At 36.6% G+C, this 72,089-nt stretch overlaps 2 protein-coding genes across 2 annotated transcripts; both read left to right on the top strand.

Moving 5' to 3' along the window:
- Positions 1-12,419: 12,419 nt before the first annotated feature.
- Positions 12,420-41,909, top strand: LOC131159697 (UNC93-like protein 3). The gene is made up of 10 exons (XM_058114806.1): positions 12,420-12,779; positions 12,882-13,045; positions 13,714-13,777; positions 13,881-13,994; positions 14,086-14,130; positions 33,361-33,611; positions 33,714-33,804; positions 34,366-34,478; positions 34,932-35,055; positions 41,568-41,909. The coding sequence occupies exons 1-10, from the start codon at positions 12,543-12,545 to the stop codon at positions 41,751-41,753; spliced, it is 1,389 nt and encodes a 462-aa protein (XP_057970789.1). The 5' UTR covers positions 12,420-12,542; the 3' UTR covers positions 41,754-41,909.
- Positions 41,910-42,632: 723 nt separating this feature from the next.
- LOC131159820 (uncharacterized) lies at positions 42,633-43,483 on the top strand. The gene has a single exon (XM_058114994.1). The coding sequence runs from the start codon at positions 42,952-42,954 to the stop codon at positions 43,288-43,290; it is 339 nt and encodes a 112-aa protein (XP_057970977.1). The 5' UTR covers positions 42,633-42,951; the 3' UTR covers positions 43,291-43,483.
- Positions 43,484-72,089: the final 28,606 nt, after the last annotated feature.

The following is a 72,089-nucleotide window of genomic DNA, read 5'->3' on the forward strand; positions in this document are numbered from 1 at the left end:
CTACCTCCTCGTCGTTGAAATTAAGACTGCCCAAACACCCCTCTTTGTATCTTCTCGTCAATGAGGTGTGGCTTCGTCGACGAGGCCTACTTATGCGCTCGTCAATGAACTCCTTGTGTTCATCGACGAGGCACTGTGTAAAATCTTCCAAGTTATTATATTCAAAGTGTAATGTCATCGACGAAGCCTGCTGCCTCCTTCTGATTTGTTTTTCATTTCCCTCCCTCTTTATTATTTAAATACCATTATTCTTTAGGTCGTTACATTCTCCCCTCCTTTAAAATTTTGTCCTCGAAATTTACTATTCATATAACTTATCATTCTTTAAAAGCAAAACGGTCTACTTATTTTATTACGTGCCCTCACTTATGGCGAAAGAATACCATGGTTACATTTTATGTTCTGGGAGATTACACAAATAAAATTAAAAACTACTTACTAACTAAATAGTACATGTACCTGTAAAAGAAACAATACCTAACTATTTACATTACCTGATTACTCTTGAAGCAAATGTGGGTATTCCTTTTTAATTTCATCCTCGAGTTCCCACGAGGCTTCTTCCATGGCATGGTTCCTCCACAAAATCTTCACTAACTGAATTTCTTTAGTACACAGTTCTTGTGTCTGGGCGGGGGAAGACGCACAAAAAAAGAGGAAAAGAAAAAAGAAAACCTAGCCTCCCCACCATCATCTTCTCCATGCACAACAGCCCACAACCCCATAGCCACGTTCATATGCTCTCACTCTCCCTCTCCATCTCTCCTGGCCACAGCCCATCAAACCTCCCAGCAACCCGCAACCATACACATCTCCATCTCCGGACTAGCTTCACTCGCACATAGCTCACTCACATGCAGCGACTCCAGCAATCCATTCCTTACAAACCTTCTTGCGCCGGCCACACAGCAAGCTTCCAGTAGCAACCACCGCGGCGCCAACAACCACAACGTCCGCTACTCACGGCCGCCCCCTGCATCTCCATTCCGATGACGACCATGGTTCGCCCACCAGCAGCAGCCCAGGAAGCATCCATAGACGGCCACGATTGCCTATAGTCCGACCATCCATCACCGCCGCAGCCGAGCACCAGTTGCTGCCAGCTTCCTCCAGACGTTCACGCCCTGCCCCCTCTCTTTCTCTCCTTCTCCCTCTCTCTCTCGCAGCTCCGTCACCTTCTTCTTCCCAGCCATCTCCGGCAGCCACCATAGCAGCCGTGCCTAGCTCCTCACGTTGCTCCTCCATCGACCAAGACGCACGGCAGTAGCAACCCCCGCGGCGTCACAGAAAACTCCGACCACTCCCATCAATTCAGGCAACCCGTGGTAAGCTCTCCTGGGGCTCGCATGCACTCACAGACACATACACGTACTGACCTTGTTTTTTTAAGGGTTTTCTTCTTGTTATGTTTCATATAATACTTATGTTAATATTCATATTTTAAAAAAATTTATTGTTGTTTAGTTTTTATGTTTGGTGTAAATATTAATCGATTTTTTTTTATTTATTGCAGGATTTTCTTTCTTTTTTAGAATAATATTTATTTAGGTGCTATATATATATATACACACATATCTGACGTCAATTTGTTTTTTTTATTTGCAGGTTTTTCTTTCTTCTTTCCGTGATAATGTTTATTTAGGTTTTTATTTTTAGGGTATTTACTATGCATGTTAGATAATGAATATATATTATGATACAATATTTGACAGTAGAAGTCGAGTAAGTCTTAGTCATACTCATGGTTATATTCATTTAGGGTGTTTGTTATTATGACATATGTTTAATGTTCAACGTTTGTATGTTTAAGGATGTATACTAATTTTGGTGACCATAGTGAATAGGTATATATTATTTTTAGAAATAACTTGTTTTCATAATTTCACTACTTCCTTACCCTCGCATTAGTTCCCATATTTTTAACACTAAGTTTGATTTGTTTCCTTAGTTAATGGTTTCCCAATGTGTGTAGTGTGCATATCCTTAATTGCATGTTAATATTAAAGATAACTATTATATTGTTAAAACACGTATATTATCTTTATTACCATTATTAATAATATTTGTTATTATTACTATTAATATTATTACTAATATTATTATTTAATATTATTACTAATATTTTTATTTAATATTATTATTGTGTTTATTATTATTAATAATATTATTATTATTACTATTATTATTATTTATTGTTATTATCACAAGATCATTATTATTAATATTATTGTTACTAATATTATCATTATCACTATTATCATTATTATTATTACTATTATTAGTATTATTATTAATCCTTTTTAAAGTATATGTATATTCAATTGCGTTATTTTTAGTAATTGTATTAATTTGTTATTACTTTAGTATTATGATACTTTTGGTTATTAAATATTTTCGATTTTTATCCCTATGATTTTAAAAGGGGTAAGATCTTTCGGCCTTCACGTACCTTTAGTTCTGAGGGAATATATATTATTTATATTTTTGTGATTAATTTTTTTGCTCGTATATTTCAAAAATTCATTAAAAAGGAGTAATTTTAAAGACTTTTAAAATTTATTTTAGGATAATTTCATAATTAATTAGGTACCATTAGTAAGAACAGACGCATAGGGGGTACTCGTACTTTCCCCTCGCGTAACCGAACTCTCGATCCCAACTTTGGTAACGCAGACCGATTCTACCCTTAATTGGGTGGCAATCAAGTGTTCTAACCGCACTAAAAGGTTAGTGGCGACTCCATTCCTATTTTTTCCTGAAAATTTTTATTTCGCCAACCACTACGCACCCGCGTTCCGAGATGTCGCGACACTGACATTTAAAACTCAAAAGAATGATAAATGGTTCAACATTACCTCACGAGATGTAAAAATCACCACAGGTGCTCTCTCAATGCTCACAAGGAACCCTAAGTGCTACAAGTCACGTGAATGTGTATTTTTAACCTCATGAGATACCATGTAAATACAAGAGTTTATATAATTAGATTAACACGAATGAACTACCAGTCAACCTTCATGGAGTTACAATTCCTAGATTAGTCATATGAGGAGAAACTACACATAAATAACCCAAGTGTGTAACTTTTAGGTTATATGCAAGTATGTGAAGGATATAAGCCAGTCTTAATCATGGCCTAATCATTCATATTTATTTTTTTTTTCAATGTGTTTTCTAACACCCCCCCCCCCCCCAAAAAAAAACAAAAAAAAACTAAAGTGAAACATTGTCCTTAATGTGAAAGCATAGGGGAGATGGGAAAGATGATAAGGAGGGAAGTAGAGCGTACTTGGGTGGAGAAGTGAGGAAAAAGAAAAACTGAAACTAAGGAAATATGTACCTGAAAATTAACTAAAAATAAAACAAGGTAAAACAAAATGAAAAGAAAGGAAAGAAAAACATCATAGTCTATCTGGCGGAGGCTTTAAAGGAATTTCATCTGGTGGGTGCAGTTTTATTAATTGAACTGGCGTGTCTCCAAATTTGAGCTGCCACAATGAATCAGTCTTATTTCCTACACAAAAGTTAGCCTTAAATGAATTAATGCTCTTCAAAATACGAAACAATACATATGCAGATTGACTTTCTTATTTTAATAAGAAAGGATCTTTATTCAGTATGTTTTCTAGGAAATTTACTTCTTTAAGAACTAGTTTTTGAGGAAAAGTTGTTGGAACTGTTACCTTTAGTTCTTTAGAAGCATCAACATTAAAATTTTTACCTGATTCCTTGAAAGTTGAACTCTCACCATTCTGCTCAACTTCTTCATCTGGTGCACCAATTACCTTACCGTTGCAAAGATTTGCTTCGGCATTGCAATCCTTGACATTCACTACAGTAGGTAATGACGGTTCCATGGTTGTCACTTGCACTTGAGTATCTGGTTGGGATGACGGCTCCACGATTGCAGACAGCATTTGAGTATCTAGCCGGGATGATGGCTCCTTCAATTCTGGGCTTGCTTCCTCCGACTTTTCTTTGGCTTCATTTGTCTCAGTTGCAACTTCAAGTGTTAGGGCAACTATTTGTCTGTCGATGAGTATTTCAGGTCGAGAAACTTCTTCCTCACTTCTTAGAGTACTAACGGCCTTCTCTATCTTAAGAGAATCCCCTGAGACATCATGTAATTGTTGATGTTGTTACCAGTATACTTGAGGATCAGACTAAGATTGTTCCAGAAAGTCCTTTTTTCTAGGGTACTCGATTTCATGCTTATCTTAGTCAAATCGGTGTTTAACTCATTCATGGTGCTCCGCAATTCATTCATGGTCTAAGTGTTAATTTGCATAAATTCATGAAGTGTATTAGCCATCTGTGCCATGTTATCCTCAAAAGATGTCATTGGTGAAATAAGAGCTTCATTAGATTGAAATTCGGGAAGTGCGTAGCTCTGATAGATCTGTTGTGGCTGATACTGATGTGGAGGAGCAACTGAACAATATGTTGGCTGTGAAGGTGGTACATAAGAATGAGGAGGCTACTGAAACTGTGAAAAAGATGGATCATTCCTCCATGAGAAATTTGGGTGAATCTTCCATTCTGGATTGTAGGTGTTCGAGAATAGCTGATTTGGAGCTTTGTTAACCTAATTTGTTGATTGTATCTGATCAGAACTACTCTCCTTTTCTAATTCTTCCACCCTTATTTCCAATGCAATAACAAGAGCCTGGAAATCAATATCATCTTTGACCTCATATTTACCTCCACCACCGATTGCGCTGAGAGGTTGTACTTGTCATTGGTGCCTAATCGTATCGTGTATTTTATTGTTGAACACTTTCAGCTAAATAATCAAATAAGGATAGTGCCTGATCTGGTTCCTTGCAGAAGAGTTCTTTATTTTACATAGTCTGGACAAATTGTTTACAATCAAAAGTAAGAACTGTATAGAAATAATTGACTAACCTCTATGATTCAAACTTATGATGTGGACAAATATTTATCTGATCCTTGAACCTCTCCCAGCAAGGCTAAAAAGTCTCGTCACCCTTTTGCATAAACTTAATGATCTATTCCTGCAAAAATTGAATTCTCTGTGAGGGACAAAACTTATGTAGAAATTCACGTTCCATAACAGCCCAACTAGAGATAAAGTGAGATCTTAAAGAATTAAACCACATCTCCGCATTATCCTTCAAAGAGGCAGGAAATAAACGAAGTTCAGTAAATTCATCAATTCCAGCTTTAGTAATAACAGTATTGCAAGTCAACTCAAAATCTGCCAGGTGCTCATAAAGACATTCAGATTCTACCCCGTGGAATTGGGGTATCATTGACAACACCTCAGGCTTAATCATGAAATTCGGTGCGTTACGTGGTAAAGCAATGCAAGAAGGTGCAGTGGTGCGTGTAGGCTGCAAAAAAATCTATAAGCGTGCGTGGTGCAGGTGCAGTAATATTTTTTTTTTCATGAAGAAAAGAAAAATAAAAGGGAAAAACACTAGTTTGAAACTAAATCTGGCATTCCACGGCAACGACGCCAAAAACTTGACTCACTCTAAAAATGATGTCACGACCTGCCCAATTTCCTATTTTTTTTTTATATAATCAATATCATAATTCCCAACTCAGCATATCATAATACACCTGGACCCATGGGTACCAGGGATAAATCAGAACACAACACGGAAGCCTAAGTAGTAGGAAACATATAATTACAAATACAAAAACATCCATCTCATTACTACAAATACTAGAGTCACTACATCCACTGTAATCTAGTATATACATCCCAAAACAAAACAAAATCTAGGAACACTTTCTACAAAAATACAACTGTCCCTACAAAAACTTACCCTTCAAAAAGGGCAGACAACAGCTCTAGTTCAGTGGGGCTTTTCTCGCTCTCCTATCTGGGGCTCCTGAAAAATTTATAAAATTTAGGGGTAAGACACCTCTTAGTAAAGGAAATAAACTAATATTAGTATGTGGCAACATGAGTATTCCGTGTTATACATATACCATACATAACATATCTAGTAACTGTTTTGTCAAATCTGGGAAAACATATATATATATATATATATATATATATATATATATCAAATCATGGCAAAACATATAGCATTTTTATATGCATATTTCATCTCATATAATAATAACAACATAAAAACATTCGTGGTAGGTTAACTGACTGTTATCATGTATTACCCCCACATGACTGGGTTGTGTGGCCCGAAGGCGGGACCTAACAATAGTTGGCCGACCACTGCCAAGTCAAACATACAGTTTGTAAGTTCGATGGGTCTGCCTAACCTGGTCCATACACTAAGGGCGATCACATACACTTCTTAATAACCACATCGACCATCCAATCTCACACCACTCCATATAGCGGCGTTAACACAAATATCACGATCACGAAGACCATGGACACATAGCAACGGTACCGTGCAAGTGTTAGCCTAGACCAAGCCAACTAGGTTCTGATATCATATAACACAGACTAAAACTGTGATACATAGATATCTCATATCAGTTAATTTCACATTAATCATATTATTTTGCGTATAAATGTGTATCATGAAAATTATCGGCCCGTACGCCGGCAAATCATAGCACAGCTCGTACGCTGGCAAATCACATCATAGCATGGCCCGTACGCCAACAAACATATCATAGCATAGCCCGTACGCTGGCAAATCACATCATAGCATGGCCTGTACGCCGGCAAACATACCATAAAATCTCAGCCCATACGCCGGTTTTCCATCATAAAAATTCGTATCATAATCACATTTCTAGAAAACAGTATCTCATAGCCATTTCTACTCATGCCACACTAAACAAGTTTTCCATATTCAACATACGAACATATTCAACAATATTTCCCAAATATAAATCATATATCATATATAAATATATTTATTTTTCAGGAATTAAATGCTATATATACATACATACATTTTCTCAAAAAGAACTAACTTAATTTATCCCCTTACCTGGCTATTGAGAAAGCCCCCAAAACGATCTAGTCTAACTCCCGTAGGATTTTGTGACCAATACCCTGAACATGAAAACTCCCAGTATTAAACTTTAGTATTTCCATGCGTACATCATTTCCTATAACTATCGCAAGACCAAATATGGCTTAAAAAGTCTTACCTCAACTCAGAGATGATTTCCAACTCCCTTTCACTAACGATCCGCTCCAGGAGATTTGGAGAGAACTTCCCCAGGAGCGTCGTGGTGACTTCGATTTGTCGATCCGGAGTAAAACTGGCCCGAAATTGAAGAGAGAGAGAGAGAGAGAGAGAGTCATAGGAGAGAGAGAGGGGCGCTGAAAATGACAAAATATCCCAGTTTTCCACTATTTATACTGCTAGATTCATTGATTAGACACGTCACTTCGTCGATGAAATTCAAGCTGCCCCAGAACCTCTCTCGGTATTTTCTTGTCGATGAATCCCTGTATTCGTCGACGAGTTTCCTTATGTACTCGTCAACGAAGCCCTGTATTTGTCAACGAGTTCTGACAATTCCTTGAAATTATTATTATTATTATCCCCAATTATTATTATCTCCAAAATGCGATGTCATCGACGAAGCCTACTACCTCCTTCTGTTTTTGTTTTCATTTCTCTCTCTCTCTCTTAATATTTAAATATCATTATTTTCTAGGCGTTACAAATGAGCAGTGCGAAGGCTATCCCAATTATAGAATTAGTCATGTAATAATTAGCCCAAGGGCCAGATCATCTCCTCAGGGAATGCAATTTAACTCCAAACTCGTGTAAAAAAGTTTACTAAATATGGTTCAGATACGGTTTATGAGATTTTTAAGATATTTGTGATGCTATTAAAATGACATAAAAACTAAATTATAAACCTAACACGTATAAAATTAACGACAAGAAATGGGAAACAAGCATAATAAAATAAATGGTAACAAAATTAACTGCGGAAAATAATCCTACATCTAACCATTCAGACAGGGAATAAACCTACGTTTGAAATTTCAAACAAAAGCTTAAAAATGAAAACTTTATTACACAAGTGAAGCATTCGATCACAAAGTCACCAATTAACTACTAACTTAAATTTAAACTTAACACAATAAAGAAAGCAAAATTAATTCCAACAATAATATTGAAAACTGACTTCAAAAATAACCCAAACAGAATTTAAACTTCAATAATGAAAAAAAGAATAATAAAAATTCTAACGGATATTTAAACACAACTGAAAGTAATAATGATCCCAACTTTAAATTGAAGAAAAATAAAATCTTGACAATGAAAATAAATCTAACATTAAACTAAGAAAAGAGAGAAGAAGAGAGAGAGAGAGAGAGAGAGAGAGAGAGAGAGAGAGAGAGAGAGAGAGAGAGAGAGATGTTTTGGATGTGAGAAGAGGTGTTGCAGCCATTCAAGTCCTCCACCAGGCGCCCTGCGGCACTGCCTTGATCTACTGCCTCCCTCTCTTTTTAAATCCTCCTACTTCTGCACACCCAAAAAACAAAAAAACTCTTTAAAACCCTAAAGAAGAGAACACTGCAGCGCCTCACGTCCGTTTTGCATGGGCCTCATAGTCACATCTTCACCACACGTCCATGTGCACCATGAAGCCCTTATCTTTCTTTTCAACTCCAAAACCCAGGCCTGCCTCTTGTTCACGCATGGGCTTCAAGCCTTCTCACACGTGGTCACATCACCATTGTACACATGAAGCCCAGCTCCAATTCAGTTGCCAGCAGAGCTAAGCCCAACTCATAGGCTCACGGTTCCTAGGCTCATCTCACAACTGGCCTTCCTCACTTTGGCCATCTTAGCACATGCTCGCGACTTTCTCTTTTTGGCAATCCACAATATTTTTTTCTTTTTAACTCTCCTTTAAATGTCCAAGAAAAACTTTAGCGTGTACTTTCATTTAATGCCCATGGATTTGATTTGGACTCTACACGACTTCATGCATGCATGGCACTCGCCTCACGTACACGGTTCTCCACGAACATGACTCGGCTTTCGAAAATTATCCTCCCACACACACACAACTTCAAGTCCTCTCTCGCACACCTACTTTGACGCAGATACGTGTTTGTTCACACGGCCATGTACATTTAATTTCGAATTTAATTTCCAGAGTCTTTCCTGCAATAATAAAGTAAAAAAATCTGTAAATTATTGAATAAAAACACAAAGATTATAAATTGAACGCAATGTTAAAATGTTGAACATAATTAGGCATTTAACAAAAAAATATATTCTCTAATGCGCGATTTTAAACGCCTAATTACGTAACTTTGACGCGTAATCATTAAGATTTAAAGATTTAATGGATATCACATTGAAACTACAAAAAAAGGCAGTAAAGAATTCCTTCATATTACTTCTATTGTTTCTGGAAGAAACAAATTTTAGAAAAATTGTCAAGTTTATTATCTAGTTTGTATTATACAAATGTTAAAATAGTTGAATCATATAATGTTTTGCACCAAAAGTTCAATGGCCCAAAGTTATTTACACTTTGCCCTAATCACCTTGGACATCCTAGAGATGTAACGATGCGAATAATCATTGAAAATTCACGTGATCATCCACTAAAGAACCAAAAGATTCTTTTATCAACTGATTTTATGTGCACTACTTGTTCTCAAAGGAAATTAATTTTTATTTTAATGAAGCAGTATTCCTTAAATTAAGGAGATAAAAATTAGTATTTGAAGCACAACATGAAATAATATGGAATGTCATGTGTTTATCTAATTTAGATTCTTGCACAAATCAATATGAACTTGAAGTTCAAAAGATCAACATTTGTAAGGGATTGCAAATCAGTTACTAGATTTTTTTGCAGATACCAAGGCCATATTGAAATCTCATATACTGCTGCAAATATTCCAGCAGGTATTGATGTCCTTGAAGGACAAAAACCAGTTAATAAACCTAGGCCGCAAGTTAAATGTGGAAGACTTTTTTTGGTGCAAAAGATAAAACTCCCAGAAAGATAAAATTGAAATATGTAAACACTCCAAAAGAGGTTACAAAGGTGGATAGTCCATTCGACATTCACAAATCCGTTTCTCCTGAAAATGAAATCCCTATTATATAACCTCTTGAAAGGGAACCTCTCGAAGAGGAATCTCTTTGAGAGAAAACACCTGAAGAGACATCTCTTTAAAACGGTCAGGTACTTGAAAATAATAATGAGATCTCAATTCATTACACATGAGAAATGTGGATAGAAATAAAGTTGTTGTCAACAACACATTTACATATGTAGTAGCTACTGACATTACCAGAAGTAATGATGACATTACCAGAAGTAATAACATTACCAGAAGGAATGAGGATCCTAAACCTAAATCTGTTAATGAATGTTGATATATAAGTGATTGGTCAAAATAGAAATAGCCTATTTCATCATAATTAAACTCTTTATCAAAAAATAAGTTTTTGGACCTATAGTCCGAATACCAAAAGATGTCCAACCCGTTGGATACAAATGGGTATTTGTGCACAAGAGAAATGAAAATAATGAAATTACTTGATATAAAGTAAGGCTTGTGGCATAACGTTTCTCGCAAAAACCCGGAATGAATTATGAGGAGACATATTCTCCTATAATGGATGGAATCACTTTCAGATTCTTAATTGAGCTAGCAGTCGCTGAACGACTGAGCATGCATATATGGACGTAATAACAACATACTTATATGGATCATTGGATAATGAAATTAATATGAAAATCCCTGAGGGATTTAAATTTCCTAAAGCAAAACCCAAAAATTTATTTCAATTAAACTCCAACATTCTTTATGTGGATTAAAGTAATATGAACGCATGTGGTACAATTGATTAAGTGAGTACCTTGTGATAGAGAGTTTCATTAATGATCCAATTTGTCCATGCGTTTTTATTAAAATATTAGAATCCAGATTTTTCTATATTTGTTGTTTATGTTGATGATTTGAATTTAGTTGGGACTCCTGAAGAGCTCACTAAAGTTGTTAATTATTTAATGATGGAATTTGAGATGAAAGATTTAGGAAAGAAAAAAAATATTGTCTTGACCTACAGATTGAATATGTAAATGACAAAATTCTTGTTCATCAATTTAAATATACCAAAAAGGTATTAAGACAATTCTATATGGACAAAGTTCATCCTCTGGGATCTCCAATAATGGTGCGATCACTTGATGTTAAGAAGGATCCATTTTGACCTTATGATGAGGGGGAGGAATTACTTGATCCTGAAGTACCATGTTTAAGTGCTATTGGCTCTTTAATGTATCTGACCAATTGTACAAGACCCGACATTGCATTTTTTATAAATCTACTAACAAAATATAGCTTTACTTCGACTCGGCGACATTGGAATGGAATTAAGCACATTCTACACTATTTGAGAGATGCTGAATATCTATCTAATCCTCATAATACAAAATCTCAAACTGAATATGTATTTCTTTACGGAAAAATTGCTATGTCTAGGAAAGTAGTAAAGCAAACGATTACAATAACATCCTCTAATCATTCTGAAATACTAACTATTCATGAAACTATTAGAGAATGCATGTGACTTAGATTAATAATTTCTAATGTCCAAACAAATTGTGGTCTTCAATCAATCAAGGATATTCCAACAATTTTATATGAAGACAACATTGCATGTATAACTCAACTAAGAGAAGGATATATAAAGGGTGGCAGAACAAAACATATCTCTCCAAAATTCTTTTATACAAATGAACTGCAGAAGAATTGTGATATAAATATTCAACAAATCTAATCAACTAATAATCTAGTAGATTTGTTCATAAAAATTTTGCCTACTACAACATTCAAGAAATTAGTTCATTTCATCGGAATGAGACATTTTAAAGATCTTAATAGAAGGAGTTAATATTTTGGTGACATCCATGGGGGAGTATTATGAAAAATGGGTTATGAAAAATGTGAATGTCACGCTATCTTCCACCACTTCGGTTTTTCCACCCCAATAAATGTCCTGTTATCCATATTGGCCCTATAAAAGGGCACCCTACCCCTCACATTTGAAACACATATCTTTGCATCCTTGTATACACATTGCATGCTTGTATACTCACTTGCATATTTGAAGTAGAGTATATAAAAAGAAGAAGAGAGATAAAGAGAAGATAAAAATATCTTATATAAGATCAGCTCCAATATCTTGTACAAGACTGGTTTCAATATCTTGTACAAAATTGATTCTATATTATATTGTAATTCCTCCCGTGATCGTAAAACTTTTGATCTCATTCGCCCATGAAATAAGTATAGTCAAACTACTTAAATTTCTGTTTCATTTTTATTTATTTTCATACATCTTTTTTAACATAAGCTTGTTAAAGTCTACCAAAATTTTTTTCCTTTTTTTTTGGGTGACATTTCATCAACTAAATTAATCTGATATTAAGAATTATTTTAATAAACTAAAGCTGGAGATAATAATAGTAACGGCACAACCACGACGAAACGACGACGGGGAGAGAAAAAACTAATCTTCAAAACTCTTTCAGATGTCCTCTGGTTTTGAAGATTCTCACTTGCTCTCCACGCGCTTTGATCTAAGCTAATGTCCTCTCCTGAAGATTCCCAAGGTTTTATAGCTCTTCATGGTCAATCGACTCCAGTCTTTGAAGCTATGGATGTCGTGCAATCTCAAGACGAAGAGGCACCACTAGTTGTTACGAATTCGCCGGGCCAAACACCGACGAACCATACTAGAGATGTTCACATTCTCAGCTCTGCGTTCTTGCTGATCTTTCTTGCTTATGGAGCTGCGCAGAACTTGGAGAGTACTGTCAACACCGTCAGTATCCGTTTCGCTGCTCTTCATTTCGGCCTTTTTTTTTTTTTTTTTGGGTATTGTTTTTTGTTAATTCATTATTTTGAGATGTGAATTTCGTTTCAGGAGGAAAATTTGGGGACTACATCACTTGGAATACTGTATTTGTCGTTTACATTTTTTTCATTAGTTGCTTCTTTGGTGGTTCGAGTTTTGGGCACTAAGAATGCTCTGGTTCTGGGGACAACTGGTTATTGGTTGTTCATAGCAGCAAATTTGAAGCCGAGCTGGTAATGTTGAATTGCTATTTTTCGTTTTGGATTGCTTGAATTGTAATATCTTTTCTGTGAGTTTTTGGAATTCCAGCCAAATTTCTCCCTGAAGGCATAAAGAAGAAAGAAATAGTTGTTTTTATAAAGAAGTTCGTCATGTTTGTGACGCTTCTTCTTGGAAGTTGACCTATCAGCTTGGAGCAGCTGCCGTGCTCATTGTGGTTTAAGAATGCAAGGCAGATGCCTATTGAAATGTGTTTTAGGAATAATATATGTTTTTTGGTTTATAATTTATTGGTGAAAATGGTTAATGAGCATATAATTGATCTTGGGAAATCTTGATTTAATTTGAACTAGTGCTCCACAATATCACTTCATTTGATGAAATATATGGGTGTACTATTTTTCTTTGAATAGTTAATTTATGATCATTCCTCCCCGTTTTTGCATTATGTTATGTTCTGGAAAGTTGTAATGAATTTAGTGTCCTAAATCCAATCCCAATTTAAACCAGATATATATCCTTTGTGTTTCATGAATTTTTGTGGAATTAACAATTATATCTGCAACATTATGGCATTGAGGAATTGAAGTTTCCAAAATTTGAACACAATTTGCGACAATTTCTGTGTTGTTTGTAAATAAGAAATTGCATTTTCCTCAGTATTGGATAATTCTTTCTGTAGGTATACAATGGTTCCAGCTTCTTTGTACCTTGGGTTCGCTGCCTCAATAATATGGGTTGGACAGGTGGAAGTGCATCTTTTAGAGAGTCTTTGCTTCTTTGATTCTAATTTTAAAGGTTATAACTCTGTAAATTCTCCGTTATTTTTTTTTCCTTTTGTTGCACTAGGGAACCTATCTTACGTCCACTGCACATAGTCATGCAATAGATTGCAACTTACATGAGGGAGCTGTAATTGGCAACTTCAATGGAGAATTTTGGGGAATGTTTGCTAGTCACCAGGTGCCAGTTTTAATTGAAGAATGTAATTTGCTGAGTGGATGTTTGCTATGTGTAATGCCATCTTTTTAATCTCCATCTTAAATTCTTACAGCTCGTTGGAAATCTCATCTCACTTGCCCTGTTGAGAGATGAAACGGTATGTTGTGTTCTTGCAATTTCAAGCTTTGGCTTGTTTAGCACATCATTCTGATTGTGCTACCTTCTCATTAACTCATTATCTTTAGTTTCTTCTTGCATGTCTTATGCATTCTTGTAAGGTATCTGGAAGAAAAAGGCTTATGAAAGCATCTGAAAGGAATAAAGAAGTTGTTAATTTATATATGTTCCTATTAGATATCAAAAAAACTATATAAACAGGTGTTATAAAAACAGAAGTATATAAAATCAAATTTTTAGAATTAATGGAGTTTGAGGCAGAATTTTTACGTTTTGACAAATTTTGTTCATGTTGAATATAAATGGTGGGCTAAGTTTAGCAAAGATGAGTTGAAAGTGATATGTTCAGGAGTCCATCGCAACTGAACTTGACATACAGGGGCTCCCAACTTGACCCAAGAGCTTAAGCTATTGGGTCTTTTGCCCATACATGTTTATAGGTCATTCTTTCTTCATACTCTTTCCCAACATGGGATAACTCACAAGCAGATATTCTTAAGAATCTTGCCCTCTCTTTTTTGGGTCTGCAATTCCCCCTCTATGTAAACCATTCTAACAATCTGTTTATGACCAGAGTAGTCTACTCAACCATAGGCAAGGAGCTGAAACCATGGGAGTCCAAACAAATGGTCTTCAACAAGGTGGAGCAACTGTGAGAACATTTACTCTACCATGTACATGGCTGAATATGAGAGTCCCACATGCGTATGTGATCACAAGGACTGAAGTGTAGTGACCACTTGTTATGCCAAGAAATCTTCAAGCAATGATATGCATAAATGGGCTGCCAACATAATGAAAATCTTAAATCATTGAGTATTAGACCCATCATGTGTATAAGCCACTCTTCATCATGCTTTATTGGTCCCCTAAGAGGTAACTCCTAAAGGGGTATTCTTAAGAGAAATCACACAATTAGGAAATTATCTGTTAGTAAATGGGGAAAGAGGGTACATTTAGTCAGATTCTGTTCTTATTTTAGCACAAAATGGAATACTATTTTGACTGCAATAGTCCTAATTGAATGGAATTGCAAAACTTTATTCTTGTGGCTTGCTCCAAGTATTATAATTTTTTATTCTTACAAATTTCAGCTTTCAACAGTATTGCAATGGCTCTATTTCAGGGTTGTGGGGATATGGTGAAATATAGTCTCATGAAAGTCTTTGATAAGTTTTGTGGGTGGTGTGGTTAGGAGGAGCATAAATTCTACTTTTATTATGCTAGTTCCTAATAAAGATGTCCATTAAAACTAGGGATTTTAGGCTGAGTAATTTCGTTAGTAACTGAGTAGCGCCTATAAGATTTTGGCCAAGGCTCTTTTAATATGCTATGTACTTTTCTGGCCATACAAATACAATCTCTTGAACTAGAGTGCTTTTAGTGGAGGTTGTTAGATATTGGATGTAGTTTTGTTAGCTAATGAGATAGTGGATTGTCGTATAAAAGAAAAGGTAGGCATGGGATTCTCTTGAAGTTAGATCTCAAAAAGGCCTATGATTGAGTTTGTTTGAAGTTTCTTGATGGGGCGTTAAAAAAGAAGGGTTTTGGGTGTAGGTGGGCGTAGTGGACTAAGGGTTGCCTTTCATCTATTGTGTTTTATTTTTTATTTTTAATGGGTACCCCAAATCTTGGTTTCATTTTTTTTAATTTTTTATATTTTTTGGTGAGTGTGTGTGTGTTTAGGGTGTTAGGCAGGGTCATCCTTTATCACATTTTTAGTTCAACTTGGTTGTGGTAGGATAAGAAGTAAAGGGGTGGATATAGTCTTAGTAAAGGGAGGACTTAGGGTGGATGGAGATGTTTCTCTCTCTTATTTTCTTTTTTGTAGAGTATGCCATTTTTTTCTAGCTTGTGGATGTTGGTAGTTTCTCTAATGTTATTATTATCTTGCAAAGTTTTGAGAAGGTTTCTTGTTTGGAAATTAATTTGTCAAAAATTGAGATTGTTGTTGTTAATGTTCTTTCTTTGTATGCTTTGGTGGGTGGAGGTGATATTTTGGATTGGCCTTCCACTTATTTATGAGTTCCTTTGGGTGGTTATCCCATGGTTGTTTATTTTTGAGATTGGGCGGGCCTTGGATCAATTATAAGGTTGCTCATTTGTGACAAGTTAGTTATGATTTTGAGTCCAAAGAAACAACCTCTTTATATAAAAGCAGGGGTAAGGCTGCATACACTGTGACAACCATCCTCTACCTTTGCAAAGCAGGGAGCCTTATGGCTTGAGGACACCCTTCTATTGGGTGGTTGAAAAGTTTTCTAAGAGATTAGACGGGTGGAGGGGGATTATTTTAAACTAGGGGGGTTGAGTTATGGTAGTTCATAGTTGTCTTTCTTCTATTCATCTATGTTACTCGTGTTTGCTAAGACTCCTGCTTAAGTGGGTGTTAGTAACAGGGATCATCTTGTTAGTTGGCACTTGGTAGATTATTTGTAAGATGAAGAGTTACTAGGTGGTGATGGAATGGGCCGTGAACATTTTGGATGACTTGGATTTCTAAAACATCTCTTTACCATGCATGGAGTTAATTTGTCTAACTTGAGATTAATGATGCTAATGACAGAGGGCTGCTTTTTCCGCCTTTTGAACAGTTTTATAAGTCTTATATTAAAGAAACTAAAGGTTTTATAGTAGCTTAAAATATTTATTTATTCAATTATTCTTTAGTTACTGATAGCTTCGCCAAGGTTTGGGTCCTTAACTACCAAAGATAAAATTTATAAATCCCTAATTACTCCCAAGTTCGGTAGAACAGTGAGTAAGTCGAGTGTCGATCCTCAGGGACTCAATGCAATGGTGTACCACTGTCGATCTAATTTACGACGCTAGAAACAATAAGAAAAGATTGAATGTTGGATTTTCTATTTAGAACTACGAAAGCAAATTAATTAATTCAACTATACTCAAACGGGCACAAAGTCTTTATGTAAAGTTCCTATGGGAGAGTATTTCCCCGGTTATGAATCCACCCTAAGCCGTTAATTTGCAATAATTAAAGTTTTGTCAATTATCCATAATAGGGATTCAACGGTTCATCCTAATACGAATGCATAGGATGAACCTTAAATAAAGACAAGTAATCCGCTCGAGTAGTATAGCGTATTCGGGTGCGCACCAATTGTTCGGAGCACAATCGGGAGAACCAGGTATACCCTATCTAGCAAACATGGATTCCTTTCTATTAATCCCGTTGTATGAACATAGATTAGGCTTGGTCCACACTAATATAAGTACTTTGATTATGAAAGTTAATTAAGAAGAATCTAAATAACATCATGCAACCACACCCTATTATGAACAATCAACTAAACCCTAGCTTTGTGAATCTATCTTAGAGTTTCATCACAACCGGAGAATCTGGGAAATTAGCTAGTCATTTTGCATGCAATCAAACGCAAAGACAAGATGGTAAACAATAATGTAAACATTATTTTTATTGAAATTCAGAATCTCCACATAGTAAAAACGGAAACTACGTTAAAACTTTTGCAATCCTCAAAACAAAAATCAATACATGGCTTGAAGGCCTCCTATTATCTCCTAGAAGTTTAAATTAATACCCCTTAGGGTTTACATGCACCTAGATTCAAATCAGGAGACAATCGGCAACAAAATTACAAAACAGATTTTTGAGGTCAACCGGCGTCGACCTGGTTGCACTACCAAGGTGCGACTCGGTCGACCATGCTAAACTCGTTATGCCTTCAGTGCCCTGGTCAAATTCTACCTAGGAACCTTCATCGTCGAGCATCTTGTGCCAGGGGCAGCTCATCGCACTATCGTCGCGACCACGACGCGCCATGGTCGACATAGTCTGGAAAATCTTCAGTTATTTCGTCATGTTTAGTTAATGGCATCGTTGACCAGGTTGCACTTCCAAGGTCTCCTGGTCGTGCCCTGGTCGAGGGTCTCTGTGAAACTACTATTAATTGGCACTCTGGAATCTTCTAGCTCGACCTGGTCACCCCTTGTGACTTCTTGGTCGCACCACATGGTCGATTAGGGAACTTCTGCTGCAGCTGAATCAAGGTCATGGAGACCTAGTCGAGCTGTGATTTGCACTTGGTTGAGCCTTGTGCTTCCCAATTATTGCATTAACTCCTTGCACTGTGTAATTCTTCGATTTAAGCTCTAATTTCCTGAAACATCAAATATACCATGTATAACTTTGATTAATAATAAGAAGTGGCAATTACAGAGTTAATAGAAACATTGCACGGGTAAATGGGGGACTAAATAAGCATATTTAGGAACACATCAGTTACATTGTGGTTATGTTGTAATTTTTTATCGTTTTGGATTATTTTGTAATTTTAAATAGTTTTGTCTTTAGAATTTCTTAGTTTCCTATAAATATGGGCTTATTATGTAAGAATAAGGAAATTTTGATGATTAATTAAGGGGTTGTTTGGCATAATTGTCAAAAATTATAAAATGAATACGAGGAATTGAAACTAAAAATTAGAAACAAAAACTAAAAAAATGAAAACTAGCGACTTGTTTTTGAAACTAAAATAAACTTAAAACTTAATTGAACAAATGCTCATTTTTATGCTATAAAAATTAAAAATATGTTTAAATAATAAAAATACAGAAAGAATACAAATTAAAAATATTACAATAAAAATAAAAGCTATTATAGTTATTACAAAAAGAAAAATTAATGTAATCTGCCTCCAAGAGACATAGTGGGTAGGGGAAAAATCTAAAGAAATCGGAAAATCAGGATTTAACTTTGTACTGGAAAGAATAACATAAAAATGGGTTGGGAATCATTGTAGACAAAGACCTAAAGGATAATATGTTAGATATAAAAAGAATAGGAGATAGGATCATAAAAATCAAGATATTTATAGGTCAATAGATAATAAATGTCATTAGTGCATAGTGCGTATGCTTTCCAACCAGGATTAATAGAAAACCATAAAAGACAAATTTAGGAGGATGTTGACAATATTATACAAGAGATTACTAGAGTATGAGAAAACATTCTTAGGAGCGGATTTGAATGGCTACATAGGAAAGGACAATAAAGGATATGAGAGGATACATGGAGGCCATGGGTATGGAGATAAATGAGTCTGCTGGTATGATTTTAGATTTTGCCATGTCATACAATTGTGCTATAATGAACACTTGCTGTTAGAAAAGATAAGAACACTTAGTAAACTATTAGTGGACAAAATAAAAGTCAAAATAATTTTTTTTTTTAAACTAAAAAGGAAGACCATCAAAGGATTGTAAAGTTATCCTAGGTGAAGGTTTAACGACACAACATGGAGACAAAAGAGAGGGAAATAGACATTAACGAATTGGCTAGAGCTAGAGAAAGAGACTGCAAGGATTTAGGTAATGTAAAATGTATAAAGGATGAGAATGGTAATGTCTTGGTTAAGAAAGAAGACATAAAAGAGAGGTGGCGAAGATACTTTAATAAGTTGTTATGAAAATGAGTTGAAAGGGTACACCTAGAAGTAACAAGAGGAAAAGATTAAAGACTTGAGATTAATTCGCAAAATTAGAGTTACTGAAGTTAAGATGAATTCTAAAAGAAGATGAAAAGTGGGAAATCCGTAGGACAAAATAACATTTTGATTAAATCTTGGAAATTTCTAGGGGATAAAGGAAGTATATGGTTAACTGATCTATTCAACACTATTACAAAAACCAAGAAAATGTTGGAGGAATGGAGAAAAGCATGTTAATACCTATTGTCGATAGTCAAATTTTGACCAAACAAACTTTGACCTAAACAAACTTTGACCTAAATGAAGATGCAAAAATTCAAGAAAAATAAAGAGAAAAGCCCTAATTTTCACTTGGCGGTCGACTGGGCCTCCCTCTATATCTAGTCGTTGCACCCATCTTGCAGGTGGTTGACCGGTCCCTCAAGGTGGTTGACCGGCCTACAACAAATTTGAATTTTTTGAGTTGTCTCAGTGTGATTGGCTAGAGCTTTTGAACGAACCATGTGTCCCAACAATGTCACATGTTAACCTCTAACATAGGCAGTTAATGATTGGCGATTATTGGCAGTTTTTGGTAGTTATTTTCAAATTCAAATTTTGAAATTCAAATTTGAAAATGGTTTTCCCTCCCTCTGTTGAAGGTCTACAAAAGGAATTTCTCGAGGAGATTTTAAGGCCTGTCGAAATGGGGGCAAAGTAAAGGTTTTCAAGAGTATGTGAGTTTTAAAAGGATTTTCACTTGAAGAAGAGAGAGAAGAGAAATCACACTTCTTTTCCGTTGAAGGAGACTTTGGGGGTGTAATTCGAAGTGAAGGGTCTTCCATTTGTTCTATGGAGGGTTCTTCTTAAAAAAGGTCAGAGTCAAATCCTTTACTTTATTCATTTCCATGCATATGATTGATTTTGACATGTTGAAGCATGTGTTACTCTATGAATATTATGAAGCTCTTCATAATTTCGCTATTTTTTTTTATGTCAAAGTTGCATGTTAGGAATCATAGGACATGTTTCTTTCATGATTGCATGTTAGAATGTCAAAATCATGCATGTGTATTGAATTTCTTCTTCAGGCTATTGACTGACCACACTAGGCAGTCAATTGACCTCTTCTTCTTTTGAAAATGTAGCCGTTGGCTACAGGCGGTCGACCAGCCCCTGCATGTGGTTAACCGCCAAATCCCAAAAATGTTTATTTTCCTTGGGATTTCAAGTTTTTTAATGTCTCTACACATGGTAAAGTACTTGTGATTGATGTTGGAGGATTTTTTCTTTAGAGTTTTCATGGTTTCTCTACAAAACTTAACCTTTTTCATCGACAACCAATGGATTTGCACGTGTTTTCTCAAAAATATCAATGTCTTTGCAAAAGTTTTCAAATCATTTGGGGTTATACATCCATGAAGAGGCATTTGGGTGTTCCCTAATCTTTTTGAACGACGGTCAAGGCGGGTATATGGTTTTCCTTCCAAAAATCTACACTTTTTCAAAGCATTCAGGGTCATGCATCCATGAAGAAGTGTTTGAGTGTTCTCCAATCTTTTTACTGACGATTAGGTGAGGTTGTGGTTCTCCTTCCAAAAATCCACACTTTTCAAATGATTTTTATGGTTTTCCTTCAAAGTAAACCAAAACTTATCTTTTAGAAAATTTATCTTTTTAATGAACCATTCATGATGAGCTTGTTGAATTGATTAAAAAGCCTTTTTTTTTTAAGGCAAAATGAGAGATTTCAAGTCAGGTTTTATGGTTTTCCTCCCAAAGAAACCAAAAATCTTGAAACTTATGTTGTCTGAAATCTTTTTCAAAAGTCAAATTGTTTTTGAACTACTGATGGATTGATTCCTCTTTTGACGATATGTGGGCAATGTACTTTGTAGATTCAGCCACAACAAACAAAAAGCTCAAATCGCCTTGCATTTCTTACTTGTTCAGTAGGCATATGTATGTTGTGCGTGTTTTTTGTATTATTTGTTTTGTTTTTGATTTGGCTTCAAAGTAATAGGATTTTCATAAATCCTATGAAAGCCTTTTCAAGGGTTAGTTCTTTCAAAAATCATTTCAAATGGGATGTACACACATACATACACACAAGGTAAGCGTGGCACCATTCAACGGAATGGGTGTTTTGGGGTGCTAACCCTTTAAATTCTCAAGAACAGGGATTTAAAGTGTTACCTTCCTTAGGCACAATTGTTCTCTCGAATCTAATCTCTTCAAAAGACTTTATTTTTATTTTTATTTTATTTATTTTATTTATTTTTTTATTTTTTCTTTTCAAAAATAAAATAAAGTGACAGCTCCGTTTTCAAAGATAAAAAAGGACAAATTGGATGTATCAATGATTTGGTACTCTAACTTGATTTAAAAACGGTCACCGAATGTTGGCAACTCGAAATGGGTCCTCAATGCTCGGATTCAACACCTATATACAAAAATAAAGGTGATATTAAAAACTATAATAACTGTTGCGGAATTAAACTTATGAGTTATGCGATGAAATTGTGGGAAAGGATGATTGAGCAAAAGAATAAGAATAGAAAAAGGGTGTGAGGGAATCAATTTGGTTTTATACTTGGGAGATTGAAAAAACAAGCTATTTATCTTCCAAGAAGGTTAATGAAAAAGTTCAGGGAAAAGAAGTGGGAATTGCATATGGTTTTTATCGACTTAGAGAAAACATATGATAGAATACCTAGGGAAGTGTTTCAGTGGGTTTTAGAAAAGAAGGGAGTTTGTGTCAAAGTATTGTATGAATGGCCGGATTAATTGGCCTTCAGTTTTTTATATTATATAGACTTTACAAGAATGCTATACATGGAAAGTAAATAAGGTTTAGCATGATTCTAGCCCTATACATATAAACTAAATATATGCTAATTGTACAAAATAATGAATTGAAAAATAAGGAAATGATTGTGGGGCTGAAGTAAGGAAAGAAATCTTTTGTTTTTCTGTTTGCTGTTCCATTGACAGCCCCACTCAAATTGATGCGGGTTGATCAACAAACATCAATTTGCTACTTAGGAAGCTATGTCGATGACGAGTGAAAGCCTTGGTGAAGATATCTACAATTTGTAATTCAGTAGAAATGTGTGGAAGAGTGATAACACGAGCTTCAAATGCTTCACGGATAGAGTGACAATCGACTTCAATATGCTTTGTGTGCTTATGAAAGATAGGATTGGCTATGATATGGATAACACTCGTATTATCGGCGTGTAGAGGTGTAGGATTGGTTTCAAAAAAATTTAGCTTAGCAAGCAAACCTTGAAGCCAAATAATTTTAGAACAAGCAAGAGACATCACCTGGTATTCAGATTCCGTCGATCACTTAGAAACTTTGTCTTGCTTCTTATTCTTCCAATAAATCAATGCATCACCTAAGAACACACACCAACCAGTGGTGGAGCGATGTGTATCCGCACAACTAGCCTAATCAGCATTGCTATAAGCAGCAAGGCGAGTAGAATTTCCTGCAGGGAAGAATAAACCATGGGCATAAGTGCTCTGAACATAGCTTATGATCCTACGGACAACAGCCAAATGAAGATGACGAGGAGTCTGAAGAAACTGGTTGACTCACTGTACAGCAAAAGAAATGTCTAGTCTTGTAATGGTGAGATAGACTACCCACCAACTTCCGGTATAAACTTGGATCAGCAAGTAAGTCATCCACCTCTTTGCGAAGCTTGACGTTTAATTCCATGGGAGTATCAATAGAAGTACCCTTTTGAAGGCTAGATGTGACTACCACTAGCATACTTTTGTTGATTGTGTGAAATACCCGAGGGACTACGATTCACCTCAAGACCAAGAAAATATGTGAGAGACCCAAGATCTTTCATATGAAAGGACTCTGAGAGATGAGTCTTGAGTTGAACAAGTAAAGCATAATCGAAACAAGTAATCACAATATCATCAACATAAACCAAAAGAACAACAATACCCATGTTTGATTTCCAAAGAAACAATGAAGTCTCATACTTGCTTTGCTTGAATGAAAATTGTAATAAAGTGGTGTGGAATATATCAAACTAGGCCCTCGGAGCTTATTTGAGACCATAAAGAGAGCAACGAAGCTTACACACAAGTGAAGTCGGAGAGGGAAATAAGCCCGGGGTTGGCTTCATATAAATACACTCTTTAAGATCCTCGTGAAGAAAAGCATTCTTGACATCCATTTGATGTAGTGGCCAATCACTGGAAGCAGCAATAGCCAGAATCGTACGAACAGTAGTCATCTTAGCTACAGGAGCAAAGGTCTCTTTATAATTGACACCATATCCCTGATTATTCCCAAGTGCAACAAGGCGAGCTTTGTAATGATTCAGACTTCCATCAGATTAGACCTTGACTGAGTAAACCCATTTACAACCCAGAGGAACAATGGTGGGAGGACAAGGCTCAATGTCCCAGGTGTGATTGGCCTCTAGAGTGGCAATTTCTTCCTGCATAGCTTGTCGCCAACAATTATGCTTGGTAGTGTGTGAGTAGGATATAGGAATATCTAAATTGGAAAATACAACAGTAAAAGCTGAAACAAAATTGACAGAACTTGAAGAGGGAAACCCATACCTATCTAGGGGTACAGACACTCGAGAAGAGCGACGTAGCAAAGGCTCTGGAGGTGCTGCAACTGACTGAATCTGGAGCATGGTAGGATAAGATATTAGATGAGCTACCGGAAGAGACTATGGGTAGGAGCGTCGCGTATACACAATACCTAGTTTAAAAAGAGAACCGACTTGATGAGGACCCGAGAACTGCTCCTCGAAGGAGGGGAGAGTCACAGTAGAAGAGGAGGGTACAGAGGACACAGGAAAGAAATGTTGATTTTCAAAGAAAATAACATTCCTAGAAATGCGTGTATGATGTAATGTAGGATCATAGCTAGAAAATCCCTTTTGACAAATTATATCCCAAGAGTGCACATCGAACAGATTAAGCAGATAATTTATGTCGCTCATGAGGAGGAAAATGAACAAAAAATACACAACCAAAGGTACGGAGGTTATCGTAGCTAGGTTGCTTAGCAAATAAGCGGAAAGTCTGATGCTAATGACTTGCACAAATGTGAGGATCAGATTGTAGATGCCGAAGTATTCAAGTGTTGAAGAGATGAATGCTTTACAAGACAATGGTACTTAGGACTAGGTATCTCTTCCTTTTGACAACTTTGTGTTTGGTTGCCACTGGGCATACACTGTGAATGTCAACCCTGATAGTTTTGTGGCTCGTATGAAGGAAAGTCTTGTTGCTAAGGGGTATACTCAGGTCTATGGTTTGGATTATTCTGACACTTTTTCTCTGGTTGCGAAACTCACATCAATATGTATGCTCATCTCCTTGGTTACACTTGTCACTAGCCTCTGCGTCAATTAGATGTGAAGACTGCTTTCTTGCATGGTGATCTTGAGGAGGAGGTCTATATGGAGCAACCACCTATGTTTGTTGCTCAAGAGGGGTCTGGCTTAGTGTGTTGGCTCAAGAAGGCACTATGTGGTTTAAAACAGTCTCCCAGAGCTTGGTTTGGTCGATTCAATGTTGTAGTACTTGAGTTTTGTCTTTGACGGTGTGTAGTGGATTACTTAGTGTTTTATTGTTATACTTCACTGGGTAGGATCCTCGTTATGTATGTGGATGATGTTGCTATTACTGGTGATGATGATAAAAGTATTCAGAGTCTCAAACTTTTTCTATAGACTAAGTTTCAGACCAATGATTTGGGACCATTGAAATACTTCTTGGAGAGGTATTTAGATCTCGTATAGGAATTGTTTTGTCATAAAGGAAGTATGTTTTTGATCTTTTGGATGAAATTGGATTATGGGGATCCAAACTAGTTGATACACCAATGGATCATAACAGCATGTTAGTGCCAAATATGGGTGATTTGTTGCCTAATATTTGGATGATACCCAAGACTTGTTGGAAAGTTGAATTATCTTATAGTCACTCAATCGGACACATCTTTTGCAACAAGTGTTGTGAGTCAATTTTTGGATTCTCCGAGGGCAAGTCACTAGGATGCAGTAATTCATGTCTTCAGATATCTCAAAGGAGCACTTGGGAAAGGTCTTTTATATCAAGATCAAGGTCACACTTATATTCTGGGATACACAGATGCAGATTGGGCTGGGTTGCCTTCCTACCGAAGATCCACAACTAGGTACTATATCATGGTTGGTGGTAATTTGGTTTCTTGGAAGAGTAAGAAACAAACTACGATGGCCAAGTCAAGTGTTGAATCAGAGTATAGAGCTATGACTCACACTACTTGTGAACTTGTTTGGTTGAAGAACATGTTGAGAAAATTGGGTTTTCCACTTCTCAGCCAAGGTTGTTAGAATCGGAATTCTACGTAGGATTGTTGGAGGGGTCTGCAAGATCGGATCGTAGAATTGGATCGAGAATCGTAAGATTCTACTTTTAATGTAAGAAAAATATTTAAAATAAATATATATGAAATTTTATAATAATTCTTAAGACTATAAGCTTAATAATTACAGCCGCAAAAAGAAGAGGAAGAAAGGAGTCGATAGAGAGAAGAGTGCTGACTCTGCTGGCTGCTGAGGTGTTCGATAAAGAGAAGAGGACTGAAGAAAGGAGTTGACTACCAAAGAACAATCAGAACTTAGTGCCAAAAGAAGAGTCAACTATCGAGTGCTGAACTGCACATTGAAGCCTTACAGGAGTAGTCGACTAGAGTAGAGGAGAGTCAGAGAGAGACAAGAGTGTTCGAAGGGTTTGCTGGTTGCTGCCTTGCTGCCGATCAAAGTTTCGAACACCTCAGCTGTCAAACAGAGCTATTGGTGAGTGCTGAACTGCACATCGAACAGGAACAGGACTAGTACAACCTTATCGGAGTAGTCAACTAGAGTAGAGGAGAGTCAGAGAGAGACAAGAGTGCTCAAAGGGTTTGCTGGTTGCTGCCTTGCTGCTAATCAAAGAATTGAACACCGAAGCTATCGAACAGAGTTGCTGGGAGCTATTTTGCCCTAGATTTCAAGATTTTGGGCTTAATGTAAAAGCTTTGGGCCCTCTTTTACAATAAAAACACATATTAGGCCTTAAAATTCAAGCCCAAAGAGGGAAAAGACCCATTCCAGGCAGAATCGTAGAATCGTTACCATTCTACTCATGATTCCGATTCCATGATTCCACCAATTTAGGTACGATTCTGCAACCATTTTATTGAAATGCGATTTTCTGCGGGAGCTGGATCGTCAGGGTGATTCTGTCTAGAATGTGTGATAATCAAGCTACTCCTCATAGTGCCTCCAACCCTGTCTTTAATGAGCAAACAAAACACATTGAAGTTGATTGCCATTTTGTTTTGGAGAAACTTGTGCAGAAGCTCATTACTTCCACTTATGTGGAGTTTGATATGCAACTTGTTGATTTGTTTACCAAAGCTTTGGGAGGTGCTTGTGTTAAATTTATTTGTACCAAGCTAGGAGCATATGATATTTATGCTCCAACTTGAGGGGGAGTGTTAAAGGTTATTTTAGTCTTCTAGTATATTATTAAGTATGTTAATTAATGAGAGTTAGTAAGGGAATTATGGTCATTAGAATGTGTTTGATTTGTATTATAAATAGAGGGAAAGACCTATCTTCAAGTTAGGTTATTCATTTAATCAAAATTTCAACAATGATGATCCTAGTTTTGATTTCTCCCTTACTTACGAGGCATGGCATAAGAAATATTTCATTGAATGACATTCTTGGGAATCTTATATATAGGAATGGGATGATTCCCTCATGGAAATATTTTTATTTGGCCCATGCTATAAAACTCCTAGGAATATATATAGGATGCCCATCTTGTGGTTTGCTTCGACGTGTTCTAGCATGCATTCCAAGGACGCGGCTATTACACCCTTGACTTGTGTATAAACATCAAATAAAGAATAATTATATTTTCAACTTATAAACCTACTAAGAATTGTACCTAATTACATCCATTTCCTAAAAATTTCCAACAAGCATAAATTAGAAAAGAAATCAATGCTTAATATTAAATTAATCAAAATAATTGGGGACAATATGGTCTCCAAATTTTAACCATCATAATAATAATTATAACTAATGCTTTCATTTTTATTAATAATTTATTATTTTAAATAATAATAGCATGTAATAATATTGTATCATTGTGGCATTGATGTGTCCAACTAGTAAAAATGGAGAGGCTGAGAGGGCAATTTAGTCCTAAAGGTAGGATTCCCATGGGAATGGGATTTCCATGAAACTTATCATGGGGGAGTTTGGGAATGGGATGCCCATGTATTTTTTGAATCTTTTATTACCAAAAACATTAAATTTCCCGCGACATTAGATTCCAATGCACCCCATGGCAATGAGATGCCATGGGCATCACATTCTTGGGATTGTTGAAAGATGCTGCAAACCAAGTGCCCCCTTAAGGTAATTTGTCTTCTTGGAATTCTTATTTTGGTAGAAGTTGAAACCTTAGGTGGACTAATGATCTTATTGTGTTGTTCAATGTTCTTGATTTCGTTCATTTTTCTTTAGGGAGGTGTTAGGTTCTAGATTCCATTGGGAATTTTACTCTTAAATCTTGTTTTGCTTATTTGATGCATTTTCTCAATGTTGGGCCTTACCATTTTCATTCTTTTAGTTGGAGATCTAAGGTTCCAATATTCCATCCAAAATTAAGGCTTTTATATAGATTGCGGCTTTTAAAGAATATATACCAATGCTCCTTCACAGAGGCTAAACGAAGTTCTATATCTTGATGTGTTTGGGTTTTTCTGTAAGAGTGGGAGACAGCTTCTTATATGTTCTTGCACCGTTTCTTTTTGTTGATGATATGATGGAATGAAGTGTTTGTCATTTCTAGGAAGTACGTTCGCCCCCCCCCCCGCCCCCCCGGGGGGCGCCCCCCACCTCCTTTTCTCTTTCTTTAGGTGGATTTTTTGGTAAGAGGAGGTTCAGGATGAAAAGATGATTTTGTGAAGAAATGTTTTTAATAATTGGGTGCATTTGGTTGAAGCACAATGCTAGGATTTTCAGTGGTTTGGCTATTCTTATTGTTTCATTTTTTGAAGAAATATTGTAGTAATCGGGTGCATATGGTTGGAGCACAATGCTAGGATTTGCAGTGGTTTTGCTATTCTTATTGAACTTTCATGGTGTAGGGTGGTGTTCTTGGTATCCCTTTGGGGTTTAGTACATGCTTTTTTTTTTATAGAGGAATGCCTTTGATTGATTTGCAAAAGGGTCTAGAGATCCTACTCTTCATTAGTTGTCTTTGGCCATGGTTGTTCATTTTATTTTGTTTGTTATTTTATTTTCTTTGATTAATGGAGGATTCTGTTGGGCTTTATGGAGCCTAGATATTTTTAATCCATGGAGTGGCCCAGGCCTAGCCAGAAATACCGAGTCTCACCCAAGTGCTCGACCAAGAAGACCCTGAAGGGCGACCAAGTCGAGATTATGAGATATCTTGAAGCACAAGATCCTGAGAGGCTCGACCATCATCTCGACCAGCAAGACTTAATGGTGCGACTAGGTTGGGGATGCTGAAGTTCAAGATTCCTGATTTCCTGCGAGGCTCGACCACGTCGTGACCATGGGGAATAGGGGTGCGACTAGGTCAATGGCAATGATCTTCTGCGCGAGATTTTGGCAAAACTTTCCCATTTTGAAAGTTCGGATATTGTAAACCCTAAGATATATATTTCTAATGTTCGACTATGTGCAGTGAGCGGCGTAGAAGTGTGCAGCAGTGTGGAGAGTGTTGTGAGGTCTTGTGTGCACGATCCAAAGGTGTCGCTTTGGTGTTTAGGGTGTGTGCACATTGTTTCTTCCTTGTTGAGAGAGAGAAACTGTAATTGCTGCACTCTGTATACTTCCCTGATAATAGTGAAATCCCTGCAACTCCATTGGTGTAGGCAAAATTGCCGAACCACGTAAATATTGTCTTGTGTGTGGGTGTGATTTTTATTTGGCATGTGTGCTTGTTTCTATCTTGTTTCTAATAGGTTTTGTGTTCTGGGAATTTCTGCGTGTTTGTTTATTCCCTTACAGATGCCTCTTCCTTTTCTGTGCATCTTTTGTCTTTTCTTTCTTAATTAATATAATTCTTTGTTTAACTAAAAAAAATTAATCTTTTCTATTTTGTTCTTCTTTTCACTTTTTTTGGGGAAGGGTGGGAGCGGTTCTAAAATCAACAGTAGTGTCGATTAATCTAAAGATGAGATCTAGTTATATGCTGGCAGTTATATTTAGGGTCTATTTTGTATCTTTTCTGTTTTGTTTTCGATTTTGCAGTGAAAAAGCAAATTATAACAATAAATTTATTTATGTTTTGATTTTTCTATTATCGATTTTTAGCTATTTTCAAAAAATAAAAAATAAAACCAGTTTTTGTGGGGTTGTTTGATATCATTGATAGAAATTATGAAAACGAAAACAAGAAATGAAAACTGAAAAGTAAAACAAAAACGAAAAATTAGAACCAATAACTTGTTTGGTTAATATTTCTAAAACTAAAACAAATTATAAAAATCGACTAAACAAATGTTCATTTTTTGTACTTGAATCAAATAACCATTAAAAACATGATTAAATAATAAAAATACAAAAAATAATACATTAAAAATATTATAATAAAAATAAAAATTTATTATGAAAAATATTCGCTTTATCATAACAATCTTATTGTACATAACAATTAAAAACTAGTTGAAATATTTTTAAACATCTTTTATTTAAAAAAAAAAATTAAAAAATTTATGATTATTTTTATTTAAATATATTTAAATCCACATGGTCATTTAATTTTAATTTAATTAAAATTATGTAAAAAATGAATGATTTAATCCGCAAAAGTTAATTATATATTAAAGCATTTTTGCAACATATTGCCAAAACGACTGAAACTCATAAAATTTAGGGGTCATTTGGTATCACTAGAAAAAATTAGAGAAATGAAAACCAAAAATCGGAAACAGAAACTAAAAACTAGAAACTAGAAACTAGCAACCTATTTGGTTAACATTTATAAAGCTAATACAAATTAAAAATTTAATTAAAAATGCTCTTTTTCATATTTAAATTAAAATATTATAAAAATGTGATTAAAATAATAAAATTACAAATAATACGCATTAAAAAAATTACTATAATAAAAATAAGTTTTATTATAATTATTTTACTGAATTGTTCTACTTTAAAATTTTACTTTAAAATAAAAATTTTATTGCACATGACAATTAAAAAATAGTAAAAGTATTTTGTAATTAGCTTTATTATTTTTTGAAATTTATGTATATTTTTTAAATCAATATTTAAATTCATATCATCATTATTTTTATTTTAATTTAAAAGTGTATAAAATGAATAACTTAATCCAAAAAAACTATTTCTGGATATTAAAATTTTTGGTAACAAGTTGCCAAAATAACTGAAAATCATAAAATCTAGTATTCAAATTTTTTGGCAAATAGCTGAAAACAGGCAATAGAAACAAAAAATTGACCATAGAAACAGACCCGTTTTTAAAATATGTTTTTTCATTGTAGAGAAACAGAAACAAAAAAAAAAAAACAGCAATGATACCAAATAGACCCTTGTTTCGATTTTTTTTTTCTTGGAAAATAGCTGAAAACCAACAATGGAAATAGAAAACTAGCAATGTAAACAAATGCACTTTAGAACCAATTTTTTCATTGTACGGAAACGAGAACAAAAAACAGAAATGATTCCAAATACACTATGATAGTCAGCTATTTTGGCAAACCTTTTGCTGCAATACTTAAATATCAAAAGCTAACTTTGTATTCCGCTGCTTCCTCAGTCGGTAGCTGCTGCTGCTTTGCCTTCTTGTTGTTTTGTTGTGTTGCTTTTCTGTAGTTTTGTTTGCTCTTGTTTTGGAGCCTCGTATTGCCTTTTGTATTCCCTTTGCTATTTGATTCTCATACCTTTTGCAAAAACTTTTGTAGATTAAATCATTCATTTTATGCATAATGTTTAAATTAAAAATAAAGTAAAGTGATCATGTGAATTTTAGAAAATATTTTTATTGTTTTTTATTTGTCATATACAATAAGATTGCTATTGTGGCACTAAAAGTTTAGTTTTGAAATATATTAATTAAATAAAATAATTATAATAATTTCTATTTTTGTTAAAATACGTTTTTAGTTTGTATTGTTAATGTGAGGGACAGTAGAAGGGGTAGGGGTAGACTTAAAATAACTTGGAATGAGATAGTGAGTCAGAATTCAATAATTCTGATTTTGTCAAAGGAAATTGTCCATAATCGCATAAATTGGCGGAAAATAATTCATGTAGCCGACCCCACCTAATGGAACTTAAGACAACAAGGTGCATTTTTCTTTCAGGACCTTTCTCATAAGAACTCCATGATTAAGCGTGCTTGATTTGGAGTAATCTTGAGATGGGTGAACTTCTGGAAAGTTTTCTCAGGAAGTGTGTGAGTAAGGACAAAACACATTGAAAATGACACGTGTTGGTCTGTGGGGCCAGTCATTAATTAATGGGACTTAAGTCTTGCTTTGTTGTTGATGTGTTTTTTTAATTTGTATTTTTGATATTTTATTATTTTAAATACATTTTTAGTTTTTTTTTTCAGGTAAAACAATGAGTATTTAGTCAAGGTTTTTAATTTGTTTTAGTTTTATAAATATTAATGAAAGAGATTGTTGGTTTTCAATGTTAAGGTTTTGTTTGGTTTTTAGTTTTCATTTTTGGTTTTTGTTTTTCATAATTTTTGACAGTGAAACTGCCCCTAAGTGTACAAAAAATTTATTGCTGCTTTGCAAAAGAAAAGAAATTTATTACTTGTTTGTTTAATGGAATGACCCTTAAAAAATGATCCCGGGGGAGGGGGGGAGAAGAGCTTTTTTTTTATTCTTTTAGTTTTTACTGCTTGCGGGGGAAACAACTCAGTGGATAAAAAAGACCCTAATAAAGCAGAAAACAACTTCAGCTTCACACCTCCTTTTCAAATAGTGAAAAATAACTTGCTACTCCATCCATTCAACAGAAATCAGACCCTTTCGTTACTTTAAAAAAAGAAAAAAAAAAAAAGGGAACTTTAATGGTGTTTTTGGTGCTGACAATGGCTAGCAATGTTCCGAGGCAACAAATCCACTTGTAACAAAGAAATTTTCCCCACATGTTCATCTCTAATAGGAGTTCTGGAAAATTTCTTTTGGTAAGCTTTGTAAGTCCTTTAATTTAAGAGACGGGATGAAAATGAACATAAATTCAGTTATTTGTTGCATCAAGCTTATAGAAGTTTTTTGTGCATATTTTTGAAACAGTATTTCAAAATTCTATCCTAGTCTGTTTTGGTGCCCAGGTTGTGCTTGTTGGGGCAAACATTTATGTGAAATTGTGTTGCTAATGTTATTATTATTAATATTGCTGTCCAAGAGTATAGTATTTGTACTATTGTAACAATATAAGGATTTTTGCTTGCAAGCGTGTGAAAAATGTCCTTGCTACTTCTGAACTTAAAGTCAAGAAGTGATTCTTCTTAATCATTAAGAGAGATCCTACCTAAGCTTTCTTTTAACAGCTCAAAACAAGGAAATGGTTACACGGAAACCATATAATTAAGGTGCTTTTAATTGTCATATGGTCTAGTATATAGTATATACACCATTTTCCTGCTTCTGAGTTTGAAATGTTTGATGTTCTTTAGATGGATTCTTGTGATTTGTTTGCTTTATATTATTGCAGGGGGGAAGTGCTAGTGGCACAACTTTATTATTCATCGTGTTTCTTTGTAGTATGACCTTAGGTACAATCCTCATGTGCTTCTTACGTAAAAGGGATCGTAAGGGAGAGGAAGGACAGCCTGATTCTTCTGGTAGTTTATACACTCGTATGATTTCTTTGTCGAACTCAATCATCACTCCCTTGTTTGACATACGGATGCTATTGATCATTCCCCTAATTGCGTATTCAGGCTTACAACAAGCTTTTGTTTGGTGAGTTCTCAACTTTCTTATTGCAAAAGGAACTCTGTGAATTTCCTGCTTGTTTTCCCCTTCTGTTTTCTTTATCAAGCTTAAGTGTCTGATCAATTTTAGGGCTGAGTTCACCAAGTATGTTGTTGATCCAGCCCTCGGCGAGTCTGGTGTGGGTGGTGCAATGGCAGTGTATGGGGCTTTTGATGCATTGGTAAGTACAAAAAAAAATAGAAAGAGCTAGTTTTTACTGTTGATTTTTTCTGTTTAATTGAGTAGCGTGCAAACCCTGTATTCTGGTGGACCTAAATGCAATTTTAAAAGGGGCATTTGTTTTTCATCTCTTTTCAATCTTGTGGATGTAAAATGTAAAAGAACTGATGTAGTCAACATTCTTCTTCACCAGTCCTTTTGAAGAGAAAGGAACAATTTGAAAAAAAAAAAAAAAAAGTTACCACTTCTTCCTTGATTATATGTTCACCTTTGTTTTCCACAAGAAGGGAGTGACATTGGTTGTAATTATTTTACGTACCTTCTTTTTGCTGGTCTTGTTCTTGTGAGTAGTGCATTCTGGTTGTACAGAGATTGATTTTATTTTTTTTCTAAGCTAGCCTTCAACTTACATACTGTAATTGATGTATTTTCCAGGGTACTTAAATTTAAAGTTCTTATTATTGTTTAACACCTAGATTATCCTTCTCAAGACCCTACTTTGTGGGACCATGGCTGGGAAATAGCATTTTTAATCTGTGATTGAATTTGGAACTTGTGTCAGTGCTCGCTGGTAGCTGGTCGACTTACGTCAAGTCTCTTGTCAATTACTTTGATAATTTCCGGAGGAACTTTTGTTCAAGCTATTGTACTGCTCTGGCTTCTGCTGAAATATAGGTCCTCCCTTCTACTTTAATTACCTAGGTTGTGTTTGGTTTGCAAAATATCTATTCCCAATAATAGAATAGACTGGAATAATATGTGACCATACTAAAAACCATTCAGTAATATAGTAATTTGGTTAAAAATAATCATGCAAAATCTTGTGTAATTTAGTATAATATGGAACATGGGATAAGATAGGAATAGACGTTCCTAAGGTTATATATTTGGAAATAGTCATTCCTCGTCTATTCCACATTATGAATTCATAAAATATTTGAATTGTCAGCTTTTGTAAGCCATGAAATTTTCTATGAACCAAACACAACCCAATGGTGCTGCAGAATCTGAAGTTTCAATCTTGTATATGATTTGGAGCTACTTCATTTTTCTATCCAGTATACAATTTGAAGGGCGGAGCTACTTTATTTTATCCAACTTTATTATTTTTTCTATTTCTTGATGCAGATTAACTAGTGGAATACTTGGGATAGTTTATCCACTTCTCATGGCAGGCTTGTTGGGCATTGGTGATGGTGTATTAAATACACAGCTTAACGCTTTGTTTGGGATGCTCTTCAAGCATGATTTGGTAATAATCTTTTCTGTTTTTTTAATTGTACACCTTTGTTTGGTGCCACAATTTTTAAATGCCACGCATTTCTTGGCTTTTAAATCCCTAGTCTCTCTATTATATCCACCATAGAACAATCAATTGTCAAATATACTTCGATGTTTTGCATGCTTATTACCACGGGTTGCATGTTAGTGGGTGACTAGCATGTACTAGTTGCAAGAATAAACTTGATTCACTGTCTGGTCATCCAAATAGATGTGTAGGATAGGACCTGCAGGTACATCGTCATGTGCTTGATGGTGAATCATGTTCATGTCTTAGGGAGATGGCACATAGGTCTAGCATAGGTAATGAAGAAAGTGGAGTTAAAGAGTATTCTCCTACTTGGAGATGAAGAGGAAATTGTTGATTTGTGATGTTTCATCGATGTTAGAATAAGGGTGAATGTTTGTGTACAATCTTTCACCAACTCTTAACAACATAAGAATATAAGCATGATCATTATTAAATCTTAGTTGGGGAAACTAGGATACTATTTTTTTATGACTGCTGCATCAAGTCCTTTCATAGTCAAATTTTGTTCTTCTTATGCCATAAACGAAAGGGAAATTTACAACAAATGCTATGACCTAAGCTTTCTGCATCAGAATGTTATTCCCCTGTTGACAAGACCTTTTATGCAGCCAAGGATTGTGCATATGCTTGTGATATGATGTTGGTGCACAATTGGCGCTCTGATATCAATTGTTGTTCATGAATGCGTAGCCTCACACAAATTCACAAAACAATCACAAAACAAGCAATGCAATCACTCAATGATGAACTATACGGAACTATCAATCACTCAACAATGAGAATAAACGAAAGCAACAATCAAAGACACAAGAATTTACGTGGTTCGACAATTTACCTACGTCCACGAGAGCAACGGCTGTTTTTCACTATCACAATGAAGCTTACAAGAAACTTTGTGAAGCTTACATCAAGCTTACCCAATTAGGGTTACATAATATGATTAAATACTAATCCTATGCGTATAGAAGACTTCTACTATATCTAAAACACTTCTGCAGCAATCTCCCGAAGGAAAATCCTCCAAAAACTCCCAATCTGATCTCCGATTTGAAATTCTGTGACGTGTGGGAGCGTAACCGTTGACGATTTCAGCCAAACCGTTGACGGTTTTAACCCGAGAGCAATTTCCTGTAAAATATCCTGAAATCGTCGATGGTTAGGCCAAAACGTCGACAGTTTGCCTCCTAAAACCTTCTCTCTTTGTTCCTCGCTTCACGATGTTTTCCCCGATACATGCGTTCCACTCAAAATATGAGCTGCATCCCTAACAATCTCCACCTTGGTGAATATTCACCACCTAGGAGAAATCCAAAAGCATAACCCCGCTGCTCCGCTCAAGCCAGTAGATTGGGACTACCTCCTATTTAGCACCTAGAGACGTAAACCAAGTCCAAGCTACACTTGAACTTGTCTGTGGTAACAGGAACTCCACCTCGCTGAACGCTCAGTTCCTTGAATGATTATTTAAATCACAATACTACCTTGGCAACCCCAGCCACTGCTAAAAACTCCGATCTAATTGTAACTAGTGCAACCTGAGATTGTAACCTGGACTTCCAACAATTAAGCCTTCCCACAACATACCCCGTTGTAGGCCTTCTTTCATTCAAGCCCCCTGTGTAGTCTACATCCACAAATCTCTCAATTAATGGATCACTCTGTTGCCCTCCGAAGTACCCCACTGCACTAGCGTAGGAAATCTTTGACATGTTCCGAACATCACCATCCGTCCTTGAGTACTGAGGGGTAGACTATTTTCTTTGATTCGCTACCGGTGTACCACCCTAAGATAACCTCTATCTCCTTGCTGTTATGACCACAAAGCCACCCTGAGATAACCCCAATCTCCTTGTAGCTTTATATTTGCGAATCTCCAACCTAAGAATTCTCTTGGTAGCGCTCAAAACCTTCATGTCAAATTCCTTTCTCAATAGTCTCCGAGTGATTTACCTCAGTTGGAACCTTCCCAGCAATTGGCATGTCACTAACATAAAATGATAGAATAATTGTCCACTTGCATCATACCTCCCTCTCTCCCTCTGGGAGCTCCACCAACCCCCACATATGATTTTTATACAGTAACTTCATCTCCTCCACCATGACGCTTATCCACCTACCATTCTCTTGACCGTGCACTGCCTCCTGAAAGGTAGTAGGATCCTTCCTGATAGTAATGAATGTATAATACATCAGATCTTCAAATTTATACATGGGCGGTGGCTTGATAGTGCCTTTGAGTCCATTGTGATCCTGCTGGTCTCCAGAGCTTGAACTCCATGAATTATGACAAATGTCATCTCTGTCCTGAGTCTGTAACTCCGCCTGCACCACAATCTCCTTTTTTCTACCATTTATATTTTGATACTACAAGTCTCTTGAGCTAGAACTCCCTGCACTTCTGCCCTGAGTCTCCAACTCCACCTGCACAACATGCTCGTTGCTGCTGCAGCTTTCTCGCACTCGTTTCTCTTCATCTACCTGAGTACATTGCACTATGGCTTTAACACCTAAAACCATGTCTCCACCGATCATCACCCTATTTGCTATTGGATAACCCAGCTTGAACCCATCTTTCTTATACCCCAAAAAGATGTACAGTCTAGACATTACATCAAGCTTTAGATCCCACCTCACTAGAAACGTGCATGGTTGGATCTCCAAACTCTCTGAAACCAGATAAGTCTACTGCATAACCTGTCCAAGCTTCTCTTGCAACTCTTCCATCTAGTGATACCTTTGACAATCGATTAATCGAGAAACCCATACTCGCTAGCTTTACCAAAAAGCTCCTTGCAAGTCTGCATACACTATGTCATGCTCGCAAAACTCTTTGAACACCAGTGTACTCTGCTCCAATGTCTGACCTGAGGAACTCTCTCCCAGTCTGGTACTCCACCTCAGCCACAAGTTAAACCTAGAAAACATCTCCAACTTGTGCCGCATGGGATACCCTCGGACCTTTCGTGATAACCTCACGAAGTACCCATGTCTAACCTGTGATGCTACCCTCACCGGTCCCCAAACATCCAAAACAATGTAGTTAAGAATGCACTCTGTTTTGTGTGTGGTTGTTTTACACAAAACGGTATTATCTGACTTAGAACTTTTAGCTCCAGCTCTACCTACAACTGTGTTACCCAACAGTGCATAGAGATTCTCTGCTAACCTCTGTCCCTTCATCATCATCAAGACGCCTTCACACACCTTCATTGTATCACCTTCATACTTGTAACTATACCCGTTACAATCCAAAGTGTCCAATTATATCACATTCTTCTGTAGATCGGGTACAGGTCTTACCTCACATAACGTCCTTACCATATCATCATACATTTTTATTCTGATATCTCCCATTCCGACAGCTTTGCCGACAACATCGTTTCCCATTAGAACGGAACCAGAACTCACCAATCTATAAGTGGTGAATCAGACTTTGTTGGGCGTCATGTGAAAAAAGCATCCCGAGTCTAGAATCCAAGAATCCGTGAGGCATTTTGAATCTGATGAAAAAGAAAGCATCTCATAATCACTGCTCCCTGAATCTCCTTTTTCCACTACATTAGCATATTTTGACGAACTCTCTTGAGTTTTTGCTTTCCTCTTCTCCCACTCCGGACACTCCGATTTTATGTGCCCAATTTTCCCGCCCTTAAAACAGCGAACATCCTTCCTCCTCCTGGACTGCGATTGAGTTTTATTACCACTCGATCTATAGGGAAATTATCACGAAATTCCCCCCCAAAAAAAAAGAACTTGTGAGAAACAAAATAGAGGAAAAACACATGCCTAAGAAAAAGAAAATAATCACACGCACAAGACAGTATTTACGTGGTTTGACAATTTGCCTATGTCCACAGAGTTGTAGGGATTTCACTATTATCAGGGAAAAATTACAGAGTACGCCAGTACAATTTTTCCTCTCTCAAAAACTGCGTCAAAAACAAACCCTAATCACCAAAACAACGGTTTCTATATCCTGCGCACAAGATTCACAATGGGCTACAAAACGGGCCGAACCATGTAACATTATTTTGGATCGGGTCATCATCCGGATCAAACACAACTAGGCTCCACAAAGCCCAACACGATCTGCTCCAGGATTTGCCTCTCCCACGATCCTGATTACCTTTCGCCACGAGCCTTTCACCATGTGAACCCTCATCGTTGACCTTCTTCCTCTGATGGAACCCTAGCAATGCACTCGTGATGTCCTCCAATTCCAAGGTTTATTTCCTCCAAGTCAGTGTCATAACCAAATTCTCATACGTAGGCGACGTAGGTAGGAAATTCAGCAGCATCTACGCTTTGTCTTCTTCCTCGAACTTCACATAAACTCGCCTCAGATCACTAATGTTCTGATTAAATGTGTTGATGTATTAAATCAAGTCCAAACCCTCTGCCATCTTAAGCCAATATAGTTTTTTTTAAGATACAACTTGTTTGTCAATGACTTGGACATGTATTGGCGCTCTAGTTTCAGTCAAACTGCTACTGGAGATTCCTCATCCATGACGTAATACAACACGTCATCGATCATTCATAACCTGATAGTGGATACAACTTTCGCTTCCAACTCCTTCCAAATTGCATCGTCCATGCCTTCCGGCTTCTTTTCGTAAAGACCCTTCACCATCCCTTGCTGCACCAGCAAGTCTTTAACCCTCCTTTTCCAAAGCTTGAAGTTCCCCTTTCCATCGAACTTACTAACATTGAACCTCGCAGAAGAAATCTCAGCCATTGCAAACCAATAACTCTGATACCAATTGTTGGGGCACAATTGGCTCTCTGATACCAATTGTTGTTCGCGAATGCGCAGCGGAAGCCTCACACAAACTCACGAAACAATCATGGAGCAAGCAATGCAATCACTCAATGATGAACTATACAAAACTATCAATCACTCAACAATGAGAATAAATGAAAGAAACAATCAAAGACACAAGAATTTACGTGGTTCGGTAATTTGCCTACATCGACGGTAGCAACGGCTGTTTTTCACTATCACAATGAAGCTTACAAGAAGCTTTGTGAAGCTTATATCAAGCTTACCCAACTAGGGTTACATAATATGATTAAATACTAATCCTATACGTACATAAGACTTTTACTATATCCAAAACACTTCTGTAGCAATTATTTGGAAGAAAATCCTCCAAAAGCTCCCAATCTCTTGATCTCTGATTTGAAATTTCGTGACGTGTGCGAGCGTAACTGTCGACGGTTTGCTTCCTGCAACCTTCTCTCTTTGTTCCTCGATTCACGATACTTTTCCCAGTGCATGCGTTTCACTCAAAATATGAGCCACATTCCTAACATATGAGGTGCTGAAACAAGTGAGAAATAAATTGTATGGTTTCAATGTGTTAAGGAAATCTAATGAAAGTAATGATTGAGGACTGTATGCTGGAGGACCCAAAGGGGGAGGGGATGATGGAAAGGAATATGTGGTCTAATTATGAATTGACTTACAATAGCAGGAGGGTTCTGCATTCTAATGGGCTGGAGTGGAGAAACAACATTCTTGCAGCTGGCCCCCAGAGACTGATGGTGACGGGGATGAATCTCTCTCTCTCTCTCTCTCTCTTTCTCTCTCTCAGTTTTTTTATTTTGTGGTTGACTCATCGAGTAATAAATTTGGCTGGCTCAACCTGATGTGTTTGAAAATTTTGGGAGGGAGTAATTCCATCGTTAAAATTAAAATAACCAAGAATGAAGTTGTGTTTGGAGTGTAGATTTCATGCATTGGATTTGGATTTGCATACACTTGGACAAAGATTAGTGCAATTTTGTATTGAGTTTAACCCAAATTTACATAAATCCAAATCCAAAGTCTAAAGTCTAAACTCCTAAACATCGTACAAGAATTTTTGTTTTACCCAATTGGTTGGACCGTAGGTGTAGTGGTTTACTTCACGGGCGAGGTCTCTGGTTTAAGCCTCTATGCCCAATTGTGCCAAGGAAAAGAATACAAGAAATTAACTCTGCTGTCCTCTATCAAAAGTCATTTCCTCGTTCCTTTGGGAAGAGAATCAGATAAAAAATCTATTGACCTAGAACAAGCACAGTTTTATTTATGAGAACGAGGCTATTATTTAAGGTTCCCATACCATCTTTGGCCTGTTGTTTGACTACCAAGTATTGACAATCATATTTGAACTTGTCTTTCTATTTCCTGGATTTTCATTTTTGTCCAGTTTCATCTTTCTATAAATTATGGTTATAACATAGTCGTATTTGGCTCATGAAATGAAATGAAATAGAAAAAAAATGAGGAACTATGGAGGATTTAAGGACACATGGTCGTTCAATTTTTTGTTCCATTCCATTCACAGCCCATTTAATTTCACGAGCTGAACTTGACATAAGTGATGAATTCGATTTGATTGGATCATGTTCATTTGGGATGGGTGATTGAATGCGTAATTGCGATTAAATTATTGTTTTGTTGATAGGAGGGAGCGTTTGCACAGCTGAAGGTGTGGCAGAGCGCTTCAATTGCAGTTGTGTTCTTCTTGAGTTCTCACATCTCAATGCAGGCAATGCTGGTGCTTATGATTATTACGCTCTGCATCTCCGTTACTGCATTTCTGTTTTTGACTCTTTGGGTGGGTAGATCATTTGGTCGTTCTGGTTCTTAACGCTCAACGCTTGTTTCAAAACTCCATTTCTATTTTATTCAAAATGTCAATCTGTTGGTTAATCTTCAGTTAGCCCAAAAGTTCTGACAACTGATAACGACTGAGAACAAAAATAATAATAGTAACTGCCGTGCTGCGGGTGAATTTAAGATGTAACCTTTTTCCCTAGTGGTGATACGTGTCCTACACAAGGTTCAGAAATCATTTATGCATAGATACGAATAACTACAGTGAGATAATACATGAGAAAAGGCATTCCAGTCAATATATTGGAAATCTAATATAAACTTTTCTTAATTTCATATAGGAGTTTGGAGCTCAGATATTAGGTTTAAATTTATGTATTATATTAAATTTTATCTAAGCTTATATAAATATAAATTTATATGTAAAATGCATACTTTTAAATACATTTTTAATTTTCAAATGATATTTTTAAATTAGACAAAATGTAAAAAAAAAAATATTAACTTTTAATACTTATATGATTGTGACATGGGAGTTTAAAAATAAAATCTATGAATTAATCAAGCTGAAATAAAGTGCTAGTAAAGATTCAAGGCGAATATAATAATTTGCATGATTTATAATCCAATCACTAGTTTCAAGCCCTAAGGTAGAATAATTTAGTTTTAACACTTTAATTAATATAATTAGTTTTACAATAAACTATTTTATTATAAAATAAATAATAATGTAAAACATTTTATAAATTCATAATAAGGAATGGACTAGTACTACTATTCCCAAATTTCATTTTGGGAATAACACAAACTATTTTAAATAATTTTTTAATCAAAATATAGATAAATAATTAAAGCAGTAGATAAAGCTGAATGAGAATTTAAAATTAAATATGAAAAATTCAACTCTAAGTAATTTTCTTTTTTCAAAAATGTAATTACTTTTATCTTCCAATCGTAACAGTAACTCTTGATAAGCACGCGTATCAAAAGAGACCAAGGTGCTCCCAAATAGCAGGGGTAGTTCCGTCATTTATTCGCCTTACCAATCTTCCCCACCTTGCGTCTTCTCCACTGGCCACCTAAACTGCACAAATGCGAAGTGGTTGAGATTAGGTCAGGTTCTTTCTCCTTCATTAAAAACCCTAAGTCTAACCCCTAGCCCTAACCATTGGTCCATTGCATGCCTGATTGCATGCTCGTTTGCTTCCCAATCAAAGGCGATATCTGAACTAATGGCTCTCTCCTTCAATTCGCTACTCCGACGACTCGCATGCCGGTGGCCTGTGCTGCTCTACGCAGCAGGGTGGACGGCGCTCCTGACGCTGACTGTGGCGGTGGCCTCTTTCTCCCCCGAGCTTGCGTTCATCTCGGCGATATCTCCGTCGTCTTCGTTCACCGCAGCGTGCGAGACGGAGGCGTCCTTTAGAATTCCGTTGGACGTTCCGACGGAGATTCTTTGCTTTCCGTCTCATCTTTTCAGAAGGTCTGTGATGGATCTGCTGGTTCCTCCGGTGTTCGCCGCGGTTGTCATCGCCGGTTCGGTCTTCGTGGTGCGAGCCTTGGCCTTGTAGGAGAAAGGCTAGTCACTCACGTGGCCAATGTTGACCGTAGATTTTGAGAATGCCAAATCTGTGATGGTGTGTACACATGATCAAGTGTAACGATGCCTACGAACGATTTTTTGCTTTTGATTCTTTTGCCGTTTGATGACGATGGGGGTAATTAAACATATTTTTATAGAATAATATTCTCAAAAATTTAGGCTGTGTTTGGACTTTTAATTTGGATTTGTTTGTAGGACAAAATTATTGTGAAAATCTATTAAATTTAAACAAATTTAAATCTAAGTTTTGGAATTAATTCGGATGTTAGTTTTATTAAAATATTTTTATTTATTTTACAGTATTTAAGATTTTTAAGGATGTATACAAAATGAAAATGCTCGTGTGGTGATGTCAAGTTTCAAGATGACCATCCTAATTGGCTTTTTGAGAAAATATCTATTATACTCTTAACCAATATATCAATAATATGTAAGAATAATTATATTTTTATTGTAAAAATATATTAAAAATTAAATTCATATTCTAAAATTTAACCATCATAATATAAAAAAATAAAAAATAAAAAAATTGAGCACATTATAATTCATTTAGCCAAAATAATATAGGGCAATATGGTTCAAAATTTCAACTATTATATGGTGTTATTATAAATAATAATAATGTTTTTTTTTCTTGTTTTATTATTATTATTATTATTATTATTATTATTATTATAATAACTTGTAATAGCAATAAAAATATATTATGAGGACATTAATGTCTAATTGGTTAAAAGAATAGGAGCAATTTAGTTGAAAAGGATTAACATGAAAGCATGGGAATGAAATTCTTGTGTTTTGTTAGAATCTTTCATTCTAGGGATTGAAAAAAATTTCTACAACATCATATTCTAGCATCAAAACAAACAATAGAATGGGATGGATAAATATTATATTTCCAAAAATATTGAAAGATATGTGAGCAATGCTCTTTGAGATCATGTGGTGGTGTTATATTCTCAAGGAAGGATCAAAAGAGAAAAAAAAAAGATTTTGGACATATAAATTTTTAATTTTGTTGAAAATTAAACTTGACTGGGGATGGCCGGCAGGTTGCAGCCCACCTCTGTTGAATTTGGGTAGGAGTCGACCACCAACCTCACCAACTAGCCTACCATTGTTGATTATACCGTTCTAGCAATTGCTACAAATAGATGTGTATGTGTATATGTGTAATGTAAAGTGTGGTGTAAAGAGAGACATTAACTAGTGAGAAGAGAGATTTGTGTTTCCTCTGTATTGTAATTTTTTCAGATTGAAATCAATTGAGTGTTTATTTTACAAATTGAGTGTAATTCTCACTGAGTTTCAATCACAACCAGTGATTGAGTGAGTCTCCTCCACCCATAAGTGGTATCAGAGAGCCTAGATTCACTGAAATTCGCCAAACAGAGGCCAACAAAGAGAAATTCAAATTTTCTTCCAGATTTGAAGTTCCTCAAAATCCAAAATTGAGTATACCATTGTGAAATTCGCGTCGAGACGAGTCTAGTAGTGAAAATCATGTTTCAAACGGAGTCCAAGAGCCCCCACACGTGCCCTCACACACCAATAGACGAAACAACGTCCTTTACGCGTGCTGCATGCGTCGGCAAGGACACTGAGCGCCAACGTCATGCGCTCCATGCACCCGCACACGTCTTCCTTGCTTGGCTGGTGAGATCCAACCCAGACACCCGATCCGCAACCTGGCCCAACAACTAGCAACCCAGAGCCGGCCCCACGAGCACGACCTGACTTGGCTAACCGACTAGCGTCCAAACGTCGATGCGCGGCTCGGCCAGAAGCTGCCACATGGTCCTAACGGTAATCACGCACGCCATTTAATCTGTTAATGTCCGTTAAGTTAAACCAACCTAGTCAAACCGGTTCAAAATTGTTTTGACCGGTTCAGTGATTTTTAAACCGGTTCTTTGCAACCAAAAATTGGTTCTTAAGGTTTTTTGACCTTCTGAACACATTGGTGGCATCATATTTGCCAAAATCAATCTCTATCACTCTGTTTTTTGATATATTAAACCCGATGACGAACGAAGCTACCCAAGCAGTCATTCCAAAGTTGACACAGGAGAATTATGACAACTGGTCTATTCAAATGAGAGCCCTTCTAGGTGCTCAGGATGTCATGAACATCGTTGAAGATAGGTATAGAGAAAGCCCATCAAAAGAAGTCGAAACAACTATGTTTGACGCTCAAAGAACGATCTTGCGAGCCGATTGAAAGAAGGATTGCAAGGTGAAGTCCATAATCTACCAAGGCCTTGATGAGACCATGTTCGAAATCATCGCCTTCGCAAAGACATCCAAAGAAGTTTGAGACTCTCTCCATCAAACACACAAAGGTGCAGACAAAGTAAAGAAGATTTATTTTCAAATATTGTGAGGTGATTTTGAATCTTTAAGAATGAAATCTACTGAATCTATTGTTGATTACTATACACAAGTTATGGTAATATCAAATCAATTGCAAAGAAATGGAGAGACTCTCAACAATGAGAGAATTTGTGAAAACATTTTGCGATCTTTGGATCCAAAATATGATTATATAGCTTGGAAGAAACAAAAGATCTAGAAACTATGTCTGTAGAAAAACTTATGGGCTCACTCCAAGTCCATGAGCAGAAAGTCAATAGAAGGAGTGAAGATAAAGCACTGGAGTAAGCCCTCAAAATGAAGTTGTCCTTCACTACATATAGATACGACAAAGGGGGGACGTCACAATGAGGAAGAGGATGAGGCCGGGGATCTCGTGGAAGAAATTTTGGAAAATTTGAATCCAGAGAAGACGGCAAAGGCAGAAAAGGTCCCACTAGAGAAGGAAGCAATCAATAGAACTATGTCCCACGAGGTAGACGACAAGGAAGAAGAGGGGGATACAATAACCATTCGAACGTAGACAAGAGAAACGTTCAGTGCTACAACTACCACAAGTACGGACACTACAGTAATGAGTGCAGAGGTAATCCCCAAAATCACGAAGTAAATGAAAATGCTAACTTTGCAGAAAAGGAGAAAGCTAAAGGAGAATTGTTGATGCTGATGGCACACAATTCAACCCACCAGGACCAAAATGTTTGGTACCTTGACTCTGGAGCCAGTAATCATATAACTAGAAGAAAGAACCTGTTTAATGAACTTGGTGAGAAAGTTCAGGGAGAGATATCATTTGGTGATCTCTCTAAAATCTCAGTTCAAGGAAGGGGAAATGTCCTAATCAAAAGGAAGGATGGAGACCATGCTTTTATCTCCAACGTGTACTATATGCTAGCTATGAAGACTAATATACTTAGTTTCAGACAGCTTGTGAAGAAAGGCTACCAAATTAGCCTTAAAGATAAGCATATGGTGATAACAGACGCTCGAGGTAAGCTTGTTACTCGAGTACAAATGGTAAATAATTGAATTTTTCTGCTCACTATTCAACATGATTCGCCAAGGTGTTTGAGCACTATCATCAAAGACAAAGACTAACTATGACATCTCAAGTACAGATATCTAAATTTTGAAAGTTTGAAACAGTTAGAAAGCAAGAAGATGGTGAAAGGCTTACCCAACATCCACCACCCAAATGTGATATGTGAAAGCTGTGTTCTGAACAAGCAACACAGAAATAGCTTTGGAAAGCAAGTTGACTGGAGATTTACCATGACGCTCTTGGTAGTTCACATAAACGTGTGTGGTCCATTGAGGTCGTTTTCAAATGGACAGAACCGATACTTCCTCACTTTCATTGACGATTACAGCAAAAAGACTTGGGTTTACTTCTTGAAAAGGAAGTCAGAGGTGTTCGACAAGTTCAAAGAGTTCAAAGCTCTTGTGGAGAAACAGAGTGACTATCACATCAAGTCACTCCGATTAGACCAAGGAGGAGAGTACAAGGACGAAGCTTTCCTGGAATTCCTTAGGCAACAAGGGATACAAAAAAAGTTCACACCGACCTACACTCCCCAGTTGAATGGGTGTAGTTGAGAGAAAGAACCGCACGATCCTTAACATGGCCAGGAGCATGTTAAAGGATAAGAATGTGCCTAAGAGTTTTTGGGCAGAAGCAGTATCATATACAGTTTATCTACTTAACAGGTGTTCTACGAAGAGTCTTGATACAAAGATGCTACATAAAGCCTGAAGTACTCACAAGTCCAGTGTGAGTCATCTTAGGGTGTTTGGTTCCATAGCCTAAGCCAAGATCCTAGAGGCAAGAAAGAAAAAGTTGGAAGATAAAGGAGAGAAATATATCCTTATTGGATATGGCGACAACACCATGGGATATTGACTATACAATCCAATCAACAAGAAAGTTATTCACAGTAAGGATGTCATTTTTGAAGAAAATGAATCCTGGAAGTTAGACCAGGCTGAATCTTCCAAAGATATGGAATTGACGCTTGAAGGAGAAGAATCCACACAGACAAGAGAGGTGGCTATCGAGTCACAAGTTCCCGAGTTGTAGACACCTCCACATGGTTCACCACAGAGGAATGAATCTCCATTACCAATTGAGCATGAAATCTCAGACATGAGGCCTAGAGGAGCTTGTAATCTAGTTGATCTGTATGAAACTACAGAACCAATATAAGAGTATGTTACACTATATTGTCTATTGTTGACCAGTGACCCGGTTAGCTTTGAGAAGGCTAATAAAGAAAACAAATGGAGAAAAGCGATGGATGAGGAGATTCAATCCATCGAGAAGAACAAGACTTGGGAGTTGACAAATCTCCTGAAGGGCTGCAAAACTATTGGTGTTAAATGGGTCTACAAGACCAAGAAGAACACTCAAGGAGAAGTTCAGAGATACAAAGCACGACTTGTCGCCAAGGGCTACAGGTAGAAAGAAGGGATTGATTATGGAGGAATTTTTGCCCTAGTTGCCAGACTTTAAACCATCAGATTACTAATTTCACTATCAGCACAAAATAGATGGTAGATTTATCAGATGTATGTGAAATCAGAATTTCTGAATGGTTTTCTGGAAGAAGAGATCTATATCAACCAACCACCTAGATATGTGAAGAAGGGAAAAGAAGATAGAGTGTACAAGTTGAAGAAAGCACTCTATGGTTTGAAGTAGGCACCTCGTGTGTGGAACATGAGGATTGATGACTATTTCCAAAAGCATAGATTTAAGAAGTGTTTCTACGAGCATGCGCTATACATGAAGATAGAGACAGACGGGAGCATGCTAATTGCCTGCCTATATGTTGATGATCTAATTTTCACTGGCAACAATCCAGAGGTGTTTACCGCTTTCAAAATGAGCATGGTCAAAAGTTCAAAATGGAGAATATTGGTCATATGACTCATTTTCTTGGCATAGAAGTCGTGTAAAGCGAGAAGGGAATCTACATCCCCTAGTGCCACAAGGCAAAAGAAGTACTGAAGAAGTTTGAGATGGACAAATGCAACCTTGTGACAACTCCGGTTGAAACAGGATTGGAGTTAAGAAAGAATAAGTAAGGAGATGTTGAACCCACATATTTAAGAGTCTAGTTGGAAGCTTGAGGTATTTGACGTGCACTAGAAGAGACACACTCTATGGAGTTGGACTTGTCAGCAGGTACATGGAGACTCCTGACTAGTCCCATCTGAATGCAGCGAAGAGGATACTCCGCTATGTCAAGGGTACCATCACTGATGGTATGTTTTATTCATGAAGAGGTGATTGCAAACTTATTGGCTATTCAGATAGTGATTGGGGACAAGATTTTGATGAAAGAAAAAACATGACTGGATTCACATTCTTTATGAGAGATACAACGTTTACATGGTCATCAAAGAAACAACCTATCGTAACACTGTCATCATGTGAAGCTGAGTATGTTGCTACCAGCTCAACTATTTGTCATGGTATATGGATCAAGAATGTACTGAAGTATTCAGGATTTCTTCAAAATAACCCCACGAAAGTCTACATTGATAACCAATCAGCAATTGCACTTGCGAAGAATCCAATATTCTATGAAAGAAGCTAACATATTGACACTCGGTATCATTTTATCAGAGAGCATGTTAAGAAGAAAGAAGTGGAGTTGATATCTTGCAGAACGTATGATAAGATTGCTGGCGTTTTCACGAAGCCACTCAAGCATGATATTTTTGCAAGATTGAAGACAATGTTCGGAATAACAAAAAAAACAGATTTAAGTTTAAGGGGGGATGTTGAAAATTAAATTTGACTGGGGATGGATGACAGCTCACCTCTATTGATTTTGGGTAGGAGTCAGCCACCAACCTCACCAACCATCCCACCATTGTTGATTATACTGTTTTAGCAATTGCTATAAATAGATGTGTGTGTGTGTGTGTGTGTGTGTGTGTGTAATGTAATGTGTGGTGTAGAGAGAGACATTAACCAGTGAGAATAGAGATATGTGTATTTTGAATTCTTATGTATTGTAATTTTTTCAGATTGAAATCAATTGAGTGTTTATTTTACAAATTGAGTGTAATCCTCACCGAGTTTCAATTCCAACCAGTGATTGAGTGAGTCCCCTCCACCCATCAAATTCTTTTATAAAATAAATACGACCAAATATTTTGAAACTAGTTGAATTATTTTAGTTCATTTATTTATTTTGAAATTGTGGTTAGGTTACCTTATATTTGTTGGGAGTAAAATATATTCTATACGAGGCTCATTAATAGGGGATCCCAAAATTTCCTCATCATTAAAGGAGATATAACCCTAATAGAATTAAGGAGGAGAATGAAAGAAGATGTAGCCCCAAGAAAATTAAATAGAGGAAGAAAAGCACATAACCCTTGTAATAAATATAATCCTTTAATAAAGGTAGATTAACCCCTAGTCAAGAGGCATTTAACATTTGGGGATTAGGTCTATACAAGGTACCACAAGAAGAATGTAAGGAGAGAGGACTTTGGTTACAATTAAGGATTAGTTTGTTCCAATTCTAATTTGAGTGTCAAAAAAGGCCCTTTAGAGGCCACCAAGGTTTTTGCAAACTCTTTCTTTCCTTAATTGCAAGCGATTGTCAATGAATTGTGAGCAAAAATATAGACGATCAATTTTTTATGATAGCAAAATGGTGTGTCAAATATGGAAAGTTTGCTTCCTGTAATAACTACGACTACATTTGTTACTAGGATGAAGAAAAAATGCACAAGTTACCGGTAGGCCATGATTGAATTCAATTTCTAAACAACCATAACCATAATTAGCTTTTAGACCCTTTAGATAGCTCAATATCAAATCCTCCAAGGTTAGGGCATGAATGACTAACTTCTTGTATACTTGAAGCTATTTGTCTAGGTGCCACAACTATGACAAAAGCCTTCTACTGCTCCACCAGCTATCCTTTGGATTCTGAGAGATCCCTTGTGCCTTAATGAGGGCCACCTAGGTCTAGGAGAGCTAAGCCTCAAAGGAGAAGACATTGTCTCCTTATTTAGTAGCCTCTAGGTAAGTGCTTTTTTTGTCGTTGCAGTGTTGATACGAGGTTTGGGTGGCCCGTTTGGTTACTAACTAATTTCATGACTATTTTGAACAAAGTGTAGTTAATCAAATCATTGATTATCTAACTCATCTATTTTATTTTAAAAAATGGAGTTTTTTTGGTTTTGAAAAAATACAAAATGAAGGAAAATCTTAAAAAAAATCTAGGTTTAAAAGTACAATTATGAATAGAGAAGGTAGTTCTTTTAATTCCTTTTTAATGAAATTTAAAGAACTAACACCCTATAGCACCCATTCCATGAATGGTTACTAAACTTACCTTGTATATTTGTGTCTCCCTTAGGGTAAAAAAATATCAATTTTTTGTGAAAAAAGAACATTTCAAAATCATGGAAAATAAGTTACAGGAAAGACTGGTTGATTCTATGCGGAGACCAGTCGATCGCTTATGGCAACATTTTCCTTATATATATATATATGTTTACATAAAAACTCCATACCCAACCCCTTTTGGAAAATTCTTTCATAAGGTCTATATAGAAGACTTAATCTCTTTATGCCTCTTCAAAACAACATAAATTATATATATTTATATATAGTAGTTGAAGCAAAAGTTTCTAGGTTACGGGCGCTGTGATCTGCCCGCTGCCGCCCAGTCACACGGCCGTCGGTAACCCGAATCGCCTCCCCACACCGCCATCCAGGATGCTCTTTCTGGCTCGATTTAGGAGAGTCAGTGACTTCACGTATCAGGTGATGCGCCGAAGTCTGAACCAGTAAACACCGCCCACACTAAGCGCCGCCACCTGCAACGTTTTTACCTTTGGAGATTGACGTCGCTGCACGCAAGAAGGAGAAGTTTGCTCTTTTTGGCTCGATTCAAGAGATCGTTAGTGCCTTCATGTCTCAGGTGACAGGCCGAAGTACCGACTGCTGAACCAGCAAACACTGCCCCACACCAAGCCCCACCACCTACAACATTTTTGCCTCCTGATATTGACGTCGCCGCATGAAAAGAAGGAGAGTACCGTCGCTGTCACAAGGCAGTGCAAGATCCGGCCCACCTTTGCCAAAGATTGAAGTTTTGGGGACGCCGCACACTAGAAGGAGATTGTCGTCGCCATTGCACCTCAGGTTCCATCTTCTCTTTCCGCAAAAGGTTGGTTTTTTTAATTTTGGGCTTTCAATATGAGAAACAGGTAGCCGACGTCAATAATAGCTGCCGTCAATCCTAGTCCTTGGGTTGCCCATGGCGGCGCCCGTTCCAACGATGAATCCCTCACCGATGGGGACCTTTAAACTTGGAGATACCAGAAAAAAGACGTATTCTCATATGGTAACAAAAACGGTGGTGCCTATGTTCAGAATGCCAATGTGGCATCCTGTGGACATTAATAGAGAGAAGTGCTTTATTTTTATAGAGATGGAGATGTCAAAGATGGCTGAGGAATTACAGTTTGCTTTGGTTCTGAAATTTACACGCTCTATGCCCTTAATAGATGTCATCAGAAATACAGTGGTGAAAACCCGGGGTTTATAGGAAATTCCAATGATTAGTTTCATGAACAATTACCATGTACTTGTACAATTGAGATCTAAGAAGGACTTTGTGCATGCATGGGCACGTGAAGGAAGAGTAATAGATGGGTATTTGTTTCTATTGTTTCACTGGACGAAAGACTTTGATCTGGAAAAGGAGCATCCTTTGGCACCCCAATGGATATTCCTTCTTGACTTACCGATCCGTATGTATCGCTCGAATTGTCTTCAAATTATAGTTTCCAGATTTGGTCAATTTTTAGGAGTTGATAATGCGACATTGAACAGGACTCGAATGTCTAGTGCATGGATATGTGAAGAGATTGACCTTCAAGAAGAACCGGTACAAAGATTCCCCATTGTTGTTTCAAATAATAAAGTGATTTGGCAAGAGGTACAATATGAGAAGCATGGTTTCTATTGCTCCAAATGTTGCCTTCAAGGACATACAGAGGTAGTTTGCAGAGTTGAAGAAAATAAAGGCAGGAGGGATAAAAAAAATTACTCGTGAGCCAAAGGAAAGGTGGATAGAAATGGAGAAACAGAAAATAAAAGGACACACAGGCCTCCCGACATACAATAATGCAGAGCCGAAGATTGTGGAGTCTCATGTGAAGGAACTAGAACAGCTAGGGGGTGTGGAAGAGTTGCCGGTGATAATTAAAGTGCGGGAGGAAGGTGAAGTGAAGAGGACAGTATTGTTAACATAGAGAATGCTACACGAAAGGAGGATGACATTACTGAGGAAACGAGATCAAGGCACAAGAATCTTGTTCCTGATGCACAAGATAAAAGAACCAATGAGACATAAGGGGAGGCAACTACTTTGGTGAATGAAGAGAATTATGTGGATTTAAAGGAGGACCAAGCTTTGATTTGTGCATGTGTGGAGGAGGAGATGATGGGAGTGGATAAAAACCTAGTGGGGCAAGGTGGTGCAGTGGGGAACGTGGAGGTTGTATTTGAAGTTTTAGAATTAGAGTGCATTCAACCTCTAAAGTTAGATGGGACATCTTTGCCTACTTATGCATTAGACCATGATACTGATAGGCCTATACAACCACTGAGTAAGAACAAACATTATGATTCTGATTCATATTTACAGGTTTCTTTGGCAACTTTGAAGGACTAGATAGGGCAAGGTGTGTGTCATTCTTGGTGGGTTCTTACCTGCCCCTCAAAATTAAATCTATGATTGAAACAATGCTAGTGTGGAATGTAAGAGGTTTGGGAAGATTGAGGAGGAGGTTGAAAGATTTAGTTAGACGTCACCGAGTTGCTATTGTAGCTATTGCTGAGCCATTCTTGGAGGATACCAAGATGCCCCAGCTAGCTAACCAGCTACTGCTTCTTAACTACTGTAGTAATGGTGATGTGGGAGGTAAGCTGTGGGTTTTTCGGAGAGAAGACTTAAATTTTGAGATGGTTTGTATGAATAATCAAATGATTTCTAGCTGCTTACTTTTAGATAATAAGAAATTTTTTATTTCTTTTATTTATTCGAAGTGTACTCAGAATGAACGCAGAGATTTGTGGAAAGCTTTATAGGATTTACAACTTAAGGAACACCCTTGGATTGTGGTGGGGGGTTTTAATGTAATTAGAGAGGATGGGGAGAGGATTAGAGGCAATCCACGACAAATTGGAGCCATGGATAAGTTCAATTCTTGCTTGGATAATTGTGGACTCATGGAAATGTCTTTTAGTGGGAGGAGGTTCTCATGGTGTAATGGACATGAAGGCCACTCTCGTAACTAGGCAAGGCTTGATAGAGCGGTTATGAAATACTTTCCCTAATGCTCAATTGGAGTATTTAACGAGGAAGTTGTCAGATCATAGTCCAATGGTTATCACTTTCGACAAAGTGGAGATGAGGTATGGTACATCACCTTTTTGATTTCAAAATATGTGGTGTTTTCATGATTCTTTTATTGATTGTGTGACAGAGGTGTGGGTTGAGCTGGTATATGCCTAGGGTCTTTTGAAGCCTGAGTTCAAACTGAAAAAAACAAAAATAGCTCTTAGAGCATGGAATATGTAGGTTTTTAGGCGTGTAGATCAGAATATTAAGGAGCTTGAGGAACATTTGGAGGCCCTTGAAAATAAAATGCTACACGATTCTGACCCGAGAATTGAAACGGAATTTCTTCTCACCAAGCTTGATCTAGAAATATGGGAACAAAGGGAGGAGGCTAGATTGACACAACAAGCAAAAAGAACTTGGCTTAAAGAAGGGGACCAAAATTAAATTTTTTTTTCATGCGGTGGTAAAGCAAAGAAGGAAGAATTCTGTGATTTCTAAAATGAATCTTGCGGATAGGAGTGTATTAAACTCACCAAAGAGCATTCATCTAGCGGCAACTTCTTACTTTCAAAATTTTTTAACAGAAACAAGAACTCATGAAGTGGCCTACTTATCAACCATTTTAGAGAAGGTTATTAGTGAAGAGGAAAATGAGTTTCTTTTTAGAGATCCTTCAAAGGAAGAGTTAAAAACTACTTTTTTTTCCATTCTTAAAAACAATAGCCCAAGTCTTGATGGATTCGGCTCAACTTTTTATATTTCATGTTGGGATGTGGTTAAAGAAGACTTATTAGAGGCTGCCAAGGATTTCTTTAATGGCACTAATCTACCATGGTTTTATTCTTCTTTGTACATAGTGCTTATTCTAAAAGTGCAGGATCCAAAAAGTTTTGATAAGTTCCACCCTATTAGCCTTTGTTCTGTTGCTTACAAGATTTTTTCTAAGATTATTGTTCAGCGCATGACTGGTTTACTTACCCGAATAATATCACCAGCACAAGGGGCATTCATTCTAGGCCAAAGTATATTTGAAAATATTACTCTTGCTCAGGAGATGGTGCATTCCTTGAACAAAAAAAATGTTGGTGGTAATATTATGGTGAAATTTGATATGGAAAAAGCTTAAGACCGGGTCGACTGGGATTTTTTGCTTTGGGTGTTAAAGGGATTTGGTTTCTCTTCAAATTTTTGTAAGTTGGTGGTTGAATGTATTCAGACTCCTTGGTTTTCAATTATGATGAATGTTTCTTACAAAGGTTTCTTCAAACCTACCAAAGGTTTAAGGCAGGGTGACCCATTATTGCCTTATCTATTTATTGTCATGGAGGAGGTTTTATCTCGATTGTTGCAGAAAAAACTATGAGGAGGGGCGTATTGGCTGTTTTTCACACCCTGTGGGGGCTCCTTTGATTTCACATTTACTCTATGTAAATGACATTTTGATTTTTCTTAATGGGGAGAAATGATCCATGCGGAGTCTTATTAAAGTTCTAGGTATCTATGAGCAGTGATCTGGCCAAATGATTAGCAAACAAAAATCGGCTATTTTCTTTTTAAAGAAAATTCCAATGTGGAGAAAGCGGAGTCTAATAAGATTAACAAGATTTGTGGAGGGTGATTTCCTAGTCACTTACTTCGGTGTCCTAGTTGTTTCTGGGCATTTAACGATTAGATCCTTGGAGCCTTTGGTTCAAAGAATAAAAAGTAAGGTGGCGGGGTGGAAGCTAAAGCTGCTTTCGCAAGGTGGTCGTCTAATTCTTTTAAAGCATGTTCTCACTTGTATGGCGGCTCATTTGTTGGCGGTATTAGAAATTCCGAAGGCAGTTCAAAAGAAGATGAATTCTTTCATTTCAACGTTCTTTTGGGGTGAGATAAATGGAAAGCCGAAAGTGAAGTGGTGCTCGTGATCTAAGCTGTGCAAGCCCACTAGTGAGGGTGGTTTAGGTGTTCGTGATTTTGGTGAAGTTAAAAAATCTCTACATATGAAATTTGCTTCGAGGCTCATAACTTTAGATAATCTTTGGACAAAATTTTTCGGTGCTAAATATGTGGAACAAGGACATATCTCTATGGTGGTTCCTAAAGACCCGAGTTCTAGATTTTGGAAATATGTTATGCGGGTTTTACCTTAGGTGATGGAGAACGTGCAATTGAAGGTAAAGAATGGCAAAGGTTGGTTTTGGTTTGATAATTGGTTGGCTAGTGGCCCACTTTGTTTTCAATTTAACAATATCCAAAACCCTCTACTAAATATTAAAGATGTGTGGGTGGATGGTGCCTGGGATAGGCAGCACTTAGTTGAGTTGGTTGGTAATGACAAAGCCAAAGAAGTCATTCATAATATTACTTGTGGGAGACAAGGTGAGGATATTGTAATTTGGAAACTCGATGATAAAGGAAACTTCACGTCATCAAGTGTTTGGGATTTAATTAGAGTTAAAGGGCCACATGTAAGGGATATGGATTGGTTGTGGCACAATCTCTTGCCAAAGAAGGTCAGCATATGTGTTTGGAAAGCTCGTTTTGATAGCTTGCCGTTGGATGAGAAAGTTCAATCCTTGGGAATTGCTCTTGCTTCTCAGTGTAACTATTGCGAGCTGGGGCAAATAGAAACCTTGAATCATGTGCTTTGTTCGAGCGAGACAACTGTGAAGGTTTGGGATCTTGCCGCTACAACCTTGGGGGTTCCTTGTACGACTACAATTTCTTGGATTTGTTGTGTTCAACAATGGTTTACTTATGCTAAGAAATTGACTCAGAGGGGTGTAATCATTGGTATCTTACCGAGCTTAATAACTTGGAGACTTTGGGTGCGTTGTTGTAAAGCTCGAATGGAAGGTGCTAAGGAATCGACTGAAGTAGTTTGGTTGGCAATTAAGGTTTGGCTTAAGAGGATTTCAGAGAATATGAGAACAAGCGAATCTCTTTCATCTTAGGATAGCAAAGTTCTAATTGCTCTTGAGATTCCAATTATTACTCCGAAGGCATGGACTCCTTGTGTTGTTAGGTGGGGGATTCCTCGGGTTGGGTTTGTAAAGCTGAACATAGATGGTAGTTACCGTGGAATTCAGGGAATTGTGGAGGGGGTGGTGTGATTCGAGGTTGTAGCGGGGATTTCCTGGGTGCTTATTCGTTCTTCTTTGGCTATGACAATAATAATAAACCTGAACTTAGGCCTTGACGGAGGGAGTGCGAATGTGCAAAGAGATGAGTTATATGAATGTAGAGATTGAATGTGACTCTTATGTAGTGGTCGATTGGGTTTGTTCTCGGAAATGCATGGTATGGTATTTGTGGGATTTTTGGGAAGAGTTACTTGAGGCTCTTTCCATGATTAATTTTACCATTGCTCACCAAATGAGAGAAGGAAATAATGCTGCGAATTTCTTGGCACATCATGGAGAGGAAGGCACCACTATAAGATATCTGGAGTTTGATTCTTTACCTCGTCTAGTTAGAGGCATGATACGACTTAACAAAATTGGTCTCCCTAATTTAAGAGTCTAATGTGTTGTTTTGTCTTCGTTTTCCTTTTTGTTACGTTTTGTTTCTATCTGTTTGTAATTTATTTTGTTGGAACCACAGTTTTCCTTCGCCATAAGTGAGAGGTTTTCTAATAAAGTAAGGAGGTACCGCCCTCTTTTACCGAAAAAAAAAAAAAGTAGTTGAAAGAAGATGGAAGAAGAAAGATGAAAGTGGAAAACTTTTTTGGTTTTGATTATAATAGCTGAATCTACTATGTAGACTATCTACATATCCCCAAAAAAGGAATCAACCCATTTGTAATTCATCAAAGCATTTTCAAATTAGAATTTGAAAAAAATTATTTTGATGATTTTTGAAATCCTTGAAAACGCTTGAAGCCTTTGGTTAAAAAATCTTCATTCATTTGAAAACTATGATTTTTCAATAAACTCTCTGCAAGAGCGGAGTCTTGAAATCAAGTTAAAGTTAGAGAAAAAGGAAATTTTCTATCCTCAAGTCACTTCATAGGTGATTACTTATGAAAAATATTTTCTTTCACAATCCCACCTTGAAAACTCATTGAGAAATACTCTAAAAAATGCCCAAAAGTCGCATAAGGAGCATTCACTCTAAAATTTGTTTTGAAACACTTAAAAACATTTGAAAACCTTTGGAAAAATGAAATTTTGGTTTTTTTTTTTAAATTTTGTGGAAAAACCATGAAATCATGTTAATATATTAACAAAAACTGAAAATGGTAAAAAACGTGGTCTTTATACTAGGCAATTGACTATGCTTGTAGGCCAGTCAACCATCAAAAATAGCCAAAGACTACCTTTTTTTAATGCATATAGAGGCAGTAGACCACACCTGCAGGCTGGTCAACCTTTTGAATGCTTATTACTTGAAAAATATTAATTTATGTAATTTTATGCAACTTCCTCACAAATTTAGACTACAACTTCACTCTAAAAGAATCCTAGATGATATATTTCATCACAAAATTCATGATTCTCATGCAAAAATAATCACAAAAATTGTACATTACAACATCTATGATTCTATACAAAAAAAAAAATATAATGAACCTTGAAAATGACCAAAGTAAGGATAGAAGACCGACCTTAAATTAATGCATAAATGATATTTCAAGTACGGAAAATTCTATCTCTAAATGCACGCTCAAAGAAACCCCAAAGACAAAAAGAGAGTAAGATGTGATCTCTTCACAAGTTTCCCAAAGTATTATCTTTTCCTTGGCACCCGAACACTCTTAAAATGTCATTGTAGTTCTCCCTCTTTTCCTCACTTGGATGTGCAAAAAAAAGGCCTCCCTTGTGGTGTATTTATAGACCATGAAAAAGTGGAGGGACAAAACTTTAAATTTTGAATTTTAAAAATTCAAATTCAAACTAAAATAATCAACAACTGCCAATGATCTTAGTTATTGTTTGATTCATGGCAATGACCATGCCACTTTGCATGCCCATATCTACTGACCAATCAAAATGAAAAAAAATTTTAAAATTCACTAGGCCAACTAACCACCCTATGGGACCCCGTTAACCACAATTAGGTGACACCAAAGATCCTTCACTTATGCATGAAAAAACAATGAGGAAAAGGGGCTGATCGACCGCCACTAAATGGTTGATCGATTGCCTTGTACAACATCTCTTTACTGTTTGATTTTAACATAATTTTTCATAATATTTAGTTGCGTTATGTGATTATGTTGGGAAAAAAATGACTGTCACCACTTAGATATGGAGGTTGTCATCCCTAAAAATTAACAAGGTCTCATTCATCTTTGCTACCTTCTAACCAAATGTCATGAACCAATTTGTCGCCACAGAAAAGGCCTTAATGACCTACCAAAGAGAAAATGAAAAAAGAAAAAAGAAAAAAGAAGACAATCATGAATACGACTAAAAAAGGATTTTACATAAGAAGAGAAAAAATAATATGTTCTTGGAGAGCTTGCAGCATATTGTTATAATCGCTTATATATGTAGATTTGAAGATCATCTTAGCAGGTGTGAGGCTAAGGCAAAAGCTGCCCACAACTAGGTGTCTCAAGGATTGTAATAACCCGAAATATGAAAAATGGGTTTAAATATTAAGAGAGGGGTAAAATTGAAAATTTCTCGGGTCAAAGGGCTATAAAAGGAAATTCTCATTTCTTCCAAGCTAAGCAAACTTAGATTTTTATCTCTCTCTCTCTCTCTCTCTCTCTCTCTCTCTCTCTTTAAACCTCTCCCTACTCATTCTCTCTAGAATTCTTCGTCGATCGTTGACGGAATCGGAAAATGGAAGCTACCATGAAGATCGTGGAAGGATTCTCTACAACTTCTATGGATCGGAATCTTGTTTCGGAGATTTTCGGGTTTTGGCGTAAAATCGAGGTAAGACTCAGTTTTCAATTCTGATTCGGTAGATTTGTAGGTAACTGTCTTGTGAACATATTCTGTACTGTGATTTATAGGTTTTGGAACTTGGTTTGCTGTTTAGAGATCTTGGAGTTCAGGATTTGCTTACGGGGTTAAGGTAAGGGGAACTATGTTTATATTGGTTATTTTTGAAATCAAACTAGGTGGAACTGTGGTCCACGGTCTTGTGTGTGTTTTGGCTACTCATTTGGGGGGATCTAACATAGAAAACTATGGGTTTTTCATTATTACAGTTTTGAAAAAAAGGGGGCGACGGGCTGAATCCCGGGTTTTGTTGAAAACCGAGTATATGTATGATTTATACTATGATATTGGGATGACCGTGTCTTGACTTTGTTTAAACTGTATTTTTTTTTGGAAAACCATGATTTAGATTACCAAATGAGTGTGGTTTGTTTGGTTATATGAGCATGCATATGTGTGTGATATGTTGAAATGCTAGTAGGAACGCGGTTCCGAAATGATTCCAGGTACAGAGAGTGTCCGGCTGTATATCCGAGGGCGTGTATTTTACCTCCTGCCATGTGGGCAAGAGTGTCCAACTCTATATCCGAGGGCGTGAGCGTATTCCAGCAGATCAGGCCGAAGGGTGTGGATCCACCAGTTTAGCGCCGGTACGATGCCATGGGAGTCGGGGACTAGCCATGTGCCAGTGGTGGCATGTTCGCGGGTTGGCTACAGGCCAACGCCATATGTCGCAGGCCGGCTTTGAGTTGAAGAGTGTGACAACACTAAGGATTACTGATCATGTGCATGTATTGTGACGGGGCTGCGTATAAATGGCTGCCATATGTGTGCTTGTATGTACTGTGTAAATTAGTATTGGAATGCATTTAATTGCGTATATGTTGTATCATGATAACACTCAAATGCCACACACCGATATAACCTGTGTTCTTCCTTACTGAGAGGTGTCTCACCCCTAATGTACATACATTTTTACGAGTCCTTCGGATAACTGGAACTAGCGTTCTGGTGTAGGGAGCGTAGTGGCTTGTGTACTGCGTTAGCGCTTGGGTAAGTGCTAGGACTGTAGTTTTGTTGGGTTGCCATTTTGAGTTGTATTTGGGCACCCAGTTTGTACGTTTTGTTAGAGCCATGTTCTGCTCTTGTATAGACTCTGGTATGGTATTGCATATGTTGATATAGAATGACTTTTTCCGCTGCGTATATGATTATGATTGGATGTGTTTAGGGTGCCTGGGAACCCCACGGGGTCGGACTCTCATCTTTTGTACTGTATCTGTGATGATTTGTATGATACAGGGACAGGTTAGATTATATTTTCACCCTCGGGTCCCATTTCCGGGTCCGGGGCGTGACAAGGATAGCACGAGTAATGGATATAACAATCTTGATCTCTCTAATTCTAGTGCTCTCACAGAACCCAAAGTAGAATTTACAACCTATGACCACTTTGAAAGCCATTGGGAGCCTACGAGGCTAACCTTAGTCATAGGGATGATGGCCTCAACTGTTTCAACTGATGCCTCAATAACCTTATTTGTTGACACTCAATGCAAAGCTTCTTTGATAAGGTTGTCAAAAGGCATTCCATTGTAGGTATTTTAAGGGCAAAGAACTAAATAAGGGGTCATTTAATGGCTTGGAAACACTTGAGAAGCATGAGGGAGATGAGGAGAGGTTCTTAATTAAGGTACTCGACACCTATCAAAAACCATAGAGTTAGTCACACCATCTGAAAGGGAATGCAAGAAAAAAGGAAGATAGATGCCTTATAAAAACTTAAAACTATAAGAACTTACCTTTATAAGGATGAAGGATGTTATGATAAAGACCACCTCGAATAAGCTTGGATTCAGTGGGGGAAAAAACCTGTAAGAAGGTGACGGTTCTGGAGATTATTCCATTAATTTGGTTCTTCTCAACCTTACTCTATCTCAAATTGAATTGTACATCCTTGATCAGGTTCCTACCACTCACTAGGCAAGTGTTAATGGTGGATTTGACAAGAAAAAAAAAAAACTTAGATTTTCAATCATAAATGGATAACTAGACCTTAAGTAGGAAGCATTTTTTTGGCTTTGCTCAAAAATCCACCATAAGAGGTAACAAAATAGCTTAAAAGTAGGCATGAGCCCACTCTTTGACAAAGACAAAGAGGATCTGTCAATATTTAGGAACAAGTTTAGAAGGAGAATTTTTTGTTTCAAAAAAAAAAAAAAAAAATTAGAACCTTAGTGAAAATGGTTAGAGGGTAAATTAGAGCTCCCCTAATTAACACGATGTCCCTATATACAAAAATCACCACCTCCCCAAAGTAGATGGATAAGCTCACTTTCTAGGGGAAGGAAGGTAAAGAAGGAGGCATGTAAAACTCCTCCCTTACTTAGGGAAGGTCCTGTAAGAAAAAGGGCGAAAAAGGGCCCTTAAGCCCCTCTAAGCAATCCCCATTACTTATGGGATCACATTAAAGTTGCCAAAAGATGTCAAGAATCAAGTGGCCATTTCACCATTTTCAAAATAATAGGTGCCTCTACAATGGGCTAAAGATTCCCATCTACTTAACAACATTAGAAGTAGAAGAATTAAGAGGAGGAAAAAATAAAAATAAAAATCCATAATACTAGAACTAGGGGATGCAAAAAACCTTAAACAAGAAAAATGAGATTAGAAGAGACAGAATTGGAGGGTGTACCTTGTGTAAGGTGGTGAGGAAGGTGGTGTAGGAAATAGTAGTGATGCATATCAAGGAGATGGAGAAAGTACTATAGTGAGACTTGGAGTCAAAAATTTGATAGAGTAAAGAAAGTAATAGAGCAAGCCTAACATAACCCTACAAAGAGTGATTATCTTTGGCACCTAAGCCATAAAGTAGTGTAAGCTTCCTACAAAAATAATAAAGTGCTTCCTACAAGCACATAAGGGGGGAAAATCAAAGTGACACTACTGCCATCCCCACTACAAAAAAAAAAAAAATTCCTTGCATTCTCTTGCCAAAACACTAGACATATGCGTCACCACATGTTATTCACTTAGCAATTAGGAGCTTGGAGCCCTGGGAGAAGCATCTTGTGGCCTGAAAACCTCACATCAATAAAAAAGAACAACGGTAGCAGGACAAGCCAATAGTTTAAAGCCATTTTGACCAATGGGTAGGTAGGGAATTTGATGATGGTAAAACACCAAGAGCACATGCAATAGGTGCTTGTGTTTGGCACGAGCCTTAAATGATAGATGCTATGAGTACCCTACTTGGGAAGGTTGTCAATGCTCTCCTTTTTTGGCAATAGTCTAGAATGATGAGTCGAGGATGTGCACATTTGGGGTGAAGACGTGCCCACCACCATGCAAGATTGGATATCTCATCATATGGGACAAAGAATTCCAAGATCCCCACTACGGGAAGGAGTATGATCCTTTTGTGTATATGGGAAGGGAAAAAGGATAAACATAAGTTGATCTATAAAAATTAAAACTACTTGATTTCCATTTATTCCGTCAATAATTCCATCAAGTAAGACATCAAAAGTATGTTTTTTTTTTCCTAAAGCCTCACTCTAGTCACCCATTGGCTGCTTTATGTAGGTGTCAAGTCATCCAAAGGGCACCAAAACCAATCTTTGGAGGTCACAATCCTACATATCTGTCGGTGTGCCCAAAACCAATGTTTTCACTAATCCTTGTAAAAGAAGGATTATATGAAAATGGATGATACCTTTAAGACAAGAACATCAATGATAGAAACTCAAGCTAATTTAGACACATTGTTACAACTAGTTAATCCCACCTACTCTTGCATCCCACATGTCCCACATTAAAAAGTGGGGGTTACATTTGCATCATATTTGGTTTGCATTATAATATGTGTTGACTCTACGAGTCCAATCTTATTTTGATAATGACAAATCACTTGATATTTGATCTGTGGATTGAGTTTGTGAACAAGACTTACACTAAGCATGCACAGAAAGTTAACAAATCTTGGCAAAGATCCATGGAACTCAAAGAGTACGGGAATCAAGATGCAAGCGGCAAAGTTCAAGAATATCTTGGGAAAGAGTATTTAGAACTCATGTATTAACATTTTCATATGATTTAATTTGAGGCTCATTATAACTTAGAATGGTTTTAGGATTCATGCATTTCATATACATCATTAGGAAACTCTCATGGACATTGAAATGTTTTCAAAATCATGAAAAATATATTTTATGAAAGACTCAAGAAAAGAAGTCAAGCAGATTTTGTAGTTAGAAATGAAAATTTGAGAGAATGGGGAGTTCGGTCGCCTGAACTCAAACCTCAGTAGCCTGAAGAATTTCTTCGGTTGCCTGAAGATTAAGTTCAGTCGCCTGAAGAATTAAATGGAGAAGACAGAACCTAGCCGAGGCTCTTCGGTCGCCTGACCTTGGAACCTCATGTGCCTAAAGTTGATAGTTTAGGAGCCTGAAGTCGAGTTCGGTTGCCTGAACTCGCGGGAAAGTTTAAAAATCAGCTCTTTATTAAAAAGACACGCAAAGTATCTTATTGATCCAATGGGTGAGATTAATTCTAAGGGTAATATAATATATATTATGAATATCTAAACCCTAGAGCACAAGCTAAGAGATACAACAAGAAAGATATACATCTAATTGCAAGACTTGAACCCTAGAGCTGATTTTCTGCACTTCAATCTTCTTCCATCTTTGTTTGGGAAAATCTCTACTGAAATCAAAAGGGCATTCATTCATCCAACTAAACTTTGATCTAGTATTAAGGTTTGATTTGTTAAGTTATTAATTTTCAAGAAGTTCTCATCTCTTTACGTATTTATCATTAGAAAGAGGTTTTGATCTTGAGTGTGTATTCACATATAAAAACTGATTTTCTGGAAGATCATGTTTTGAGAAAAACTTGTTAGCTTGGTTGATTGATTTGAAATTCAAGAAGTACATAAACACATATTCATATATATTGTTCATTGAGTTTCTTATTGAAAAACCTACCTTGATTAAAATATTGAAACTTGAAGGAAAACTTTGTGATTTTTGATTGAGTTGTATTCAAGTCAAATTTTTGTTAAATAGCTCACTTCAAATATACTTAAGCATCTTTACAAAGTGAATCAAGAACCCTAGTGGACTCCATAGCATTCCAAATATATTTTCACTTGGGAGTTTTGATTAAATACAAATTTGTGTGTTGACACATATCATACATCAAACAATTGTATCGTTTTTTCATACATTCTTGAGCTTCAAGTTATATCATATGTTAATGTACTAGGAAATTGAATTGTACTCACGAGCTTTTGTTAGAAGCATTGTTTTGAGTGTTATTTTCAGAATTCATTGTAAACACGGTTCGGGTTGTGAACCGGGTGTGAGGGGGAAATTGTGCCTCTAGTAAGCAGCGGATAAGGAGGGAGTTGTACCTCTTGTAAGCAGCAGTTTGTAAGGGAAGCTTTGTCTTACTTTAAGGAGCAGAGTTTTTAGTGAATCCTTGAGTGGTTGCTCAAGGCGAGGACGTAGGCCAAGTCGGCTAAACCTCGTAAAATCGTGTTTGTATTCTCTCTTCCTTTTGCTCTTTATTTTCCGCGTTATATTTAAATTGAGTATATTGCATGCATGGATAGGATTGCTACACTCACACATACTTGAGCAACTAGAAGTAGTTGGTAAACTTATAAGAAGTTTGTAAAAGAAAATTAAGTGAATTTTTTTTTTATATCCAATTCACCCACCCTCTTGGGATTACACCTTAATCAACAATATGAATACAATGAAATTTTTTAAAAAAACATAAATTGATCAAGTAATATATTTAATATCATTCCTTACCATTCCACTCCTCCTATGTTAATCTCTTGAATTTTGTTGCGGTGTGTTGAGAATTCTACTTGTGAAGTTTGTCCCACATTAGAAAAAGTGAGTGTTTGATGGGTGCTTATATATATATATATGGTGTAGCCTAAGACCCAATGGGCTTAAGCTTTTGGGTCAAGTTGGTGCTCACTCATGTGTATCAAGCACACCTTTGGACTCCTTCGGTTCTAACAAGTGGTACCAGAGCCGACGATTCATAATGCTGGGTGTGGGTGTGTGTGACCGAGGTTAAGAAGGATCATCTAAGCTGCCTAGATGGATCCAAATCAGGTCAAGACGTGAGAGGTAGGATTGGTTTAGAGGCACCATTTGGAATACAATCCGAGACACGTAAGACGGTCCACTTGAGCAAACTATTGGAGAAATTGTCCTGTAAGGGAGATGGCTTCCGTTCAAGGGGAAGCTGTTGAAACTCACATGTGGTGGAGCTTCCCTTCAAGGGAGAGCAATTGGAACTCACAAGAGAGGGGAAAATTGTTGAGAATTCCACTTGTGAAGTTTGTCCCATATTGGAAAAAGTGAGTGTTTGATGGGTACTTATATACATGGTGTAGCCCAAGAACCAATGGGCTTAACCTTTTGGGTCAAGTTGGTGCTCACCCATATGTATCAAGCACACCTTTGGACTCCTCCGGTTCTAACATGGTGGCCCTTGCACAACTCCATATACAAACCTTTTTGATGTTATAGTTCGTGAGTATAGGGTAAACTACAAGTGTCTATATGTGTGTATGCCATGATGACCTATGCTCTATCCTTTACACAAATCCTTACAAGAGTATGGTTCGCATCCTACCTTGAAGAACCATGATTGCAACCCAACCTTAGCCTCAAGTGTTACCTTGGCAAGTGGTCAAACTACTTTTAAGGTGAAGAGACATGATAGAAACATCATTTGCCCTACCTCTACCTTGGATTCCCCATTAAAGGCACAACATGTGCCTAGTATTGACTATTCATAAGGGTCCTACAAAAAATTTTCGAGATTGACGTAACATATTCAACCTCTACTTTAAGGACAATCAATTATTACTACATGTTTGATTTATCGTCTTAGAAATTAGCTAAGTTTGTCTAATAATGCCTTATATAACTGGTTTATTAAGAAGTAGTTCTTTAGAAAATATATGAGGAGCTTGTAACTACTGGGTGGATAGTATTCATGATGCAAATGTACAATATCATACACTGCCATTCAATAATATAGCTATTCCTTTTTATCTTAAGGTAGGAAATGAATTAAATTGGTTAATACATTGTTCTCATACTATTTTATTTAATTTCATGCTTAATTTATTTTATTTCATCATACCAATATTATGTATGCTACTTGATTTGCTTAAGCACCATATAATCCAATAGGCAAATTGGCTTGTAGGATTCTACATGGATTTAATGATGGTAAAGGCATCCAATATTTTAGAGTATCATGTGGTATCTTTGCGAAAAGACACAAGGTATCTAGAGAAAATAATGCTTCAATGATCGGTTAATTGAGTTAGAGAATCATGAATGAACAAGAATTGTTCTTGGGTGGAGGTTCTCTCAAAGAAAATCTTAAAAGGGAAGACTTTGATGTTACATATATCTACATTATGAGCTCATTTAAAACTTAAAAAACATTAGAAAAAGGAAAGATTAATATTCAATATTTCATGTTTTGTTATCAAAGCAAGTGAGGAACAATAAAATATATAGTAAATTGATGAAAAAGGGTTATTTTTACACTTTATTAAGTTTAAATTTTTTAATTTTTATTCTTATTCAAACAAGTTTTCATTCTTAGTGGTTTTTTTATACAAAAGGAATATAATGGAAATTTGATTTCCCTCGTACTTCTTTTCCTTTACTTTTCCCAAACAATTTTTTTCCTTGTTAAAAAAAAAAAAATTCAAACCAAGTTTCTTTTAGAAAAAAAAAAATGCTTTTATAGGTGAAAATGGTTTGAGAATCTTGTAAGGTGTCGCGACGTTCCTGGATGCGAACTTGGGACAAAAAGGTGAGAATGAGTGATTTTAAAAATGATATTTTCGTGGAAAAACATAGTGTATGGAGTTGTTACTAACCTTTTAGTATGGTTAGAATACTTGATTACTACCCAATTAAGGGTAAAATCGATCTGCGTTACTAGAATCAGACTTGAGAGTTCGATTACACGAGGGCATGGTATTAGCATCCCCTACGTGCCCGTTCTTACGAACGGTACCTAATTAATCCAAAATAATCCCAAAATAAATTTAACAAGCCTTAGAAAATTACTCCCTTTCAAAAATCAAAGAAAATGCACAAAATAAATATAGTATAAGTATTCCCTTATAACCGGGACATATTGTGCTTCGAAGAGCTCATGCCTTCCTTTTAAATTATCAGGTTGAAAAATCAAGAAAACACAGTACAAAATACACTCCCGGGGTTTTTAAAATTTTTAGAATTTTCGAAGTATGAAAAATAATATTCCGGGAGATTTGGGACTTTATTCAGGATGAAAAGGGTGTCAAAAATGATTTTCTAGACCAAAAATGTTTTTTTTTTTCTAATTTTTCTCTAATTTCGCAAATTTTTGACTATTTTTCACATTTTTCCGAATGTTAATTAAATTAAAAAAGGCAATTAAGGCAAAATCATGAAAAATAAATCCCAAAAATATTTTTAGAATTTTCTCCTGGGTTTTCTAAATTTTTTGGAGTTTTGTGAATTTTTATAATTTTTCCAAGTACAAAATAATTCCCTATCCTAGAGAAATTTTTGAATTTTGGTATTTTTTTTTTTTTTTTTTTTTCTAATTTTTATGATTTTTCAAGTGCCAAAAATAGTTTTCCTACATTAAAATATATTTTTTTTGAATTTTTCTGTGATTTTTTGTGAATTTTTTTATGAATTATTTCTGATTTTTTGGGGTTATTTTCTAAATTTGTATTGAATTATTTTAACTAAAATAATAAAATGCTAAATAGGTTCCACACCGGTTCAGGGGAGAACCAGCCAACAGGGGAGGTTAACCATTTTAAAGCCTAGTCAAGGCCACGTGTCTCGCTGCGAGAGGGTGATAAGGATGGATTTGGATAGCTAATAGGGACAAATCGTGGTCATTCATGGGAAGTGACGATCAGATGGCTAAGAAAGCTCCACGCAAACTAACTCACTCGAAAAATGAACAAGTTGTAAGCTATCCCAAGTATAGGAGTTTGGTCGTGTAATATTTAGGCCAAATGTCAAATCGTCTCATCAGGGAATGCAATTTAATCTTCACATTTTGTGTAATTTCAATCAGAAAATAAGAAACAAAAAGGGCACTGAACACAGTTTAGATTCGAGTTTTTTGGATTTTTGAGATTTCTTTTGATAAATTAAATGATAATGCAATTTAAATCCTAATTCCTAACTAAATCAAACTTCAACAACAAAATTTAAATTTTAAAGAAAACAACTAATTTAACTTCTAAAAATAAAATATTTTTTCTTTCTTTTTGTATTTTAGGAGATTAAACCAAACTTTAATCAATTAAAACTAACTCAAGCAAAGATAAAGTCTAATGCTAATTATTAATTAAGTGGAAAGAAAAAAAATAATAACCTTAATAATATTACTCAAACAAGATTAAAACTTTAATTAAAATTTTACTAAAAATAAATACAATTATTCAATTAATTAAAAACCAAAACAAACAATTAAATGAAATAAAAAAGAAAGAAAGATTGAGAAGGGGAGAGAATAAGCTGGTCGTGGCTCAGATTCGGCAATCGTGGCAGCAGGAGGCAGGAGGGCTCGGGGTACTTCTTCTTTTGCAGACAGCAACAACAAAGACAGGAAAAAAATAAATAAATAGAGCACAACAGCAGCATGGCCGCAGCAGGCTACGAGTTGTAGGCCTCCAACAGTAGCAGCGTGGTTGCAGCAGGAACTTAGGCCTTCAGTAGCAACAACAGCAGCCGTGGAGGAGGAGCAGGGAGCTTTCGGGTGGTCTGGAGTTGCAGCAGCATAACACTCGGGTTTGGACCTCTTTCACTAGCAGCCAGTAGGTTGCTTGGCTGGGAGGCTTACAGACAGTAGGTAAGGCAGGGAGGAAGGGAAGAAGGAGAGGGAGAGAGGACGGGAAGAGAAAGGAGAAGAGGGGAAGAGAAAGGAGAAAGGCTATGTGTGAGGGAGAAGAGTATAGGGAGAAGAATGAAAAGAGGGAGCTGGGGCTGCTGTGTGACCGAGAGCAAGGAAAAAAAAGAGCAAAGGAAGAGAGTTGGGAGAGAAGGGAGAAGGGAAGGGAGAAGAAAAGGGTGCAGATGATGGATGCAAGGAGGAAAAAAGAATATAAAGGGAGAGGGAGGAGATTCCCTATGCCCAGCCAAGGAGGACCCGGACCCGGCTGCATGACCGAGTCACATCAGGTAATGTTTAATTTTTTTTATTTTTTTCTTTTTCACATTTTTGTTTATCTGCGAACGAGGCCAATTTTGACCCTCCTGGAGCCCGTATCTCTCAAAACTCAGTGATTCACTAGTTTATGAGGAGGTACCGGTACAAATTCTAGACAAAAAGGAACAGGAATTACGTAATAAGAAGATTCCTATGGTAAAGGTTCTATGGAGGAATCACGTAATAGAAGAGGCTTCTTTGGAGCTCGAGGAGCAAATCAGACAAAAATACTCGCAATTGTTCCAAGAATTTCAAATGTAATTAGGAAATGTAAGTAAATATGTAGTATTTCTTTCGCATTTACATGTAATACTTTAGTTAGTAAGTGGAATTTTGGTTTTGGGGGAAATTTTTTTTGATATATGTAATCTCCCAGGACTTAAAATGTAACCACGGTATTATTCCACCATAAGTGAGGGTAAGTAATAAAATAAGTAGACCATTTTGCCTTAAGGGATGATGAGTTGTATGAATAGTAAATTTCGTGGACGAAATTTTATAAGGAGGGGAGAATGTAATGACCTGAATAATAAAAATGGTATTTAAATAAAGAGGAAGGGAAATGGAAACAGAAATAGAAGGAGGCAGCAGACTTCATCGACGAACGCATTGCGTTCATCAACGACATTATATTTTGGGAGTAATAACCAAGGCAATTTATCAAGTTCTCGTCGACAAACACAGGGGATTCGTCGACAAGGATATAAAAGGGCCTCGTCGACGAAGCCAAGTTTCGTCAACGAGAAGATACTGAAAGAGAATTTTTGAAAGTCTGAAATTCATCGACGAGGGTGCAAGTTCGTCGACAAACTTTCTACAGGACTCGTCGACGAGATGACGTGTCTCGTCGACGAATCTGACTCTATAAATAGCCTAAAACTTTGATTTAATTGTAGAAAATTAGAAATCTCTCACTCCCTCTCTCTCCTCTACGGTTCCTCTCTTCTCTCTCTTCGATTTCGAGCCAAATTTTCTCCGGTTTGAGAATCTAAAGCCACCACGACGCTCCTGAAGAAGTTCTCTCTATTTTTACTGGAGCGGATCGTTGGTGGGAGGAAGTTGAAATTCGTCCCTGAATCAAGGTAAGACTTTTTATGCCAAATTTGGTCTTATTGTAGTTATAGGAAATGATATTCATGTAAAAAAACTGAAGTTTAGTACTGAAAGTTTTTATTTTCAGGGTATTGATTAGGAAATCCTACGAGTGTGAGTCTAAGAATTTATAGGGGCATTTTAGTTGTCAGGTAAGGGAATAAACTAAAGCAGTTATTTTTCACGTATATTATTATTATTTATCAGTAAATTAATTTTCAAGAAAGCATGCATGATATTTGAATATTATTGAGAAAATGTACGTTATTGGGAAAATACTGCTATTATACGAAAAATGTGATTTTAGAATGAAATGTACGGAATTATTTAACTGGTGTGGCATGAGTGTTATTTTTCATGAAAAGTAATGATATGACAAATTTTACGAATAAAACATGTTTTCAAGAGTTATGAAAGAATACAGTATATTATGATGATTGTGATAAGTACATGATAATTGATTATTTTCAGAATGATATGTAAGAAATGATTTCGGCGTGAGACCGTATTTATGAAATGATTTTCAGCGCGAGGCCGTATTTATGAAATTATGAAAAATGCTATAATATCATGTATTATATGTTATCAGAATTCAGATGTTAGTTTAGTTCAGTTTCAGGAGCTCGGTACCGTAGCTTATAGATCAAATATTTATGATCAAATTGGTGCTAACCAACCACCTCACGAGGGGGTGAGAGATGGATAGTCGATATGACTTTCAGTGTAGAGTGTAGACGTCCACCTGACAGTCCGGACCAGGGCGT

This window comes from Malania oleifera, chromosome 7 (genome assembly GCF_029873635.1).
Source record: "Malania oleifera isolate guangnan ecotype guangnan chromosome 7, ASM2987363v1, whole genome shotgun sequence".
NCBI classification, from domain to species: domain Eukaryota; kingdom Viridiplantae; phylum Streptophyta; class Magnoliopsida; order Santalales; family Ximeniaceae; genus Malania; species Malania oleifera.

What these genes read in the sequence shown, in the direction of transcription:
- LOC131159697 (XM_058114806.1), top strand. Translation starts at nt 12,543, where the DNA reads ATGTCCTCTCCTGAAGATTCCCAAGGTTTTATAGCTCTTCATGGTCAA. An exon ending in TGGAGAGTACTGTCAACACC is followed by an intron (nt 12,780 to 12,881) that starts GTCAGTATCCGT and finishes ATTTCGTTTCAG; the next exon opens with GAGGAAAATTTGGGGACTAC. An exon ending in CAATAATATGGGTTGGACAG is followed by an intron (nt 13,778 to 13,880) that starts GTGGAAGTGCAT and finishes TTGTTGCACTAG; the next exon opens with GGAACCTATCTTACGTCCAC.
- LOC131159820 (XM_058114994.1), top strand. Translation starts at nt 42,952, where the DNA reads ATGGCTCTCTCCTTCAATTCGCTACTCCGACGACTCGCATGCCGGTGG.